The sequence below is a fragment of the Amblyomma mixtum genome, unplaced genomic scaffold (genome assembly GCF_055824585.1).
Source record: "Amblyomma mixtum isolate Tamu unplaced genomic scaffold, ASM5582458v1 scaffold_29, whole genome shotgun sequence".
NCBI classification, from domain to species: Eukaryota; Metazoa; Arthropoda; class Arachnida; order Ixodida; family Ixodidae; genus Amblyomma; species Amblyomma mixtum.
Genome location: NW_028317726.1, coordinates 364,051 through 434,535, shown reverse-complemented (window position 1 = coordinate 434,535; position 70,485 = coordinate 364,051). Strand labels below are relative to the sequence as shown.

The 70,485-nt window shown below is 48.7% G+C and overlaps 7 protein-coding genes and 1 pseudogene across 7 annotated transcripts in view; all 8 read right to left on the bottom strand.

The window, feature by feature from the left end:
* Positions 1-12,277: 12,277 nt before the first annotated feature.
* Positions 12,278-13,881, bottom strand: LOC149324489 (uncharacterized). The gene has a single exon (XM_089565483.1). It carries the CDS (start codon positions 13,844-13,846, stop codon positions 12,278-12,280), a length of 1,569 nt encoding a protein of 522 aa, XP_089421609.1. The 5' UTR covers positions 13,847-13,881.
* A 9,925-nt stretch (positions 13,882-23,806) lies between these two features.
* Positions 23,807-28,183, bottom strand: LOC149324488 (uncharacterized; annotated as a pseudogene).
* A 3,979-nt stretch (positions 28,184-32,162) lies between these two features.
* Positions 32,163-34,186, bottom strand: LOC149324487 (uncharacterized). Its single transcript, XM_089565488.1, has one exon. It carries the CDS (start codon positions 34,169-34,171, stop codon positions 32,771-32,773), a length of 1,401 nt encoding a protein of 466 aa, XP_089421614.1. The 5' UTR covers positions 34,172-34,186; the 3' UTR covers positions 32,163-32,770.
* A 6,294-nt stretch (positions 34,187-40,480) lies between these two features.
* LOC149324486 (uncharacterized) lies at positions 40,481-42,212 on the bottom strand. Its single transcript, XM_089565475.1, has one exon. It carries the CDS (start codon positions 42,147-42,149, stop codon positions 40,743-40,745), a length of 1,407 nt encoding a protein of 468 aa, XP_089421601.1. The 5' UTR covers positions 42,150-42,212; the 3' UTR covers positions 40,481-40,742.
* Positions 42,213-49,130: 6,918 nt separating this feature from the next.
* Positions 49,131-52,365, bottom strand: LOC149324485 (uncharacterized). The gene has a single exon (XM_089565515.1). The coding sequence runs from the start codon at positions 50,796-50,798 to the stop codon at positions 49,392-49,394; it is 1,407 nt and encodes a 468-aa protein (XP_089421641.1). The 5' UTR covers positions 50,799-52,365; the 3' UTR covers positions 49,131-49,391.
* Positions 52,366-56,262: 3,897 nt separating this feature from the next.
* Positions 56,263-58,861, bottom strand: LOC149324484 (uncharacterized). The gene has a single exon (XM_089565518.1). The coding sequence runs from the start codon at positions 58,427-58,429 to the stop codon at positions 57,026-57,028; it is 1,404 nt and encodes a 467-aa protein (XP_089421644.1). The 5' UTR covers positions 58,430-58,861; the 3' UTR covers positions 56,263-57,025.
* A 3,603-nt stretch (positions 58,862-62,464) lies between these two features.
* Positions 62,465-64,426, bottom strand: LOC149324483 (uncharacterized). Its single transcript, XM_089565521.1, has one exon. It carries the CDS (start codon positions 64,128-64,130, stop codon positions 62,724-62,726), a length of 1,407 nt encoding a protein of 468 aa, XP_089421647.1. The 5' UTR covers positions 64,131-64,426; the 3' UTR covers positions 62,465-62,723.
* A 5,742-nt stretch (positions 64,427-70,168) lies between these two features.
* Positions 70,169-70,485, bottom strand: part of LOC149324482 (uncharacterized) — a 1,690-nt gene continuing 1,373 nt past the window's right edge. Inside the window, exon 1 of the mRNA XM_089565490.1 lies at positions 70,169-70,485. This exon is cut by the window's right edge and continues 1,373 nt beyond it. Coding sequence (XP_089421616.1) covers positions 70,427-70,485 — 59 coding nt within the window. The 3' untranslated portion in view covers positions 70,169-70,426.

Here is a 70,485-nt window from a genome sequence, read left to right as displayed (position 1 = left end):
GATGCCACAGCTCCCCACTGGGTACAGTTCCTTGCCGGTCAGCAGCGAGATGAAGCTGCCAAATCCGCTCATGCAGAGTATACTCTGTGAACTTGCACAACTAGCAGCCCCGGTAAAACAATGGTGGTCCGTAACTGCCCGGCCCGGTGACCCCCGGGCAGACGGTTCCCAAAGCGCTCCCGACCGCCTACATGAACTGCAACTGCACAGTACCGAGCATCAAACATGGCCCTACCCACGGAAAGCCAGTCGTCACCGTCAGTACCGCTCTAACCACTCCCAGGCCCGTGGACTCTAGGACAAATAGGAGCGCACCCTTGAGGTCCTTTTGTTCTTTTCTTAAAATAAAGTTGTTCCTCCTCCCCGCCCCACCCCTCTTCTGATACTTATATTAGTATATCTCATTTATACTAATATAGCTACTGCATCACCGTACGCTGTACCTTTTTTTTTATTCCCCGCTTATAGTAGTCTATGTCTCTCGAGTCATCTCACCATTTTTCCACATTTATCGAATACTTCCAATTATTTCTTCGTATTAGTTTTATTAATATTATCTTTGCCATTTTTTATTCTGCTATGCTTCTCTGTTTCTTCAACTATATTATTTATTAGAACAGCTATCCCCCAATGTTCCGGAGGAAACGCATCCACAAGGGACCAACCCCTGTCAACCTCCTGATCATTTCTGAATGAGTGGGGGTTAGCGGGGGGGCGGCTCAATTTCTTCAGTATACCAAGGGAGACTCCAATGCAGAACGAACAAGGGACCAATCCTCTCAAACCACAAGTTCGGAAATCCGTAAGGAGAAAGCACTGGGGTTGGAGGCTACGCATAGTGCCACGGGTTGTGTTCCACATGGTCGGCGCCTGAAACTGTAACGAGCTATGGCGCTAAATGTTTTACTACTCCCCTTCCGTATTCATTAATAAAGCAACTCAACTGATGTACACTTACGTATGCCGCAGACACTGTTGTACCATTCTGATTTGTACTCGGGTCGTTTTGTTCTTGTTTTGTTTTTTGTTTCCCTATGTGCACATGCCTCATTATTTCCATACTTGTGTATGAGAACGATACCATTATTAATGCATGCTACATGCTGTGGGATACTCTGATTCTGCAGTCAAGTCATTCTAGGGTGCATCGACCTCTTTCGAGTCATTTTTCTGGCTTGTTGTCGGCGCAGCCAACATCCGTAACATGTTGAATATATGAATTGAATTAACAGCTCCTTGTGCATGAGGTTCTAAAGCGCATATCGAGGCGCTGTTATCAAGCGTTCCCGCGGTGGTCGTAATAGTCATTTTCGCGTGTGTTAGTCCAGCAGCATCCCCATATATCTACGAGGTCTGTTAGAAAAGTATCCGACTTTATTTTTTTTTTTGCGAACACCTGATGGATATGAAACAAGCGCGCTTACAGCAGCCGACCTTGAACCCTCGTGCGCATGCATGAATTTTTTCCCGCCAGCCGATAGCGTCAGTCACTGGGAAGCAGCGTTTGAGTGAGGCAGTGCGCAGTGGTCTCGTCGGTTTTTTGTTACAAGGAAAATGGCGGAGCGGGAGGAGCAGCGCTACTACCTCAAATTTTGCCAGAAACCTGGCGATAGCCAAGTGGAAACCATTCGAACTGTTCAGACGGCTTTCCGTGATGATGCTATGAGCAGCACACAGATTAAGCAGTGGTGCAACTGGTTTAAAGACGGCCGCACATCCGTGGAGAGAGAGCCACGCTCCGGTCGGCCATCAACATGCCGAAATGACCAGGTAATTGCCGAAGTGAACGCTGTGGTGATGCGGGACTGTTGTGTGACTATCCGAGAAATTGCGGGAGAGGTGGACATCAGCAATTTTTCTGCACATTCCATTATCACCGAAGATTTTGCCGTGGAGAGAGTGGCAGCGAAGTTCGTGCCGAAGCTGCTGACGGTGGAGAAAAAGCAGCTTCGTGTTGAAGTCTCACAGGAGATGCTGGATTCCACAAACAGTTACCTTGACTTTACCGACGCCGTAATCACTAGTGACGAGTCTTGGGTGTACGGGTACGACCCGGAAACCAAATCCCAGTCGTCACAGAGGACGCATTCCACGTCACCAAGACCAAAGAAGGCCCGCCAAGTGCGCAGCAATGACAAAGTGATGCTGACTGCTTTTTTGACTCCCTCTGTGTGGCACACCACGAGTACGCACCCCACAGGGTCACTGAATGACTAAAGAGTACTACAGAGATGTCTTCCATCGCCTACGTGGTGCTTTGCGGTGCAAGAGACCGGAATTGAGGTCAACAAGAAATTGGCGCATCCCTCGCGGCATTGCTCCTGCACATTCCTCGCATTTGATTCAAACTTTTCTGGCGAAAAACCAGACTCCTGTAGTTCAACAGGCTCCTTACTCTCCTGATATGTCCCCCTACGACTTCTGGCTGTTTCCTAAAATCAAGAGGCCATTGAAAGGAGCGCGATTTCAGAAAAGAAAGGACATTATGGCTGCAACGACAGCAGAGCTAAATTCCGTTCCGAAAAGGGCATTTTCGGAATACTTCCAACAATGGCAGCACCGCTGGGAGATGTATATGGAGCCCCAAGGAGACTGCTTTGAAGGTTATTAGGTTTCTAACGCTCCAGTTGTCGTGTTCGTCGACCAAGCGACGCCAGGCCGCGCCAACAGCCCTTGCCTCCTCCGCGCATACTCGCCGCCCGCTTCCAAGAAACAAGCGCGGGCCGGCCGCTCCCACAAAAGCAGGCATGCGTCTGTCTCCCCCGACGACATCTGATCCCCACAGCCCCGTCGACTGACGCATTCCACAGCAGCGGAAGTGCTTCTTGTACACTCGCTCTCTCTCTCCCTCTCCCTCTACGGTAATAAACCCCCAGTCTACACCCAGCAACTGCCTTGAGAGGTTCCTCGCATGCGGGGCTCCCGCGCCCCGAACTAACACAACCATTAACACTGGCGACGAGAAGTAGGATCTAGAACGCACGCAGTTCGAAGTGTCACCGATGGCTACTGGAGGACTACACGGTGGCATCGAGCCTTTTAACGGCAAGAATTGGTCATCGTGGATACAGCGCCTCGCCTTCTACTTCGTGGCAAATGACGTCTCCAACGAAGCAAAGAAGCGCGCGCTCCTCCTGACGCTATGCGGAGCCGACACCTTCGACACTGCCTGCGCGCTGGTCGCACCGAAGACTCCTGGAGAAGTCAGCTATGAAGATCTGGTCACACTTCTCCAGAAGCACTTCGATCCCAGACCATCTGAGCTGTACAGCCGGTACGTTTTTCAGCGACGTGACCAGCTGCCGGAGGAGTCGATCAGCAGCTACGTCGCAGCCCTCAGAGGTTTGACAGCCGATTGCAACTTTGGGGTGCTAACGACAACGTCTGCAACATCGACGCCTCCGACAGAAAGCGATACAGCCGTCGTAACGAACCCCACCATGCTGCCCCAGGACGTCATGCTTCGCGACAGGTTCGCGTGCGGGATCCGCGACGAGCACCTGCAACAGAGACTGTTCGCGGAGAAAGATTTGACGTTCCAACGTGCTTTGGACCTAGCTCTGTCATCAGAAAGTGCGTCAAGGCAGCAGCGAGGACTCAAGGGAGCGACGAGCTCCGCAGAAGTGCACAAGACTTCTCAACCCACAAAGGAATGCAAGAACGCACCGCAGCAACGGCGTTGCTACCGATGTGACGGCTGGCACGAGGCTGCTACCTGCAAGTTCAGGACAGCTCAATGCCGCTTTTGTTCCAAGAAGGGTCACATCGAGAACGCTTGCATCACTCGGAAGAAGAAAAGCAAGGGAGACAAGTCTAACACCAGGCAAGGAACGCACAGTGTGAGCGCTCAGTCCGCGAGCAACGACACTACGCACAGCGATCCATGCTACGAGCTTCACGCAGTAAGTGGGCGAAAACCCTGCCCCAAATACCTTGTTGTCGTTGAAGTCGAGGGAAGGCACCTAACGTTCGAAGTCGACACGGGTGCATCATGTTCTCTGATCAGCGAGGCTGTTTACCACCAAACATGGCCAACGAACGCCCCGAAGCTTTCGAGAGAACCCCTTGACCTACGCACTTGGTCGGGAGAGGAACTTCGCACCCTCGGATCAGCACAAGTTCGTGCGCGATTTAAATCAAAGGAATGTGTGCTACCCCTGCTGGTGATGAAAGGAACTGGCTGCAACTTGCTAGGACGTGACTGGTTTTCGGCGCTGCACATCTGCGTGCAGGGAATTAACCAGGTAGCTGAGCCAAGTGAAAAGCTCCGGGAGGTTCTCGCACGCCATCCTGATGTATTCAAACAAGACATCGACAGCTACGTGGGACCTTTGGTTCATTTGGACTTGGAAGAAGGCGCAAAGCCAAAGTTCTGTAAGGCACGTCCAGTACCTCTAGCCTACCAAGAGCCAATGGAGGAAGAGCTCGACCGTCTGCAAAAGCAAGGCATCTAAAGAAACTGTTCATTCTAGCTTTTTCTGACTTGTAATCTGGCAACCTATGTAACATATACTCGCTCGATAAGGAGCAGCCTTACGGCAATAAACACGAGTCGTTGCTTATAACTCGAAACAATGGTGTCGTCATTTGTGCGCGTCTCTAAGTTTACACAAATTTATGGTGCCGAAACGCGGGACTAAAGAATCTGCAACGATCCGTAAACAGCAAGGCCATCAACTCTCGGCGGGACAACGAATTCTGGGCCATCACCGCAACGACCCTTGGAGGTGAAACCACCTTGGGCTGAAGGTTCCAGGAACGAGGCCTAGGAAAGCCACGCCCGACGCTCTAAAACGAGGCCTGGAGACGCCACACCTGAAGCCAAGCTTGGCGCTACGACGACGACCGACACTACAACGAGGCTGAAATGGAACGGCTGAAGAAGAAACGAGGAGCTTTGAGATCCCAGGTGACAAAACTGATTTCCGAAGTGGATTCATCTTTAGAGGCGCATGCTGACGAAAAGGCTCTGAACATACTGTCAGCGAGGCTTAGCGCCCTTCAAATACAGCTCAACGAGGTGGACGCTGCTATCGAGCCACTTGTGCCTGATGAAGAAGCCGAGGAAAACTTCACGCGTACAATCGCGTACAACGACAGAATCGTCACCTACGCTGCAAAACTCAGCCAACATGCCGAAGCTAAGCGAGCGAACGCCAGTCCAGGACCGGATGCTACACAGGCGCCTCGCGACGGTAACCGGAGCGCTGCCGGCTCAAAGGTCAGGTTGCCGAAACTCGAGCTGCAACGATTCAGCGGCGCCGCCACGGAGTGGCAGCCCTTCTGGGAGCAGTACCAGCAAGCGATTCACAGCAACGATGCCCTTTCCAACGGCGAGAAGTTCTTATATTTGCAGTCAGCGCTCATTGGGAGGGCTGCATCAGCGGTGGCCGGGATTCAGACTACAGGAGCCAATTACAACACTGCCATCGAGCTCCTGAAGGAGCGCTTCGGACGCACAGATGTGCTAATCCAGGAGCACCTCACCCAACTGCTAGACCTCCCGACGGTACGAAGCGGGCAGGAGGTAAGGGACCTACGTCGACTCTATGACCACATGCAGCGCAACATAGCCGCTCTCACGGCGCTTGGCGTCAAAACAGACAGCTACGGCGCAATGCTTGCCTCCGCGTTGCTAAGAGTGCTGACAAGTGACCTTGTAATGAATTATCACAAGCGTTGTTCAGCAGAAAAGCAGAAGGATATCCTTTGCATTGCAAGTCTGCAAGAATTTCTAAAAGAGGAAGTTGAGAGCAGGGAGAAGGCGGTGCAGGTTGGTCATCGGGAAAGCAAGAACGTTAATGCAAAACCACGATTCGATAATGAAAAGTCCAGAGTTTCAAAGATTTCAGCGGCATCGCTCTTTTCCGCCAGTGATCTGAAGCGGAATGAGCCCTGTGCATTTTGTGCCGCCAAAGAACACGTGACCAAAGAGTGCCAGACCTCGCTTTCTCTCGAAGAAAAGGGCATTGCGTCAGGCAGGCCGATGCTTTCGCTGTTCTCTCAAAGGGCACACGTCGAAACAATGTCGCAACAAAGGAGTGAAGTGCAAGATATGCGGCAAAAGGCATTTAACTCAAATGTGTGATCCTGCGTGGAAACCAGTTAACAGCTCAGCAACCGAACTGCATTCAGCTACAGGCAAGAAGAGCGACAAGGCTCCCACTGTGCTGCTCCAAACTGCCCAAGTATGGGCAGAGGGACCGCAACGAAGCACTTTAACTCGTCTCCTGTTTGACGGGGGTAGCCAGAGGAGTTTTGTGACCGAAGAGCTCTCGCACCAACTCCAGTTAGAGGTTGTGGGAGAAGAAGACATCACCATTTACCCCTTTGGAGGAGCCGGAAACGCTATTAAGCACAAACGGAAGCGTGTCCGCGTTTGGCTGAGAAGTCAGTACAACCGAAAGCAACACTCTATCGAAGCTTTAGAGATACCCGAGATCTGCTCTGACCAGCTGACTCTTCCCGAAAAGGTCATCGAAGGAGTTCAAGCAGAGATAAATGAGCTTGCAGATGTAACCGTACCACCAGGTCATCTGACGAGAAAAGGCATCGGCATTCTTATTGGTTCTGATTATTATTGGACTCTCGCGTCTGGCCACGTGCGAAAACTGCAAGATTCATTAATGGCACTGAAGACGGAATTCGGCTGGACATTGCAAGGTCCTATTCCTTTCAGTAGTTCCTCCGCTAGCTGTTCATCCGTGGCTGTGCTGCGGGCCAGCATGAGTGACGAGGCGCAGTGCCTTTCAGCTGACCTTAAGTCGTTTTGGGAGCTTGAGAGCATGGGCATTGTTGAGCCTGTTGCCGAACAAAACGAAGACAACGACATCATCAAAGAATTTGCCTCATCTGTCAAGCTTGTTGACAGGCGCTACGAAGTCGTCTTACCGTGGAAGCAGGTTAAACTCAACCTAGGCGATAACAAGGCATTTGCAGAGAAGCGTTTGTACAACTTGACCAAGAAGCTAAGGAGGGACGAGGAAATTATGCACGAATATGATGCTGCGATACGTCAGTACCTCCATCAAGGTTTTGCCGAACGACTCCCAGCAGAGGAACGGCACAGCTCCCTCTCTAAGCTTGTTCGTGTTGTTGCATGGATGCAGCGATTCTTGCACAACTCAAGGAACCCTCACCAGAAACGTAGTGGATATCTGACCACGGAAGAAGTCGCCCAAGCACAGACTTGTCTCATAAGTCAGGTGCAGCGAGAGGCCTTCGGCGAGGAGCTGCAGTGCGTACGTCGCGCATCACGCTTGCCCTGCAGCTCTCCGTTGCGGGATCTGAAACCTTACTGCGATGAGGACGGAGTGCTAAGAGTTGGGGGACGTTTGAGTAATGCTGGCCTCTCCTACAACATTACGCATCCAATAATCCTGCCTGCCGGTCATCATTTCACCGAACTTTTAATAATCGCCAACCATCGCCGCCTTCTAAATGCAGGCGCACTTGAGACTCTAACAGAGCTGAGGGAGCAGTTTTGGATAGTTCGGGGAAGACAGATGGTGAAAAGGATCTTGAAGAAATGCTTGATTTGCAAACGTTTCAACAGCCGCCCTGCCACGGAGCCAGTTGCCCCTTTACCTCGTGACAGGGTAACCCAAGCTCCACCATTCGAGGTGACAGGCATTGATTTCGCCGGGCCGTTGAACACAAGGGATCAAGGCAACAAGAAGTCATACATCGCCATCTTCACATGTGCAGTTACCCGCGCAGTGCACCTAGAACTCGTGACTGCCATGTCTACGCCCAGTTTTCTGATGGCATTCAAGAGGTTCGTTTCCAGAAGAGGAGTCTGCCGAGTGATATTTTCGGACAATGCTAAGACGTTTCAGCGCGCTTCGAGAGACCTGAAACGGCTGTGGACAACGCTGCGTGGCACAGAGATCCGAAGTTATTTCTTAGACCACCAGATAAAATGGAAGTTTATCGTTGAGAGAGCCGCCTGGTGGGGCGGATTCTGGGAGCGAATGGTTCGTTCAGTGAAGACTTCTCTGAAGAAGGTTTTAGGCAACAGCTTCTGCACATTCGAGGAGCTCGCTACAGTCTTGACCGAAATCGAGGCCGTGATCAATTCAAGACCCCTGACCTACGTATCCGCAGAAGCTCACGAGCCGGAGCCTCTCACTCCATCCCATTTTCTCGTCGGAAAGCGTTTAACGTCCTTGCCCCCGGGCTGTAGCACAGAGTCAACGACTTCAACACCGGGTCAACTAACTCGTCGCTGGCGATATCATCAAAGTTTAGCTGATCACTTCTGGCGCAGGTGGCAGAAAGAGTACCTCAAAGGTCTTCGCTCCGCTCATTTTGCTGTGCCAAGCTCATCTAGTGCCTTGAAGAAAGGAACTCTTGTGCTAGTTCACCAGCCTCATCTGCCAAGGCAGCTATGGAAAACCGGAAAAGTGGTTGATGTGCTCGTCGGACGGGATGGGTACACTAGAGCCTGCATGGTGCGCCTACCTGGTGGGACCATCCTAAGAAGACCGATCCAGTTGCTGTACCCCATGGAGACTACGCACGAATGATCTGAAGCTCATTCCGGGGGGAGTATAAAGAAACTGTTCATTCTAGCTTTTTCTGACTTGTAATCTGGCAACCTATGTAACCTATACTCGCTCGACAAGGAGCAGCCTTACGGCAATAAACACCAGTCGTTGCTTATAACTCGAAACAATGGTGTCGTCATTTGTGCGCGTCTCTAAGTTTACACAGCATCCTGGAGCCGACGCAACATGCCGTGATGGCCACACCTTTAGTGTGGGTGCGCAAAAGGGACGGCACATTTCGCGTTTGCGGCGACTACAGGAGCACGGTAAACGCAGTGGTCAAGAAGACGGCGTACCCGCTACCGACAACCGCGGAGGTATTCGCAAAGTTGCGGGGTGGCACCATCTTCTCAACGCTTGACCTCTACCAGGCCTATCAACAGCTCAAGGTCGACGACGAGACAGCCGCATTGCTCACCGTCAACACCACCAAGGGATTGTTCAGGGTGAACCGGCTGCCTTTCGGAATATCTGCTGCGCCAGCCATCTTCCAGCGTATGATGGAGACAACACTAGCAGGAATTCCAGGGGTGAGTGTTTACCTTGACGATATCATTGTCAGTGGGACAGACACTACAGAGCATGCGCAACGTCTGGACCAAGTCCTGTCGAGGATAAGCGAGAAAGGGTTGCGCCTCAAGCAAGAGAAATGCCGCTTCGGCATAAGCTCAGTCGAGTTCTTGGGACACAAGATTGACGCTAAGGGTGTCCACACGACCGAGGAAAAGGTCCAGGCAATCCTTCACGCGCCGAAACCGACTGACAAGACCTCTCTGCAGGCCTTCCTAGGGCTCCTAGCATTCTATGATCGGTTTTTGAAGAACAGAGCTACGGTTGCCGCAGATCTATACAAGCTCCTTGAGAAGAACAGGCCCTGGGCGTGGGAGAAAAAGCACCAGACTGCGTTCGATGCGCTTAAGAGGTTGATACAATCTTCAACAGTGCTTGCGCATTATGACGAGACAAAGCCTCTCCTTCTGTCCGTGGATGCGTCACCATATGGCGTCGGCGCAATTCTCGCTCAGAAAGATGCGTCCGGCAGAGAGGCTCCCATTGCTTTCGCGTCGAGAACTTTGGGAAGCGCGGAGAAAAACTACTCCCAGCTGGACAAGGAGGGTCTCGCGGTGGTTTATGGCGTGAGCCACTTTCACCAGTATATCGCTGGCCGGCACGTGACCGTATTAACGGATCACCAACCGCTCCTGGGCATCATGGGAGAAAAGAAACAGTTACCTCAGGTGCTCTCACCTAGGATGACCCGATGGTGTTTAAAGCTAGCCACGTACGACTACGATTTGGTGTACAGGCCTGGACGCCTGCACCAAAATGCTGACGCACTCAGCAGGCTGCCACTGCCCGCCCAGGTAGATGAACCATGCCCACCTGGAGATGTGCTCATGCTGGCTTCCACGCCAAGCTTCGAATTGTCCCCACGTCAACTCGCGGAAATGACCCAGGAAGACCCGTTACTATCCCGCGTAGTGAGAGCTGTCGCTATTGGAGAGCTGCACAGGTTGCCAGAACAGGAATTTTCGGCGTTCACTAAGCTTGGACCTGAGCTTTCACTACAAGAAGGTTGCCTTCTCAGAGGTATCAGACTGGTCGTTCCGGCGAAAGCGAGGAAAAACGTGCTCGGCGCGGCACACACTGGTCACAGGGGCATAGTTGCTATGAAGGCATGCGCTCGAAGCTATTTCTGGTGGCCCGGTGTCGACAAAGACATCGAGAACCTGGTCAAAAGGTGTTCGGCTTGCTGCCAGCATCAAAGAGCGCCACCCAAGGCACCACCTCCCGATTGGAAGCGCGCGACAGCACCATGGCACACAATCCACGCTGACTTCGCGGGCCCCGTGGAAGGAAGGATGCTGCTAATTGTTGTCGACGCGTACAGCAAATGGCTCGAAGTGCGCTGCATGCCAAACATACAGTCTTCGACTTTGATCGAGGAACTACGAAACCTGTTCGCGACGTTCGGCCTTCCCGAAAGGCTGGTAACAGACAACGGCCCGTCCTTTGTTTCTACGGAAATGGAAAATTTCCTAAAGAAGAACGGGGTGACGCACATTACGAGTGCGCCCTATCATCCAGCCACTAATGGGCAAGCCGAAAGAATGGTTTTCGAGACGAAGCAGGCTTTGGCCAAGGACCAGTCTGGAACATTCGCGTGCAGACTGGCTCGATTTCTGCTCAAGCAGCACACAACGATTTCAGCGACGACGGGCAGAACGCCAGCCGCACTCATGTTCGGTCGCGAGCTCACAACGGCACTCACACGCATTCAGCCACGACCTGCTGAGGAAGCGACCTCTGAGCACAGCGTGGCTAATTCGCCGAGAGGAGTGCACGTAGGACAACCGGTCTTTGTCCGCAACTTCACAGGAAGCCCTGCTTGGATTGAAGGAACCGTATTAAAGAGGCTCGGACATCGATCTTGGCTAATCAAGTCTAAAAACGGAACGGTTCGTCGGCACCTGGATCACATTAAGCCAGGTGCAGCAGCCTACCCGACGGATGATCCGCCGCCAGACCATCGGACGAACGGACCAGCAGCAACCGAACAATACACTGTGCCAGCTCCGTACGTGATCCCGCTGCCAGCGGAAACTTCGGCGGCCAGTCTGGACGACCGTGCGACGCAACCTTGCGGAGACCAACCCAACGGGTCCACGCAACAGCAAGCGCTACGACCCCAGCGTGAACGGCGCCCGCCCGACCGATACGGTGACCACAACTAAGGAGGAAGGGATGTCGTGTTCGTCGACCAAGCGACGCCAGGCCGCGCCAACAGCCCTTGCCTCCTCCGCGCATACTCGCCGCCCGCTTCCAAGAAACAAGCGCGGGCCGGCCGCTCCCACAAAAGCAGGCATGCGTCTGTCTCCCCCGACGACATCTGATCCCCACAGCCCCGTCGACTGACGCATTCCACAGTAGCGGAAGTGCTTCTTGTACACTCGCTCTCTCTCTCCCTCTCCCTCTACGGTAATAAACCCCCAGTCTACACCCAGCAACTGCCTTGAGAGGTTCCTCGCATGCGGGGCTCCCGCGCCCCGAACTAACACAACCATTAACACCAGTTATGCCAGTTTTTTTTCTTCGGCCAAAGGTCGGATACTTTTCTAACAGACCTCGTATATAGGGTGCTGGGACGGTGGTGCCACCTAAGCCTCTTTCTTTGTGCTGTGTATTTTCATCTTTGGATGCTATAGAAAGGATGCATATACCTCGGTGTTAGGTGCACCTTGATGGGCTGTCAATTTCTGAGCGGCATATTTGTTCTTGTGTCTACTGTTATGGCAGACTAACATGGAACCTCAGTAAGGCCTAACACACGGAACAGGCTTACTCCTGCTTGCTAATCAGCATCCCCCAGGAGAAGGAGAGGTATGCAACGCTGCCAACAGCCTCTTACGCTTCATAACTTCATTCCCACAGGACGGCTAGACAGGTACAGGGTCAATCACACTTAGAGGGAACACGGCTCCGCGTGGCTGCGCACATGCGAAGCACAGTTCTACCAAGCCTGTAGTAAACTCGTGCAAAGGAGCAGATGACACGAAGCCCCACGTGAAGGTCGCCCTTCTCGTTCTCCACTATACATTGATTCATGAACGGGCTCGCGAATTAACCAAATGGCATGGGTCAAGAATAAGCGCTCTTGGGTAAATACGAGGCAGCGGTGCACCAGAGAACGCTGTTTTAGTTCACGTCACAAAAAAAGGAAAACCGACTTATGATTCAAATTCGAGCCGGAGGTGGAGTTTGTTGTTTTCGATCAAGCCACTTTTGTTCAACTCGTCAACCTTTATCGAACGGACAGTGGAACCTACAAACACAACTTCTTTACTAAACTCTGGAAGGGGACGTTTATCGAGTGGAAAAAGTGATTCTCTTAATGTTAGTTGTTTTGTGGAGTCGCAAGGGTTGATGAAAACTAGCTTAACCTTCTTGTCCATGGGCCACTTAATGAACTTATCGAACAAGCCTTCGATTATGTATACACGTAGCCAAACATGCCCCCTCTCAAAGCATAGCCTCGGAACTACCAGGTAGCCATAGTGGTAGCTAGGCTGGCCATCGTTGCCAGAAAATAATTCCGAATGCGCAGGCGATTTCATGAGGAATCCATTCCAGTCATCTATGGTCCATTCGTACGGGACGGATCTGCTTAGGACGTCGCTACTGATCTTGAGAGACGCTACGGCCAGCAGTTCCAGGGCTTTCTCCTCATCCTCTACCAACGGCGCCTGCTTTTTAGCTGCTGACACCACCGAAAGTGAAGATCCGGTATCTGGCAGTGTGCGGTCTTCACAAAACGCTTTTACGACCCTGTTCTCCAAACTCTGCACGTTCCGCTCACACCTCTCGCTGTTCTCTTTCATGGTCCGCTGAATGTCAGCCAGCGCGTTTCTGACCTCTGCAGTGACTTCGCGTCGGTGTTCAGCTAATCCTGCCTCCGCTTGTGTCTCGAGATCCGAAATCCTGTTTTCCAGGGCGGCTGTCACTCCGTCGGCTATACTGGTGCACTGGGCCGCCACGTTCCCAGTCCCCAGCTCCGAAATCCTGTTTTCCAGGGCGGCTGTCACTGCGTCGGCTATACTGGTGCACTGGGCCGCTACGTTCCCAGTCCCCAGCTCCGAAATCCTGTTTTCCAGGGCGGCTGTCACTGCGTCGGCTATACTGGTGCACTGGGCCGCCACGTTCCCATTGGTCTCGGGGAGTAGACGGTCCTCAAATGAATCCATCTTCATGCGCAGGGCAGCATTTTGTTCCAATATTTTTTCTAGCGTTCCTCTAACTTCCATAACGGCGTTGGAAAAGTTATCCTCTGGTGCTTGCTCGCGTACGCGCGGCGGTTCACAGCCACACTCCCGATGCTTCGTAATGTCTCGGTGTAGGAGTCTCTCGCTGCATCTGGGGCAGCTCACGACGTGGAACTGGCAGTCATTGGCGAAGTGCCCCAACATGGCGGAGGCGACGTCCTCGGCGTCGCAACCATGCTCGGCATTCCAGCAGCGTACCTTGCGGCCGAGGATATTGTCCCTGCCGAAGGTCGACCACGCCACGTCTTCCTCCTGGAAGGGCTCTTTGTCCAGTGGGCACTGGTCGCGTTTTTCACCGACGCTGTCGTAACAGGACTGGCAGAGGAGGTGAAGACAGGGTAACATGGCTGCCGATGAAGGAACTAGACCGCAGACACTGCACACTCTATTTGACGGGAACGGGTTCACGAAACACGTCGGCCGCCTGTCGAGGCCGGTGCCGAAACCGAACACTGTCTGCGCGCTTGCGGGCGCCATGGCTCGAGGCAGGCAGTCAAGTGCTCTCACATGCAGCGATCTCGCCCACAGTCGACTGATGCTGCAGTCTGCGCAAGGTAGATATACCATGGTAGCGAAGGCTCCATAGACGCCCATTGGTCCAAAGAATGGCGGCTCATGGGGCACCCCAGCGCCCCCATTTCGGGGGGCAACCTACGTATGAGTGACGTTGAATGACGTCACACATACGTATGCTTTTGGCGCGAATTAGAAAGTGGTCTTTTTATAGAACCCGCATTTTCGAACCGGTATCTCTAGAAGGTTGCCTTTCGGCGCGCACCAACCTTTGCCAGTCAAATGTGCTCGCGTTCCTGCTAGTTATGGCCTTGTTAATGTGCAATTGGGAACCCAATGAAAGTGACTGGCAAAGAAGGCAGCATAGAAAGGCAGCAACTCTTTCAGACGCTGGCTAAGGATGCATGATTCGTAGTGGAAACCTTGGTGAAAAGACTGGGGCCAGTACTATTGAGTACATCAAGGTATGATGCACAAAGCACAGGCTCAAGTGCACAGTTTGCAATACAGTGTGCGGCAAGTATGGTTTTCATATTTATGGTTTATTACAGCAACCAAACAAATACAGTGATAAAGCACGCCAACAAAAAATGCGCGTCACAGGCAGCTCAAGCAGTAGTTTTTTTAAGCTGGCTATTCATCTCAATGGTCACAGTGCGGATAGGAAAAAGCCCTGAAGTTCCACGAATGTTGCCAAGTAGGAAATTGAAAAGTATAGAAAACAATGCTACGACAGCTTCCATTGAGGCAAACATGACAGACATAAAAGTAGGCGCATCAACACATAGACCATGCAGCACACAGGGATTACTCTTCACATTTCGTTTCTTCAACTGAAAGAATATAGCAGCTATGTTTACACCTGCATGAGAATATTAAAAACAAGTTATAGCATCAACAAATCTACTCATCGCTAGAGCATTACACCATACAGAGGGCCTGCGCACAACCTCGAGACCTCATTCTTGTCGCTAACCGAAGTAATTTGAAGCAATTCTAATCAAACTAAAATGTACATGAAGTGCAGTTTGAAGTGCAAGGACATCCAGTACAGCCACTCCTTCCTCGAGTAGGCACAGCATCGAGACGCAGCCATCCTGGCCGCAGATACACAAACAGTTCGAAGTGCTTGGAAGAAGCCCTCAGGTCTCGCAGCTGGCACGGCGTCATCTCCAAGCTGAGGTTGCGGCAGAACTGCACCCACGTTTTGCACCTGTACATGATGCAGCATCCACGTTATACAACGGCACCCAAATGAATACCATATACTTCAAACGATAATACGCCAAGACTCCTTTCACCTAAATGCAGTATGTTATAACTATGGTAGAAAATGCTCGCGCCAAGCCTCAGAGTGCGGTTACGCTCGCCTGATACCACGCGGCTAGCTGCTTTTCTATGCTCAAAGAGTGACGAGAGCGATGCAGCGAAATGAGTTTAAAACTACATTGGCGGTCATGTATACGTAGAACGGCAATAACTACTACTGGCCGAATTCAGGTAAGGCACAGTCAATGCGGCGCACATACACATATGGTTGAGATTCGATGCTATCATTTGCGAGGGGATCCTCAAATTGGCTTCACGGTGCTGCAAAACCCATTAATGTCATGCTCAGAGCTGTTAGGCAGCGCAGTTGGTTTTAAATTGACCATGCGGCAAGTAGAGGGCACGTGGTTGCTCATGAGAGCCCGGTATCAATTTCATTTTGGTGACAGTCAGCTGCACGAAACTAGCTACAAATAAGACAAATGATTTGTGTCTTTTACACATTTTATGACTGCAAGTGCGTGCCCTGCAATTTACTAAAATATCCCGATAACATGCAGCCAAGTGCGTATGAAACGGTTACAGCTACGATATGCGCGGAAAGCCCGACAAAAGCATATCTAGAGCAGACGACAACGGCCAGAGCTCACCTGCGAAAGTCCAGAGGGATGCGGTGTAGTGTTGGTAAGACACCCACGGTACAAGCCACGCTGTCACAATGTGCCACGGAGCAAGGTTTCTTCACATGCCGCAAGCTCATCTTGAAATGCAGAGCTAAGCGCTTGAAGAGATGAGCGCGAAGCCTCGGGAAAAGGTTTCGGACTGGCCGTACACCGAAGGAAACGCTGCAGCGGTGCAGCGGGGTGCAGATCTTGGCAAACGGTGACAGAGAGGCGACGTGCAAGGACGACAAAAAGTTTTTAAAGTGCCATTTCGAGACCGGCGAGCTTAATTTCCACGTTTTCCAAGGCGCGCCATAGCAGGCAGCTGTAGATAAAAAAATCGCTTCGTAAGCTCCCGCAGCCCGCAGCCACAGTGACCGGCATGGTGGCCGGGTACCGAAAGAAGGCCTGCAAAGTCGCGCTGCAAATGCACCGCACACTCATCAACAGAGGGCGCAACAAGAGCGTTGAAAATAATCACAAAATTCGGTGTAATGATTAGCTGAAATAGTTTACCTAACTTATAAAACGTGGCATTAAAATATTCATTTCTTTTTGTTGTTTTATAGCATTTTTATCTGTACTTTTGAATTTCATTATATAAGTGTTTCGGCCGCCCAAAGTGGCTGTGCTGCAGTCGCGCTAAACCGTTTTTGGGCCCAGCCTTCGCCACCATTCTACATCCACCTTGGTCTGCGTGCGCGGCTGTTATCACATTTTCCGCCGTCCTTATCGAAGCAGAGCAGGGGCGCAGAAACAGGAAACACCCGAGCGCGAATCTTCGTTCCCGGCACCCAACGGATAGGCGGAATTCCAACGCGTCTGCAGTTTGTTTTCCATAAATCGAGGAAATTATACCTACCCTGTTCACCTGATAAGAAAGGCGACGTTCTTCGATAGGCCGTTTTTATCTCACTCGGGCGACTCGGGGGTCGCAACAGCTACGAAAGTAAAATTCGTTTCGTCAGCCTGTCTTAAAAACGACCACGGAATGGCTATAGGGACATCTGGTACGCACTGCGAAAATCAGAAAATGGCGCGCAAATAGGAATGGGAAATGCTTCCAGGAGAAAAATACTCTTACCTAAGGCACCGCAGTGGAAGGAGGCGCTTGTGGGTGTAAACTGCGCGGACAACAGAGTAAGCCTGGCAGGCTGTTAGATCTCTGCATATCCTTTCTTTTTTTTTAGTGGAAAAGCATTGTCGTCCTCCTAACATCGAAAATGCCGGTGTGTGGTGAAGCCTCTAAGGTTATTTACCTGATGCTGAAAGTTAGGAGAAATAAACGCTTCAGTGTTTGGTAGTGGCTATTTTTGTTTGAGGGGGTGGGGGTCATTGATGACAATGGTAATGCTAAGGCAATTACGGCTCATGGTGTTCGTGGCAAAGGCCTTTAGGTAAACTGCACTCAGGGTGAAGGCCTTCCCTCTAAAGGCATATGGTCAAGGCCTTTTGGTAAAATGCCGTTAGGTCAAATGCTTTTGACCCTGCAGGGTGGCTGAGAGGTTAAAACCCTCGTCTACCAAGCCGGAGTACTCGGGGTCGAACCCGACCGCGGCGGCCGCGTTTCGATGGAGGCGAAACGCAATAGGTGCCCGTGTGTTGTGCGATGTCAGTACACGTTACAGATCCCCAAGTGGTCGAAATTATTCCGGAGCCCTCCACTACGGCACCTCTTTCTTTCTTTCTTTCTTTCTTTCTTTCTTTCTTTCTTTCTTTCTTTCTTTCTTTCTTTCTTTCTTTCTTTCTTTCTTTCTTTCTTTCTTTCCTTCTTTCTTTCCTTCTTTCTTTCCTTCTTTCTTTCCTTCTTTCTTTCCTTCTTTCTTTCCTTCTTTCTTTCCTTCTTTCTTCCTTTCTTTCTTCCTTTCTTTCTTTCTTCTTTCTTTCTTTCTTTCTTCTTTCAGTCCCTCCTTAATCGTTCCACTTACGGCTCGGTTCGATTGCCCACCGAGGTAAGTGAGACAATTACTGCGTCATTTCCTTTCCACAGAAACCAAAAAATGCTTTTAGTTCGAAGGCCTTATGGTTAAAGCCATTTGTGTAAAGGTCTTTAAGTCAACAGATGCTTTCGCATTCACAGCACATAAGAACCTCAAGTGCCCGTCTTAACCTTTTTGTCTTGAAAGCGAGAGCTGGGAAATACAGGGAACGTTTACGAAATGCGACTTCATTAAATTGTAGTTATGCCTGTGCGCGACACTCGAATCGAATTTAAAAATGCCGGTCTGAATAGATGGCTGTGTAGCATTAGTTTACTGACTTTTCCAGGTGGAGGCCTGCACGGTCCAAGGCTTCGATTCAGCAGGGGATCATTAGAGTGCCACCATACTGAATTTTTCTGATCAACGCTGTAGAGTAAATTGTGTCTTCTGCAGATTACCTCTTGCTCGACGGTACACACCCTTTTTAAGTGTGAAGACACTATTCCGATGGATAAACCCCGAAGAAGATCTTGCGGTGTGATTGTGGCAAGTGAAACGAATAAACCAAAATGAGTGAAATAAATATCGGCGACTGGGATTCGAACCCGTGGTGGCGCAAACCGATCAACTTCGCTGGCCACTGCGCAAGAGCACCAGGCTATCGGTGTAGCCGAGCACACCTCGTGTTGAACTGCAACGCATCCTCGTGCTGTGCATTGCACATCGTTTTCTTCATCAAGTGATACTACTATAAAACTAATGTTCGCGCTTTTCTTCTGACCCAATCGATAGTTTGTGCATTGATTCGCAGCAACAGGACGCTCATACCTTCAGCCACAACGGCGCACCCTAGAAAGCCGCATACACACTTTTTCAATTTTTTTTCTCCTCTTTCTGTCTATCCAGTTGGCGCCACTAACTTTTATCCCGGCGTCACCTTACAGCGTGCATGGAGAATATTAAACTCAGCCACGGTGTCGTTTATTGATGCATCGCTTATGTATAGATGCCTTTTCTATCTTGATGCAAATGGCTCCTAACAAGAGCCTCGCATTTGCCTTCTTTCTTTTGCCAAGCATCTTCGCCGTCTTAACTCGTGGCTCCCTTCGACGCGTGATAACATGCGCGGTCGAATGCTTCCATTGATTTTGTTTACTCCCAAAGGTACAGCGTCAAGGGTCCCGTTAAGCGGAAAAGGTGGCGTCAACTTCTGTGCGTCCGGCGTTGTTGTGTCGCGAAACTCCGGATTGGTCGACAAGGCCCGACGTCACACGTGGAGCGGTGGAATTGGAAACTGATTAAAACAGTACATCAATTGTCATTTAGTTGTCGCGACAGGAGTCAAGCCTTATTACGACGTGCAAATATATATTTAAATATATAGTTAAATATATATTTCAATATATATTTAAGCAGCCACGACACTGCTGCTACGGATCCGTACTTACAAATGACGCTTGTACAGGTGCTGCTGCTGCTTACCCTGGGCCAGCTACCGAGCCGACCCTGTTGCCTGGATGGGCCGAAAATGGACGTCTGGGAGAGCGGCGCTGCAGCCTACTTTACAGAGCCGTCTGGCACTTGCCTCCCCACGGATTGGCCGCATTATCCTTCACCGCTAAGTCTGGAAACCAGTTCACAATAGACGATATGCGAAATGCGCAGCGCCATCTCTCGGCGCTCCGAGAACTAAGTCCTCCATGTTGGCACGGTACAGAAAACGAAACTGCTGCCCAGTGTTGGGTTCAAACGGCTGCGCTTCGTTTGAAAAGTAAAATGCCGATGCAGTGTTGCGTTACCCTCTCCACTGTGAAAAGACACTACGATGCGTGCCAGAACTAGGTGCGTTCAAGCTTTTCACTTTTCTACTTTTTTAATCCGTCCGAACGTTTTAGTAACACAAAACGCCATGCGAGGTATCGTGTCAGCACGCGGATCAGTGCGCAGCTTTCGCTTTCTGCGCTGATTTTTGACAAATCTCTCGAGGTGATTTGCGTTTAAATTAAGATAAGGACCACAGCCTTTGTTGTCTCTGATCAAAATTAGAAGCCGATTTCGTGCATTTATCAACTCTCCGGTCGGGCGTGAATATATATAGACGCATACTTGAACAACGTAATAGAGAAGGTAATTTTTTTGAGCGGGACAATTGTGCCGTGGCGAAATAAGTTCACTCGAAGAACCATATGCCGATTACTGCTTAGTTTGCTACGTGTTCAGTTAAGTTTTTCCCGTGTTCAATTAGTTTTAGAAGGACGAGCGAACTCTCTGGACCATATACGCATATGTTATGCGCGTTAAGGAGTCTTTGTGAAGCAATACACCCTACGTATAAAAACTGAGGTGCGAATGGTTTATTTCTTGAGGATTCCTATACCTTCGATATCTGCGGCGACGAAAATCTAAAAAAAAGGAAGCGAATAATATAGCTACTTTATTATGAAGGAGGGACGCATGTCTAAGCTAGAAAGTACGTGCAACAGTGTTCTGAAAACGCTTCAGGCCATCAGATTTTATTATCGTTGTGGCACCAACAGCTTGCTTCGCAACAAAGCCATTTGTCCAAGTTTGGGAGTAAGCTAATTAAGTTTCGGAAGCAACCGAACATGCTAATTTCGCCCCTGTACACACAGCTTTACCAGCGTATCGAGTCCGTGCATGCACCTACAGCTGTAGCATTTTTCTCTAATCAAGCCGCCGCGGTGGCTCAGTGCTTATCTGAAAAAAAAAAGCTGCGTCTTTGCTTACAATATTTTGAATTATATGTGCATGCCTACTTTCCTCTTGTTAATGTCGAATGACTGACTGCGCCTTAAGCAGGACGCGGTTTCAACGAATTGTGGTGAAAATCAACCGACGCCGGGCTCTGAAACGGTGACGCTGAGAACCGCGGATGCGCATTGCACATTACAGTAAAGGAATCGAATTACGCAGCTGGTCGAGGGTCTTGTGTGATTATACTGCAATGCACGAAGCTCCTGGCGTCAGCGCGAACTAAAGTTCGCACTGTCACAGAAGTTTGTCAACACACATGCGCACTCACCGCAAAATAACCGCTCGCTACCCTACCAGCGAATTCGCGTCCACCTGGGAATAAAATAGCCATGATAATGCGTGATGCTTGAACTGGTGCTTTAATGCGAGCATTAAAACGACAACAGCACACGGTCACGGTTCGACTTTCCAATCCACTTTCGAGTGCCGATTATAGCGATCATCAGCGCCAGACTTCAAGCGAAGCTGAGGACGCGGTAGGAGTAAGCTGGCGCTTATTGAAAGCACCTACATTTGGTCAAAGATCAGCTGTGAAAACAACGCAGCAGCTGAAGCTTGCCTGTTGAAATTCCACTCGCAAGAAGAAAGTACGCATAGCAAACGATGCACCACCTCGACGAGCTCGACCGCGCCAAGATGGAAACCGGAAGTTGTGGGCGCGGTGTTGCCAGACCGCCAAGCAATTTCGCATATCGTCTATTCGTCGAGCAACATGGGGCCACGTCACCTGTCCGGCTACTTGAAAAGGGCGTCATTCCTGTTGACGCTGTTGGCCACGACACTGCTGGTACGGATCCGTACTTACATATGACGCTTGTACAGGTTAGTTATCTTGAAACTAAGTGTTATCGTGACAATAATGTTTGCCTTTTTGCGGTGTCGTGGCCACCTGATGTAGTGGATTATGTGAAGCATGTTCGTGCTGCTGCGTCGTACATTTGGCGCCTTTTGGTTCTTGGCGGTGACGTGGAGGTAAACGCAGGCCCTATGACTAAAGCTCAAGGAGACAAGCTTGACGCTTTGGCTTTAGCCGTTCAGCGTCTTGAGGCGAGCAACTCAAGCATTCTTGAATCGATAAATCAAGTCTTGAACCTCCACGTCACCCTTAGGAACGACCTGGAACAGTTAACTAAAAGAGTTAATGACCTGGAATGCAAAATTAAATCTCTACCCTCCAGCCAGCCTGTTGAAAATGCGGATATCTCTAAAAAAAATCAGGACAAAGTTGATGATCTGGAAAATCGCTCAAGGCGGTCAAACGTGTTTTTTTTTTTTTGGCATCGAAGATTCTTATCCCTCTGAGCCTTGGCAAGACTCGGAGCGGCATGTAAAAGAATTTTGCACAGATAAACTTGGCGTTACTGTCACTTCCGTTGCCAGAGCTCACCGCTTAGAGCGTCTTTCGACTGACAAGAAACGACCCATTATTGCAAACTTTTATAATGAGAAAAAAGTAGAATCCGTCATTAGTCTTGGCTACAAACTAAAGAACACCAATTTGAGCATATCACGCGACTACTCTGAGGCTGTTCGTGATAAGCGCCGTAAACTGTGGCAGTTTTCTAAGACGATAAAGAAAGAGGGGGACCGGATTCGTCTGTATTTTAATAAACTTCACGTAAACGACGACATTTATCTCTGGGACACTACTGGCAACCGGGCTGTGCGACTAAGTGAGCCTTCTACCAATTGACAACATTCAAATAATCATGGTGCTTCCGATCGTGCGCTACCAATCTTGCCGGGACCGAAGTGTTTAGATAACATTTGCTTCCTATATACTAACATCAGAAGCGTTACAGCGAAAAGTGATGCCCTTTCCTCCCTTATCGACTCGTCTGGAACCTCATTAATAGCACTAACTGAAACGTGGCTTACCGATTATATCTCAGATGATGACATCCTTTCATGCGAATCAAGTTTTAATTTTTTCCGTTGCGACAGAAAGAACAGAAGAGGAGGTGGTGTGCTTATCGCGATTAAGCAAGAATACCAATTCTTGCTTCTACTTTTCTCGAATGTGTATTCGTCTCCTTGAAATGTACTGCTACGAACATTATTGCTGGTGTGTTGTATCGCCCACCCGACAACACGGCAACACGTGGCAACACGAGTCAGACATTATTACGACGTGCAAATATATATACCTAATTAAACTCCGCTGAAAAACAAAAACAAAAAATTACCGACGATTACGTTACTTCCTAATGCGAAATTTGAGCGCAGCAAATAAGCTGTTTCACCTTTTCGATAGATTGAGGCAAAGAAATCGAGCAACACATGTATGCGCTATCACAGAATTTTTTTTTTAGCAGACGGAGGTCTTCCATCGGTCGTCTCGCTCATGGCTCAGAAAGAACTGGCAGATAATTTCGCAGTGGCGAACGGCAGCGGCAATTTCGGCTCGGGCGGTGCACATATACAGATCCGCCGCCACCGATCTGGCTCTCTGATTGCCACCGCACAAAGCGAACGGCAGCGGCAATTTCGGCTCGGGCGGTGCACATATACAGATCCGCCGCCACCGATCTGGCTCTCTGATTGCCACCGCACAGGGGTTGCATTGGAGGAGGAGCGAAGAAAGGAATTAAGTTCGAGCCGGCGCTTTGACAACCGGAGACTCGCAGGAAGAGGGGGTAGGGGGGCGGCGTGTACACCCAGCGGCAAACGATGGGGGCAGAAGCGCGCGCAGCAAGCGGACAACACGATAAAGGGAGGAGGGAAGAGATACCAGCGACTGACTGATGCCGCTGACGCCGATAGTGAGTCAACCCCAGCTGCGGATGAAAGGGGGGCGGAGCTGGTTACGAGGCCGATGCCGACGCCGACGACGACGACGCGAAACCCAGGAACGAACGCCAAAGAGCTGCGCTCTAAAAAGGCACGTTCGTACGGCTTGATGAGAGCGGGCTGTTACCGATGTATTGGCAACGGTCGTTAATACAAAGGACCACAGTAAAGCCATTCATTTGCAATATTGGGCCGATTGCATCTGCTGCTTGGGATACATGGCACCTTGTCTGTCACACAACGTGGCTGCTTGCGACTAATACTAATGAGTATGTGTGATTAGAGTGGTCGTTAATTGAGTGCTAACTAGCTGATAGCAAATTGCACGTCGGTGACGGGTGATTGTAAGCAAACAGCAAGCCTGTCTCACCGGACAGTGGCCTGTGACGTGATCTTGAAACATCAGTAGACCACGTGATCTGGTAATAAGCTAAAGAGGTCAAGTGGAGTCCCTTACTAGACTCACTAGAAGTACTTACTACTAGAGCATTTGCTAGAAGACTTACTATCAATCAATCAATCAGCCTTTTATTTTCTCTATATTAGAGAAGGAGACAGGACTAAAAGCTCGAAAGCTTGACAGAGGTCCTGCCCCCTTTTTTCACGCTGGCATTGCAACAGACAAGCGGCAATAAATTCTGCGCTATACATTATAGCACAAAAGAAAATAACACACCTTGAAAAAAAAGCAAAAAGTACCAACATAAAAATACATGCAGCGTCATGACACAAACTTGTTCAGAAAAAATTTCTTAATAACGATGTTTGAATGCTGGAAAGGGTCAAACATTTCTTTGTTTAAGTTATTTAATAGCACTGGCAGCGTACACGAGATAGATTGTTGTGAGTAATATGCTCTAGGTGTAGGAACTAGCCACATTTCTTTATTTCTGGTTTGTGGAATATGGGTGTTTTTTGCAAGTTCTGCCAAATTACCAACATAATTTTCATTGCTCCGCGAAGCACTTTTGAAACTCATTAAAAGTCTGTGTTCGTGTAAAGCTAAGACTGGCAGGATTTCATATTTTAAAAAGAGGTCACTCGTAGGGAAACAATACGGAACACCAGCAATGCATCTCACAGCTCTTTTTTGGAGAAGATGTAACTTGGTCATGTTCGTGATACCAGTGGTACCCCAAACGATAATGCAGTATTGTAAGAGAGATAGAATTAAGGAGTTATACAGCAACAGCCTAATTTTGACAGGAAGAATGGTGCGCAGGCGCGACAAAACTCCGACAGTTGAAGATATTTTGGATCTGATATAATCCACATGATCATTCCAAGTCAAGTGTTTTGAAAACACGACACCAAGGATTTTGACAGAATCCACTATCTCCACAGGATCATGGTTTAAACATACATTGAGTGGCCTAAACAATACCTTCCCTTTCGGCAAGTACAACACTATTTTAGTCTTTTTAGGATTAATCTTCAAAAAATTTGCTTGTGCCCATGTATTTAATGCATTAATTGTTCTACCTGCTTTTTCTTCAATATCATCTTCTGATTTCCCAGAAATGAACACTGAAGTATCATCGGCGTAAGATACAAATGTACTATCAGGTTCACAATGCACAATATCATTTATATAAATTAAAAATAAAAGCGGACCCAATATGCTTCCCTGGGGAACTCCTGTGCAGATATTCTGTACTGAGGACAAGGAGCTTTTAAAGTCTACATACTGTGTTCTATGGGAGAGGTATGATTCCATAGAAGTTCCATAGAAGTCTATGATTCCATAGACTAGAAGTCGCTTACTAGAAGTAGAGCCGCTAACTACAGCGTCTGACCCTTAAAGGCGTGGCTTAAGTCTATTCCAATTTCATTAAAGCACCCCCGGTATGCCCTGTATAGGATATGGCATAAGCAAGGCCGATAACAAGAACCACTCTTTTCTAGAGCGATTTCGCGCTCTGTCTTGCCACCGCTCGCATTTTCGCCGCTCCTACGAGGGAAAGGTTTACGTATGTCTTGTATGGTGCTGTGTAAACCAAAGGCACATTGCGTCTGTTCGCCACTTCCTAGAGTTGAGGTTGCGAGACACGGATATGGCACAACTTGAGGCTTGGTGGTGGTTTCGCACATCCTGGGCCCTTTACAGCCGAGCACCACTTTTGCTCTTTTCGCTCCCACAGAGGGCGAAAGAAAAAGAAGTGAAGTTCTACAGCGGGCTGCCGGTGCGTGATGATCAAGAGAAAATTTTAATCGCACCTAAAATGCGTGGTCTGCTTCCCTATCCCACTAGTCCGTTGAGCCTTACAGCCGCTCTAGACGTTGTGGCTACGAGTATGCGTGTTTCGATACTCCCAGTACGCAGTCGCAAGTGGCCAATGCGTCCGTCGTCTCGATTCTCGCTCTCCTCTGAGCTGCGCCTTTTTCTGATTAACCACCACACTACAACACTGAAGAGTTTCCGCAGAGAGTTATTTCAGATAAGCTTGGCCAATACGGTCCACTAAAGATAACCAAGCTCATTCACTGCAATAGAGCATTGCTGGCAGCAAAGGCAGTTTGTCTGCCGAAAGCAACCGGGTTGGGTATGCATCCACTTCGGTAACCGAGCCAAGCAATAACCCCTGCAAACAATAATACATGCTTTCCCTCCTAGCTTGTATGCTAGCGTGCTAGGCGGCGCAATCATATGAAACGCTACGAACTCTGGTAGCGCATGCAGTAATTCTACGTCCTCGTAAATACCTACATTGTTGATTTAGGCGACATTTGCCGGCTACAAATAATAGTTACATAAAAGGGGAGAAGATGAATCAGGGAATGCATCAGTCTATTCCCACCCAGTATACGCACCCTGAACCTCAACAACGCATGCCATGTGAAATGCTTTAAATAATTCGCACTAGGGGCACCTTTAACCAGCACCGTTTAAGGAGGTTCCCTGGGAGCGCCGTAATCTTGTCCGTTACAAATATTGCGATTCAGCCCACGGCGGGGAATGGCCAAGAAACTTTCAATGTCCTTCGCACAAAAAGTGTCACGATTCCAGCCGCTCAGTATAGGTCCGACTTCATCAAAATACATAGACAGCGATGGCTGCTTCGCATATATGTGCAAGACACACCGAACAAACACTCTGCAACCAAAATGAACCATAATGTTTCATTTTTTAAGAATACATGGCAAAACAAACAAACCAGGAAAAACACCAAAGCAAGTGGTCAGTATGTTACACAAATTGCAAAACCTGGACTCCCATGCTTCCGTCGATCGTACAGCAAATGAATCAAACTGCTGGACTCCATCAAGAAAAAACGCGTTACGGTAAATGCGAGGCAGCCGTGCACTAAAAAGAACACGTTACACTCTCAGTTAACGTCAAAATAAAAGGAAAAGCGACTTATGATTCAAATTCGAGCCGGAGGTGGAGTTTGTTGTTTTCGATCAAGCCACGTTCGGTCAATTCGTCGACCTTTACTTGACTACGAGTGGTCCTTACAAACAAAACTTCTTTACTGAACTCAGGAAGGGGACGTTTATCGATTCGATAAATTGAGCTTCTTAATGTTAGTTGTTTTCTGCAGTCGCAAGGGTTGATGAAAACCAGCTTAAACTTCTTGTCCATGGGCCACTTAATGAACTTGTCGAACAAGCCTTCGATTATGTATACACGAAGCCAAACAAGCCCACTACTAAAGCATAGCCTCGGAACCACCAGGTATCCATAGTGGTAGCTAGGCTGGCCATCGTTGCCTGTCAAGTATTCCAAATGCGTAGACGATTTCGTGCAGAACACATTCCAGTCATCAATGGTCCATTCGTACGGGACGGATTTGCTAAGGACGTCGCTGCTGATCTTGAGAGACGCTACGGCCAGCAGTTCCAGGGCTTTTCCCTCGTCCTCTACCAACGGCGCCTGCTTTTTAGCTGCTGACACCTCCGAAAGTGAAGATCTGGTATCTGGCAGTGTGCGGTCTTCACAAAACGCTTTTACGACCCTGTCCTCCAAACTCTGCACGTTCCGCTCCCAACTCTCGCTGTTCTCTTTCATGGTCCGCTGGATCTCAGCCAGCGCGTTCCTGACCTCTGCAGTGACTTCGCGTCGGTGTTCAGCTAATCCTTCCTCCGCTTGTGTCTCCAGATCCGAAATCCTGTTTTCCAGGGCGGCTGTCACTGCGTCGGCTATACTGGTGCACTGGGCTGCCGCGTTCCCATTGGTCTCGGGGCGTAGACGGTCCTCAAGTGAATCCATCTTCATGCGCAGGGCAGCATTTTCTTCCAATATTTTTCCAGCGTTCCTTTGACTTCCATAACGGCGTTGGAAAAGTTATCCTCTGGTGCTTGCTCGCGTACGCGCGGCGGTTCACAGTCACACTCCAGATGCTTCGTAATGTCTCGGTGCAGAACTCTCTCGCTGCACCTAGGACACCTCACGACGTGGAACTGGCAGGCGTTGGCGAAGTGCCCCAACATGGCGGAGGCGACGTCCTCGGCGTCGCAACCGTGCTCGGCATTCCAGCAGCGTACCTTGCGGCCGAGGATAGTGTCCCTGCCGAAGGTTGACCACGCCACGTCTTCCTCCTGGAAGGGCTCTTTGTCCAGTGGGCAGTGGTCGTGTTTTTCACCGACGCCGTCGTAACAAGACTGGCAGATGAGGTGAAGACAGGGTAACAAGGCCGCCGATGAAGGAACGAGATCGCAGACACTGCACACTCTATTTGACGGGAACGGGTTCACGAAACACGTCGGCCGCCAGTCGAGGCCGGTGCCGAAACCGAACACTGTCTGCGCGCTTGCGGGCGCCATGGCTGGAGGCAGACAGTCAAGTGTCCTCACATGCAGCGGTCTCCCCACAATCGACTGACGCTGCCGTCTGTATGCGCGACTGTTATCACATCTTCCGCCGTCCTTATCAAAGCAGAGCAGGGGCGCTGAAACAGGAAACACTCGACTGCGAATCTTTGCTCGCGGCAGCCAACGGATAGGCGGAATCCCAACGCGTCTGCAGTTTGTCAATAAATCGAAGAAATTATACCTACCCCGTTTACCTGATAAGAAAGGCGACGTTCTTCGATAGTCGTTTTTACGTCACTGGGGCGACTCGGGGCCCACGTGAGCTACGAGAGTAAAGTTAGCATCGTCGGCCTGTCTTAAGAACGGCCACGGAATGGCTAGCGACATCTGGTAAGCACTCCGATAATCACAAAATGGCGCCAAAATAGGAATGCAACATGCATTCAGGAGAAAAATACTGTTACCTAAGGCACCGCAGTGGAAGGAGGCGCTTCTGGGTGTAAACTGCGCGGATAACAGAGTGAGCCTGGCAGGCTGTTAGATTTCTGCATATCTTTTCTTTTTTTAGTGGGAAAGCATTGTCGTCCTCCTAACCTGGAAAATGCCGGTGTGTGGTGAAGCCTCTGAGGTTAGTTACGTGGTGCTGAAAGTGGGGAGAAATAAGCGATTCAGTGTTTGGTAATGGATATTCTTGTTTGAGGGGGTGGGGGTCATTAATGACAATGGCAATGCTAAGGCAATTTAGGCTCATGGTGTTCGTGACAAAGGCCGTTAGGTCAACTGCCTTTAGGGTGAAGACCTTCCCTCTAAAGGCCTATGTTCAAGGCCCTTTGGTAAAAGGCCGTTGCGGTAAAGGCCGTAAGGTCAAATGCTTTTCACCCACCGCGGTGGCTGAGAGGTTAAAGCGCTCATCTACCCAGCCGGAGTACCCGGTTTCGAACCCGACCGCGGCGGCCGCGTTTCGATGAAGGCGAAACGCAATACGCGCCCGTGAGCTGTGCGATGTCAGTCGAAATTATACCGCAGACCTCCACTACCGCACCTCTTTCTTCCTTTTTTTCCTTCTTTCTTTCTTTCTTTCTTTCTTTCTTTCTTTCTTTCTTTCTTTCTTTCTTTCTTTCTTTCTTTCTTTCTTTCCTTCTCTCTTTCTTTCTTTCCATCTTTCTTTCTTTCTTTCTTTCCTTCCTTCCTGCCTTCCTATTTTCTTTCTCTCTCTCTTTCTTTCTTTATTTCACTCCCTCCTTTATCCCTCCTCTTACGGCGCGGTTCGGTTGTCCACCGAGATAAGTGAGACAATTACTGCGTCATTCCCTTTCCTCAGAAACCGAAAAATGCTTTTAGTTCAAATTCCTTTATGCTTAAAGCCATTAGTGTAAAGGTCTTTAGGTCTACAGATGCATTCGCATTGACAGCACATAAGAACCTCAAGTGCCCGTCTTAACCTTTCTGTCTTGAAAGCGAGAGCTGGGAAATACAGGGAACGTTTGCTAAATGCGACTAGATTAAAATTGTAGTCAGGCCTGTGGACGACACTCCAATCGAGTTTAAAAATTGCGATTTGAATGCACGTGTGTGCAGCATCCGTTTAGTGACTTTTCCAGGTGGAGGCCTGCACGGTCCAGGCTTCGATTCAGCAGGGGGTCATTACAGTGCCACCACACTGAATTCTTCTGACCAACGCTGTAGAGTAACTTGTGCCTTGTGCAGATTACCTCGTGCTCGACGGTACACACCCTTTTTTAAGTGTGAAAACACTACTCCGATGGATAAACCCCGAAGAAGATCTTGCGGTGTGATTGTGGCAAGTGAAACGAATAAAGCAAAACAAGTGAAATAAATACCGGCGACTGGGATTCGAACCCGTGGTGGCGCAAACCGATCAACTTCGCTGGCCACTGCGCAAGAGCACCAGGCTATCGGTGTAGCCGAGGACACCTCGTGTTGAACTGCAACGTATTCTCGTGCTGTGCATTGCGCATCGTTTTCTTCCCCAATTTATACTACTATAAAACTAATGTTCGCGCTTTTCTTCTGACCCAATCGATAGTTTGTGCATTAATTCGCAGCAACAGGACGCTCATACCTTCAGCCACAACGGCGCACCCTAGAAAGCCGCATACACACTTTTTCAATTTATTTTCTCCTCTTTCTGTCTATCCAGTTGGCGCCACTAACTTTTATCCCGGCGTCACCTTACAGCGTGCATGGAGAATATTAAACTCAGCCACGGTGTCGTTTATTGATGCATCGCTTATGTATAGGTGCCTTTTCTATCTTGATGCAAATGGCTCCTAACAACAGCCTCGCATTTGCCTTCTTTCTTTTGCCTAGCATATTCGCCGTGTAAACTCGTGGCTCGCTTCGACGCGTGATAATATGCGCGGTCAAATGCATTCATTCATTTTGTTCACTTCCAAAGGTACCACGTTAAGGGTCCCCGTTAAGCGGGAAAGGTGGCGCCATCTTCTGTGCGTCCGGCGTTGTTGAGTCGCGAAACTCCAGATTGGTCGAATAGGCCCGACGTCACACGAGGAGCGGCGGAATTGAAAAGTGATTAGAACATTACACAAATTGTCTTTAGTTGTCGCTACAGGAGTGAAACATTACAACGACATGCAAATATGTACTTTAAGTACACTCCGCTAAATTAAAAAAACCATGCAGGCACGTTCGTACAGCTTGGTGAAAACGGGCTGTTACATACCCGAGCTCCACGGGCAATCGCCTAAACATTGGAGACGTATTGGCATAGGGCGGCCCTACAAAGGACCACACTAAAGCCATTCATTTGCAATATTGGCCCGATTGCCTCAGCTGCTTGGGATATATGCCATCTTGTCTTTCACACAACGAGGCTGCTTACGACTAATACTAATGAGCATATTCAATTCGAGAGGTCGTAATTAAGGGAGTAGTGATTAACTAATAGCAAAGTGCACGTCGGTGACGGGCGATTGTAAACCAACAACTGCATGCCTGCCTCACCGGACATTGGTCTGTGACGTGATCTTGAAACATCAGTAGGCCACGTGATCGGGTAATGAGCTAATGAGCTCAAGTGGAGTCCCTTACTGGACTTACTGGAAGTACTTACTATTAGAACATTTGCCAGCAGACTTACTAGAAGTCACTTACTAGAAGTAGAGCCGCTTACTACAGCGTCTGACCTTTAAAGGCGTGGCTTAAGTCTACCCCAATTTCATTAAAGCACCCCCGGTATGTCCTGTATAGGATATGGCATAAGCAAGGCCGATAGCGAGAACCACTCTTTTCTAGAGCGATATCGCGCTTTGTCTTGCCACCACTCGCCGTTTCGCCACTTCTACGAAATATCCACGCATAGTTTGCTTGGTGCAGAAAAAATGTGCAACGTTTTTACTGTTAGCCACTTTCTTGAGGGTCAGACGTGAGACACCTCCTACAGACACGCCGTAACTTCAGGATTCACCTTGTTTGCGCGCCATCTCCACATTTCGACATTTCGCATCCACATTGGGCGAGATACAAGGAAGAAAAGTTTTGCAAGCCGCAGGTGGGGCGTAATGATAATAGAGACATTGTTTTTGTGTCTGAAATTGGCGGTCCGTCCCGCTATTCAGGTAGTTCGTGGATCTTGCAGCCGCTTTTGACCTCGTGGCTATCTGTAGGCGTGTCTCAATGCTTCGAGTAAACAGTTGACAGTAGCCAATGCGTCCGTCGTCTCTATTCTCTCTCTCGTCAGTGTTGCGGCCTTTTCTCATTAACAATCACAATGCACACTGAGAAGTTTTCGTAGAGATTTAGTTCAGATAAGCTTTGGTCAATACGGTCCACTATTAATAACCCAGCTCATTTACTGCGATAGAACGTTGTTCGCAGCAAAGCCAGTTTGACTGCCGAAAGCAAAAGGATTGAGTATGCATCCACTTGGGTAATTGCGCCAAGCAACAACCCCTGCATGCAACAATAGACTTTCCCTCATAGCTTCTATGCTAGAAAGCCAGGTGCCGGAATAATGTTAAACGCTACCAGCGTTGGAAGCGCATGCAGTAATTCTATGTCCCCGTAAAGTGTGTACAATGATCATTCAAATGACACTTTTTCGTTCTGCAAACAATACTAACGCGGAATCGCACGAGATGAATGAGGGAACGTGTCAGTCAATTCCCACGTAGTATACGCATCCTGAACCTCAACGACAGATGCCGTGTCAGTGTCAGATGCTCTCAATAAATCGCATTTGGGACACCTTTAAGCGCACCCTTTATGCAGATTCCCGTTAGCGCTGGAACCTTGTCAGCTAGAAATGTGGGATTCAGTCCACCGCGAGGAACGGGAAACAAACTTCACGCATATCCTTTGCACAAAAAATATCCCGATTCCAGCCGAGCAGTAAAGGTCCGACTTCATCAAAATGCATGGACAGCGTCGGCTCGGCTCTTTCGCAGAAATGTGCAGGACACACCAAACCAAATAAACTGCAGCCAAAATGAACCATTTAATATTTCGTTGTTAAGAATTCATGGAAAAACAAACAACCAGGAAGAACGTCGAAGCAAGTGGTCAGTATGTTACACAAATTACAAAACCTGGACGCCCATGCTTCATTCGTACAGAAAATGAGCCAAACTGGACTCCATCCAGAAAAAATGCGTTAAGGTAAATGCGAGGCAGCGGTGCACCAAAAAAAAAAATCTAGTTACACTCTCAGTTCACGTCAAAATAAAAGGAAAAGCCACTTATGATTCAAATTCGAGCCGAAGGTGGAGTTTGTTATTTTCGATCAAGCCACGTTCATTCAATTTGTTGATCGTTATACAATCGCGAGTGTCCCCTACCAACACATCCTTTTTGCTTAACTCAGGAAGGGGACGTTTTGGGAGTGGATAAAGTGATCTTCTTAATGTGAGTTGTCTTGTGCAGTCGCAAGGGTTGATGAAATCTAGCTTAACCTTCTTATCCAAGGGGCACTTAATGAACTTGTCGAACAATCCTTCGGTTATGTATACACGAAGCCAAACATGCCCCCTCTGAAAGCATAGCCTCGGAACTACCAGGTATCCATAGTGGTAGCTAGGCTGGCCATCGTTGCCTGTGAAGTATTCCGAATGCTCAGACGATTTCATGAGGAATCCATTCCAGTCATCTATGGTCCATTCGTACGGGACGGACTTGCTGAGGACGTCGCTGCTGATCTTGACAGACGCTAGGGCCAGCAGTTCCAGGGCTTTTCCCTCGTCCTCTACCAACGGCGCCTGCTTTTTAGCTGCTGACTCCCCCGAAAGTGAAGATCTAGCATCTGCCAGCGTGCGGTCTTCACAAAACACTTTTACGACCCTGTCCTCCAAACTCTGCACGTTCCGCTCACACCTCTCGCTGTTCTCTTTCATGGTCCGCTGGATGTCAGCCAGCGCGTTTCTGACCTCTGCAGTGACTTCGCGGCGGTGTTCAGCTACTGCCTCCGCTCGTGTCCCCAGCTCCGAAATCCTGTTTTCCAGGGCTGTCACTGCGTCGGCTATGCTGGTGCACTGGGCCGCCACATTTTCATTGTTCTCGGGGCGTAGACGGTCCTCAAATGAATCCATCTTCGTGCTCAGGGCGGCATTTTGTTCCAATATTTTTTCCAGCGTTCCTTTGACATCCATAACGGCGTTGGAAAAGTTATCCTCTGGTGCTTGCTCGCGTACGCGCGGCGTTTCACAGTCGCACTCCCGATGCTTCGTAATGTCTCGGTGTAGGACTCTCGAGCTGCATCTGGGGCAGCTCACGACGTGGAACTGGCAGTCATTGGCGAAGTGCTCCAACATGGTGGAGGCGACGTCCTCGGCGTTGCAACCATGCTCGGCATTCCAGCAGCGTACCTTGCGGCCGAGGATAGTGTCCCTGCCGAAGGTCGACCACACCACGTCTTCCTCCTGGAAGGGCTCTTTGCCCAGTGGGCAGTGGCTGCGCTTGACACCGACGCCGTCGTAGCAGGTCTGGCAGAGGAGGTGAAGACAGGGTAACATGGCCGCCGATGAAGGAACGAGACCGCAGACACTACACACTCTATTTGACGGGAACGAGTTCACGAAACACGTCGGCCGCCAGTCGAGGCCGGTGCCGAAACCGAACACTGTCTGCGCGCTTGCGGGCGCCATGGCTGGAGGAAGGCAGTCAAATGCCCTCACATGCAGCGATCTCGCCCACAGTCGACTGATGCTGCAGTCTGCGTGCGCGGCTGTTATCACATTTTCCGCCGTCCTTATCAAAGCAGAGCAGGGGCGCAGAAACAGGAAACACCCGAGCGCGAATCTTCGTTCGCGGTAGCCAACGGATGGGCGGAATTCCAACGCGTCTGCATTTATTGTCCATAAATCGAAGAAATTATACCTACCCCGTTCACCTGATAAGAAAGGCGACGTTCTTCGATAGGCCGTTTTTATCTCACTCGGGCGACTCGGGGGTCGCAACAGCTACGAAAGTAAAATCCGTTTCGTCAGCCTGTCTTAAAAACGACCACGGAATGGCTAGGGACATCTGGTACGCACTGCGAAAATCAGAAAATGGCGCGCAAATAGGAATGGGAAATGCTTCCAGGAGAAAAATACTCTTACCTAAGGCACCGCAGTGGAAGGAGGCGCTTGTGGGTGTAAACTGCGCGGACAACAGAGTAAGCCTGGCAGGCTGTTAGATCTCTGCATATCCTTTCTTTTTTTTAGTGGAAAAGCATTGTTGTCCTCCTAACATCGAAAATGCCGGTGTGTGGTGAAGCCTCTAAGGTTATTTACGTGATGCTGAAAGTTGGGAGAAATAAACGCTTCAGCGTTTGGTAGTGGCTATTCTTGTTTGAGGGGGTGCGGGTCATTGATGACAATGGTAACGCTAAGGCAATTACGGCTCATGGTGTTCGTGGCAAAGGCCTTTAGGTAAACTGCACTCAGGGTGAAGACCTTCCCTCTAAGGGCCTATGGTCAAGGCCTTTTGCTAAAAGGCAGTTGCGGTAAAGGCCGTTAGGTCAAATGCTTTTGACCCTCCACGGTGGCTGAGAGGTTAAAGCGCTCGTCTACCAAGCCGGAGTACTCGGGGTCGAACCCGACCGCGGCGGCCGCGTTTCGATGAAGGCGAAGCGCAATAGGCGCCCGTGAGCTGTGTGATGTCAGCACAGGTGGTTGAAATTATGCCGCAGACCTCCACTACTGCACCTCTTTCTTTCATTCCTCCTTCATTCTTTCCTTTTCTCTTTCCTTCTTTCTTTCCTTTTCTCTTTCCTTTCCTTCTTTCTTTAATTCTTTCTTCTTTCTTTTTTTCACTCCCTCCTTCATTCCTCCTCTTACGGCGCGCTTGGGTTGTCCACCGAGATAAGTGAGGAAATTACTGCGTCATTCCCTTTCCTCAGAAACCAAAACATGGTTTTAGTTCAAATTCCTTTATGCTTAAAGCCATTAGTGTAAAGGTCTTTAGGTCTACAGATGCTTTCGCATTCACAGCCCACAAGAACCGCAAGTGCCCGTCTTAACCTTTTTGTCTTGAAAGCGAGAGCTGGGGAATACAGGGAACGTTTACTAAATTCGACTACATTAAAATGTAGTAAAATGACGACAATCGAATTGAATTTAAAAATCGCGGACAGAATAGATTTCTGGGTAGCACCCGTTTACTGACTTTTCCAGCTGGAGGCCTGCACGGTCCAGGCTTCGATTCAGCAGGGGATCATTAGAGTGCCACCATACTGCATTCTTCTGATCAACGCTGTAGAGTAACTTGTAGCTGGTGCAGATTACCTCGTGCTCGACGGTACACACCCTTTTTAGATGTGAAAACACTATTCCGATGGGTAAACCCCGAGAAAGGTCTTGCGGTGTGATTGTGCCACGCGAAACGAATAAACCAAAACAAGTGAAATAAATATCGGCGACTGGTATTCGAACCCGTGGTGGCTCAAACCGATCAGCTTCGCTGGCCACTGCGCAAGAGCACCAGGCTATCGGCGCAGTCGAGCACGTCTCGTGTTGAACTGCAACGCATTCTCGTACTGTGCATTGCGCACCGTTTTCTTCCCCTATTCATAATACTATAAAACTAATGTTTGCGCTTTTCTTCTGACCTAATCGATACTTTCCGCATTGATTCGCAGCAACACGACGCTCATATCTTCAGCCACAACGGCGCATCCTAGAAAGCCGCATACGCAGTTTTTCCATTTTTTTTTTCTCCTCTTTCTCTCCATCCAGTTAGTGCCAGTAACTTTTATCCCGGCGTCACCATACAGCGTGCATGGAGACTATTAAACTCAGCCACGTTGTCGTTTATTGATGCATCGCTTGTGCATAGGTGTTTTTTGTATCTCGATGCAAATCTCCTAAAAGGAACCTCGCCTTTTCCTTCTTTTTTTTTTTTTTTGCCTAGCGTCTTCGCCGTGTTAACTCGTGGCTCCCTTCGACGCGTGATAACATGCGCGGTCGGATGCTTGCATTGATTTTGTTTACTTCCAAAGGTACAGCGTCAAGGGTCCCCGTTAAGCGGAAAAGGTGGCGTCAACTTCTGTGCGTCCGGCGTTGTTGTGTCGCGAAACTCCGGATTGGTCGACAAGGCCCGACGTCACACGTGGAGCGGTGGAATTGGAAACTGATTAAAACAGTACATCAATTGTCATTTAGTTGTCGCTACCGGAGTCAAGCCTTATTACGACATGCAGATATATATTTAAATATATATTTAAATATATATTTAAGCAGCCACGACACTGCTGCTACGGATCCGTACTTACAAATGACGCTTGTACAGGTGCTGCTGCTGCTTACCCTGGGCCAGCTACCGAGCCGACCCTGTTGCCTGGATGGGCCGAAAATGGACGTCTGGGAGAGCGGCGCTGCAGCCTACTTTACAGAGCCGTCTGACAGTTGCCTCCCCACGGATTGGCCGCATTACCCTGCACCGCTAAGTCTGGAAACCAGTTCACAATTCATCGAGCAACATGGGGCCACGTCACCTGTCCGGCTACTTGAAAAGGGCGTCATTCCTGTTGACGCTGTTGGCCACGACACTGCTGCTACGAATCCGTACTTACATATGACGCTTCTACAGGTTAGTTATCTTGAAACTAAGTGTATCGTGACAATAATGATTGCCTTTTTGCGGTGTCGTGGCCACCTGATGTAGTGGATTATGTGAAGCATGTTCGTGCTGCTGCGTCGTACATTTGGCGCCTTTTGGTTCTTGGCGGTGACGTGGAGGTAAACCCAGGCCCTATGACTAAAGCTCAAGAAGACAAGCTTGACGCTTTGGCTTTAGCCGTTCAGCGTCTTGAGGCGAGCAACTCAAGCATTCTTGAATCGATAAATCAAGTCTTGAACCTCCACGTCACCCTTAGGAACGACCTGGAACAGTTAACTAAAAGAGTTAACGACCTGGAATGCAAAATTAAATCTCTACCCTCCAGCCAGCCTGTTGAAAATGCGGATATCTCTAAAAAAATTCAGGACAAAGTTGATGATCTGGAAAATCGCTCAAGGCGGTCGAACGTGTTTTTTTTTTTGGCATCGAAGATTCTGATCCCTCTGAGCATTGGGAAGACTCGGAGCGGTATGTAAAAGAATTTTGCACAGATAAACTTGGCGTTACTGTCACTTCCGTTGCCAGAGCTCACCGCTTGGGGCGTCTTTCGACTGACAAGAAACGACCCATTATCGCAAAATTTTATAATGAGAAAGAAGTAGAATCCGTCATTAGTCTTGGCTACCAACTAAAGAACACCAATTTGAGCATATCACGCGACTACTCTGAGGCTGTTCGTGATATGCGCCGTAAACTGTGGCAGTTTTCTAAGACGATAAAGAAAGAGGGGGACCGGATTCGTCTGTATTTTAATAAACTTCACGTAAACGACGACGTTTATCTCTGGGACACTACTGGCAACCGGGCTGTGCGTCTAAGTGAGCCTTCTACCAATTGACAAGATTCAAATAATCATGGTGCTTCCGATCATGCGCTACCAATCTTGCCGGGACCGAAGTATTTAGATAACATTTGCTTCCTATATACTAACATCAGAAGCGTTACAGCGAAAAGTGATGCCCTTTCCTCCCTTATCGACTCGTCTGGAACCTCATTAATAGCACTAACTGAAACGTGGCTTAACGATTATATCTCAGATGATGACATCCTTTCATGCGAATCAAGTTTTAATTTTTTTTAGTTGCGACAGAAAGAACAGAAGAGGAGGTGGTGTGCTTATCGCGATTAAGCAAGAGCTCATATCTATACCAATTGTTGCTTCTACTTTTCTCGAGTGTGTATTCGTCTCCTTGAAATGTACTGCTACGAACATTATTGCTGGTGTGTTGTATCGCCCACCCGACAACACGGCAACACGTGGCAACACGAGTCAGACATTATTACGACGTGCAAATATATATGTAATTAAACTCCGCTGAAAAAAAAAAACCAAAAAGGCACGTTCGTACGGCTTGGTGAGAGCGGGCTGTTACCGATGTATTGGCAAAGGTCATTCCTACAAAGGACCAGAGTGACGTCATTCATTTGCAATATTGGGCCGATTGCCTCTGCTGCTTGGGATACATGGCACCTTGTCTGTCACACAACGTGGCTGCTTGCGACTAATACTAATGAGTATGTGCGATTAGAGTGGTCGTAATTGAGTAGTAACTAGCCGATAGCAAATTGCCCGTCGGTGACGGGTGATTGTAAGCAAACAGCAAGCCGGTCTCACCGGACAGCGGTCTGTGACGAGATCTTGAAACATCAGTAGACCACGTGATCTGGTAATAAGCTAAAGAGGTCAAGTGGAGTCCCTTACTAGACTCACTAGAAGTGCTTACTACTGGAAGGCCTCCTAGGAGACTTACTAGAAGTCTCTAACTAAAACTGGGGTCGCTTAATATTGCGTCTTACCCTTAAAGACGGGCCTTAAGTCTACCCCAATTTCGTTTAAGCACCGTCCGGTATGTCCTGCATAGGATATGGCATAAGCAAGGCCGATAACATGAACCACTCTTTTCTAGAGCGATTTCGCGCTCTGTCTTGCCACCGCTCGCATTTTCGCCACTGCTGCGAGGGAAAGGTTTACGTATGTCTTGTATGGTGCTGTGTAAACCAAAGGCACATTGCGTCTCTTCGCCACTTCCTAGAGTTGATTGGTTTGGTTTTTATGGGGTTTAACGTCCAAAAGCGACTAAGGCTATGAGAGACGCCGTAGTGAAGGGCTCCGGAAATTTCGACCACCTGGGGTTCTTTAACGTGCACTGTCATCGCACTGTACACGGGCCTCTAGTATTTCTCCTCCAAAGAAATTCAACCGCCGCGGCCGGGATCGAACCCGCGTCTTTCGGGTCAGCAGCCGAGCACCATAACCGCTGAGCCACCGCGGCGGCCACCTTTCCTAGAGTTGAGGTTGCGAGACACGGATATGGCACAACTTGAGGTTTGGTGGTGGTTTCGCACATCCTGGGCCCTTTACAGCCGAGCACCACTTTTGCTCTTTTCGTTCCCACAGAGGGCGAGAGAAAAAGAAGTGAAGTTCTACAGCGGGCTGCCGGTGCGTGATGATCAAGAGAAAATTTTAATCGCACCTAAAATGCGTGGTCTGCTTCCCTATCCCACTAGTCCGTTGAGCCTTACAGCCGCTCTAGACGTTGTGGCTACGAGTATGCGTGTTTCGATACTCCCAGTACGCAGTCGCAAGTGGCCAATGCGTCCGTCGTCTCGATTCTCGCTCTCCTCTGAGCTGCGCCTTTTTCTGATTAACCACCACACTACAACACTGAAGAGTTTCTGCAGAGAGTTATTTCAGATAAGCTTGGTCAATACGGTCCACTAAAGATAACCAAGCTCATTCACTGCAATAGAGCATTGCTGGCAGCAAAGGCAGTTTGTCTGCCGAAAGCAACCGGGTTGGGTATGCATCCACTTCGGTAACCGAGCCGAGCAATAACCCCTGCAAACAATAATACATGCTTTCCCTCCTAGCTTGTATGCTAGCGTGCTAGGCGGCGCAATCATATGAAACGCTACGAACTCTGGTAGCGCATGCAGTAATTCTACGTCCTCGTAAATACCTACATTGTTGATTTAGGCGACATTTGCCGGCTACAAATAATAGTTACATGGAAGGGGAGAAGATGAATCAGGGAAAGCATCAGTCTATTCTCACCCAGTATACGCACCCTGAACCTCAACAACGCATGTCGTGTGAAATGCTTTAAATAATTCGCACTAGGGGCACCTTTAACCAGCACCGTTTAAGGAGGTTCCCTGGGAGCGCCGTAATCTTGTCCGTTACAAATATTGCGATTCAGCCCACGGCGGAGAATGGCCGAGAAACTTTCAATGTCCTTCGCACAAAAAATATCCCGATTCCAGCCGAGCAGTATAGGTCCGACTTCATCAAAATACATAGACAGCGATGGTTGCTTCGCATATATGTGCAAGACACACCGAACCAAACAAACTGCAACCAAAATGAACCATTTAATATTTCATTTTTAAGAATACATGGAAGGACAAACAACCAGGAAGAACATCAAAGCAAGTGGTCAGTATGTTACACAAATTACAAAACCTGGACTCCCATGCTTCCGTCGTACAGCAAATGAATCAAACTGCTGGACTCCATCAAAAAAAAAAAACGCGTTACGGTAAATGAGAGACAGCGGTGCACTAAAGAGAACACGTTACACTCTCAGTTCACGTCAAAATAAAAGGAAAAGCGACTTATGATTCAAATTCGAGCCGGAGGTGGAGTTTGTTGTTTTCGATCAAGCCACCTTTGTTCAACTCGTCAACCGCTATCGGACTACGAGTGGCCCCTAAAAACAAAACTTCTTTACTAAACTCAGGAAGGGGGCGTTTTGGGAGTGGATAAAGTGATCTTCTTAATGAGAGTTGTTTTGTGCAGTCGCAAGGGTTGATGAAAACTAGCTTGACCTTCTTATCCATGGGCCACTTAATGAACTTGTCGAACAAGCCTTCGATTATGTATACACGAAGCCAAACTTTCAGACCGTCAAAACATAGCCTCGGAACTATCAGGTATCCATAGTGGTAGCTAGGCTGGCCATCGTTGCCTGTGAAGTATCCCAAACGGCCAGACGATTTCGAGCAGAACCCATTCCAGTCATCAATGGTCCATTCGTACGGGACGGACTTGCCGAGTACGTCGCTGCTGATCTTGAGAGACGCTACGGCCAGCAGTTCCAGGGCTTTCTCCTCGTCCTCTACCAACGGCACCTGCTTTTTAGCTGCTGACACCTCCGAAAGCGAAGATCCGGTATCTGCCAGCGTGCGGTCTTCACAAAAGGCTTTTACGAGCCTGTCCTCCAAACTCTGCACGTTCCCCTCACACCTCTCGCTGTTCACTTTCATGGTCCGCTGGATGTCAGCCAGCGCGTTCGTGACCTCTGAAGTGACTTCGCGTCGGTGTTCAGCTAATCCTGCCTCCGCTTCTGTCCTCAGCTCCGAAAACCTGTTTTCCAGGGCGGCTGTCACTGCCTCGGCTATGCTGGTGCACTGGGCCGCCACGTTCCCATTGGTCTCGGGGAGTAGACGGTCCTCGAATGAATCCATCTTCATGCGCAGGGTAGCATTTTCTTCCAATATTTTTTCCAGCGTTCCTTGGACCTCCATAACGGCGTTGGAAAAGTTATCCTCTGATGCTTGTCCGAGTGCGCGCGGCTGTTCACAGCCACACCCCAGATGCTTCGTAATGTCTCGGTGTAAGACCCTCTCGCTGCATCTGGGGCAGCTCACGACGTGGAACTGGCAGTCATTGGCGAAATGCCCTAACATGGCGGAGGCGACGTCCTCGGCGTCGCAACCATGCTCGGCATTCCAGCAGCGTACCTTTCTGCCGAGGACGCTGTCGCTGCCGAAGGTCGACCACACCACGTCTTCCTCCTGGAAGGGCTGTTTGTCCAGTGGGCACCGGTCGCGTTTTTCACCGACGCCGTCGTAACAGGACTGGCAGAGGAGGTGAAGACAGGGTAACATGGCCGCCGATGGAGGAACGAGACCGCAGACACTGCACACTCTATTTGACGGGAACGGGTTGACGAAACACGTCAGCCGCCAGTCGAGGCCGGTGCCGAAACCGAATACTGTCTTCGCGCTTCCGGGCGCCATGGCTGGAGGCAGACAGTCAAGTGTCCTCACATGCAGCGGTCTCCCCACAATCGACTGACGCTGCCGTCTGTATGCGCGACTGTTATCACGCTTTCCGCCGTCCTTATCAAAGCAGAGGAGGGGCGCAGAAACAGGAAACACCCGAGCGCGAATCTTCGTTCCCGGCAGCCAACGGATAGGCGGAATTCCAACGCGTCTGCAGTTTGTTTTCCATAAATCGAAGAAATTATACGTACCCCGTTCACCTGATAAGAAAGGCGACGTTCTTCGATAGGCCGTTTTTATCTCACTCGGGCGACTCGGGGGCCGCAACAGCTACGAAAGTAAAATTCGTTTCGTCAGCCTGTCTTAAAAACGACCACGGAATGGCTAGGGACATCTAGAACGCACTGCGAAAATCAGAAAATGGCGGGCAAATAGGAATGGGAAATGCTTCCAGGAGAAAAATATTCTTACCTAAGGCACCGCAGTGGAAGGAGGCGCTTGTGGGTGTAAACTGCGCGCACAACAGAGTAAGCCTGGCAGGCTGTTAGATCTCTGCATATCCTTTCTTTTTTTTAGTGCAAAAGCATTGTCGTCCTGCTAACATCGAAAATGCCGGTGTGTGGTGAAGCCTCTAAGGTTATTTACGTGATGCTGAAAGTTGGGAGAAATAAACGCGTCAGTGTTTGGTAGTGGCTATTCTTGTTTGAGGGGGTGGGGATCATTGATGACAATGGTAATGCTAAGGCAATTACGGCTCATGGTGTTCGTGGCAAAGGCCTTTAGGTAAACTGCACTCAGGGTGAAGGACTTCCCTCTAAAGGCCTATGGTCAAGGCCTTTTGGTAAAATGCCGTTAGGTCAAATGATTTTGACCCTGCACGGTGGCTGAGAGGTTAAAGCGCTCGTCTACCAAGCCGGAGTACTCGGGGTCGAACCCGACCGCGGCGGCCGCGTTTCGATGGAGGCGAAACGCAATAGGTGCCCGTGTGCTGTGCGATGTCAGTACACGTTAAAGATCCCCAGGTGGTCGAAATTATTCCGGAGCCCTCCACTACGGCACCTCTTTCTTTCTTTCTTCTTTCACTCCCTCCTTTATCGTTCCACTTACGGCTCGGTTCGATTGCCCACCGAGATAAGTGAGACAATTACTGCGTCATTCCCTTTCCTCAGAAACCAAAACATGCTTTTAGTTCAAATGCCTTTATGGTTAAAGCCATTTGTGTAAAGGTCTTTAGGTCTACAGATGCTTTCGCATTGACAGCACATAAGAACCTCAAGTGCCCGTCTTAACCTTTCTGTCTTGAAAGCGAGAGCTGGGAAATACAGGGAACGTTTACGAAATGCGACTACATTAAAATGGTAGTTTTGCCTGTGGACGACACTCGAATCGAATTTAAAAACGGCGTTCTGAATGGATGGATGTGTAGCATCCGCTTACTGACTTTCCCAGCTGGAGGCCTGCACGGTCCAGGCTTCGATTCAGCAGGGGGTCATCATAGTGCCATCATACTGAATTCTTCTGATCAACGCTGAAGAGTAACTTGTGCCTTGTACACACCCTTTTTTAAGCGTGAAAATACTATTTCGATGGGTAAACCCCGAGAAAGATCTTGTGATGTGATTGTGCCAAGTGAAACGAATAAACCAAAACAAGTGAAATAAATACCGGCGACTGGGATTCCAACCCGTGGTGGAGTAAACCGATCAGCTTCGCTGGCCACTGCGCGAGAGCACCAGGCTATCGGCGTGGCCGAGCACACCTCGTGTTGAACTGCAACATATCCTCGTGCTGTGCATTGTGCATCGTCGTCTTCATCAAGTAATACTACTATCAAACTAATGTTCGCGCTTTTCTTCTAACCTAATCGATAGTTTGTGCATTGATTCGCAGCAACAGGACGCTCATACCTTCAGCCACAACGGTGCACCCTAGAAAGCCACGTACACAGCTTTTCAATTTGTTTCTCCTCTTTCTTTCTATCCACTCAGCGCCACTAACTTATATCCCGGCGTCACCTTTAAGCATGCATGGAGAATATTAAACTCAGCCACGCGTTGTCGTTTATTGATGCATCGCTCGTGTATAGGTGTTTTTTGTATCTTGATACAAATGGCTCCTAAAAAGAGCCTCGCATTTGCCTTCTTTCTTTTATTTATTTATTTATTTGAAATACCTTACAGGCCCATTGGGCATTGTGTAAGGGGGGCGAAAAAAAATATAATACAGTGCATTAAAACCAGAGGACACAAAAGGGAACATATGACCATGATAAAAAAGAAATAAATCTATACAGTGCATTAATAACCTAAGGAAACAAAAGAGAAACATACAGTCATGATAAACAATATATCAACAAATTAGTGGAGAAGAAGAAACAACGCGGAAATAACAACAGTAAAAGATAAAAAGAATACGCGACACAAAATAAATCACTACAATAAAGTATAATGTGCTCACCGAACGCGGGAACAAAATAGCGCGATTAAGGCAAACACGGAGACAAGGCAGGCAAACATAAGTAAGTAAACATCCGAATGGCACGAGTGTAGCAGCAAAGCATCTTCCTAGCATCTTCGCCGTGTTAACTCGTGGCTCGCTTCGACGCGTGATAATATGCGCGGTCAAATGCGTGCATTCATTTTGTTTACTTCCAAAGGTACAGCGTCAAGGGTCCCCGTTAAGCGGAAAAGGTGGCGCCAACTTCTGTGCGTCCGGCGTTGTTGAGTCGCGAAACTCCGGATTGGTCGAAAAGGCCCGACGTCACACGTGGAGCGGTGCAATTGGAAACTGATTAAAACAGTACATCCATTGTCATTTAGTTGTCGCTACAGGAGTCAAGCTTTATTACGACGTGCAAATATATATCTAAATTAAAGACCGCTGGAAAAAAAAAATCAAAGACAGGTTCGTACGGCTTGGTGAGAGCGGGCTGTTACCGATGTATTGGCGAAGGTCGTTCCTACAAAGGACCACAGTAAAGCCATTCATTTGCAATATTGGCCCGATTGCCTCAGCTGCTTGGGATATAAGCCATCATGTCTTTCACACAACGCGGCTGCTTGCGACTAATACTAATGAGCATGTCTGATTAGAGAGGTCGTAATTAAGGGAGTAGTGACTAGCTAATAGCAAATTGCACGTCGGTGACGGGCGTTTGTAAGCCAACAACAGCCAGCCTGTCTTACCGGACAGTGGTCTGTGACGTGATCTTGAAACATCAGTAGGCCACGTGATCGGGTAATGAGCTAATGAGCTCAAGTGGTGTCCCTTACTGGACTTACTGGAAGTACTTACTATTAGAACATTTGCTAGCAGACTTACTAGAAGTCACTTACTAGAAGTAGAGTCACTTACTACAGCGTCTGACCCTTAAAGGCGTGGCTTAAGTCTATTCCAATTTCATTAAAGCACCCCCGGTATGTCCTGTACAGGATATGGCATAAGGAAGGCCGATAACATGAACCACTCTTTTCTAGAGCAATATCGCGCTTTGTCTTGCCACCACTCGCAATTTCGCCACTTCTACGAAGGAAAGATCCACGCATAGTTTTTTTTTGGTGCAGAAAAAAAAATCAATACTACCTTGTGACTGTTAGCCACTTCCTTGAGGCTCAGATGTGAGACACCATCCACAGACATGCCGTAACTTCAGGATTCACCTTGGTTGCGGGCCATCTCCACATTTCGTCTTTTCGCTCCCACATTGGGCGAGATATAAGGAAGAAAAGTTGTGCAAGGCGCTCGTGGGGCGTCACGATAATGCAGATATTTTCTTATCTAAAGTTATTAGTTGGTCCGGCTACTCCGATAGTACGTTGGATCTTGCAGCGACTCCTGACCTTGTGGCTGCCTGTAGGCGTGTCTCAATGCTTGGAGTAAAGAGTTGGAAGTGGCCAATGCATCCGTAGCCTCCATTCTCTCTCCCATCTGTGTTACGCCTTTTTCTGAGTAACCAACACACTGCACACGGCGAGACTTCCGTAGAAAGGTATTTCAGATCTGCTTAGCTCAATGTGGTCCACTATAGATAACCGAGCTCATTCACTGCGATATAACGTTGTTCGCAGCAAAGCCAGTTTGACACTGTGGATAGATGAAGTTGGATGTAGCGCTCGTCCGTCGTCTTTTTGACGTTTCTGTGTTTTCCGCGCTTTACATTCATTATGGATTGCCAACTAACCCGCGCCTACACCTTACAAACCCAGATTGACTGCCAAAAACCACCAGATGGTCTTTGCACCCACTTCTGTTATTGTGGCAAGCAATAACCCCTGCATACAAGAATGAATGTTTCCCTCATAGCTTTTATGCAAGAGAGCAAGGCGGCGAGGCAGTACGAAACGCTACTAAAGTTGGGAGCGCATACATTTATTCTATGTCCCCGCAAAGTGATGATTCAGAGGACATTTTCCATCTACATGTAATAGTTACATGGAAGAGGACGGGATGAACCATGGAATTTACCAGTCTAATCGCACTCTGTATACGCCCCCTGAACTTGGACAACAAATGGCGTGTAAGATGCTCTCAAAAAATCGCGTTAGAGACACCTTTAACCTGCACTGTTTACATAGACTCCCATGAGCGCTGGAATCCCGTCTGCTACAAATATCCGGAGACCGCGGGGAACGCGACAAGAAATTTTAACGCATATCCTTCGCAAAAAATTGGCTGTGGATTAACTCAGTTATGCCTGGATGTGCGTAGCGAGAGGTGCGGTTAATCTTATGGTTTAGCTTGGTTATCTCTGCGGTTACATCTTTATAGCGTAGCTTGGTACGCCATAATGTTTAGGTTTTGTTGTTACGTATCGTTAAGTTATCGTTACATTAAAGACTAGACATTTTTAAAGTTTTAAACTCATAGTTTTTCAGCGCAACGGCACACGGCCAAAGAAAAGAAACAGGAAAAGAAGAAAGACGAACGCAGCGCTGAGCAAACTTCCGTCAGTCTTGCAGCTTCACTTCTGAGGTGATGAAACCTTCTTTCAGCAATATTCTTAACACTAGAACAGGCATTGATATAGATAAATATCTAAAAAAAACCAACATATGTATCTGCACGAACGGACCATTCCCGAAAAGTGCGTGAATATGCTTGTCGAATAAACTTATTTAAGAACAGCTTCTTCCCTAAAACAGTACACGAGTGGAATGGTTTGCCTGCCGAAATTGTTTCCGGGACCCCCTCGTCTTTTATCCAGGATCTCAAAAATATTCTTTTTAATGGGTTTTAGCATTTCTTTTAACTCCTCATACCTGTGTTTCCATTACCATAATCCAGTGTGATTAAGGGATGCAAATAGTGATGTTTCATGCTTTTCAATTTGCTACTGAATTATATCATCTGTGCACTTATATTGTTTTTTTCTTTCCCCCCTACACTAATGCCCGCAAGGGCGCTGTAGGTATGTAAATAAATAAATACAATAAATAATCCAATCCGGGAAGCGCGCAAAACATACCGCGCGTAGCCAGTCGGTGTATAACCTTACTTGTCTGCACAGTTCGGACCTTAAGAGTTTTCAGACGCGTTTCACATGCCCCCACGACGGCGGAACAGCATCAAACAAGGCACTCACTTCTGGAGGGGGTCACACTCTTCTTAATGCAGAATCCCAGGAACCTAGCACGATACGTCGCTCTTGCAATGTTGGTCTGGAGCACATGCACATCCTGAAGAACAGACACAGAGAGGAAAGGCGAGCCCGATGTATAGGAAATGCACTTCAGTAGAGTTAGTTCTTGGGCTAGTTGGTATACTTGATTTAAACTCATAGGTTTTGAGCGCGACGGCACACGGCCAAAGAAATGAAACAGGAAGAGAAGAAACATGAACACAGCGCTTTAAAATCAAGTTTAAATCAAGTATACCAACTAGCCCAAGAACTAACTCTACTGAAGTACATTTCTTATACATCGGGCTCACCTTTCCTCTCCGTGTCTGTTCTTCAGGATGTGCATGTGCTCCAGAACAACATTGCAAGAGCGACGTATCGTGCTAGGTTCCTGGGATTCTGCATTAAGAAGAGTGTGACCCCCGCAGAAGTGAGTGCCTTGTTTGGTGCTGTTCCGCCGTCGTGGGGGCATGTGAAACGCGTCTGCAAACTCTTAAGGTCTGAACTGTGGAGACATGTAAGGTTATACACCGACTGGCTACGCGCGGTATGTTTTACGCGCTTCCCGGATTGGATTGCTGAAAGAAGGTTTCATCACCTCAGAAGTGAAGCTGCAAGACTGACGGAAGTTTGGTGAGCGCTGTGTTCATCTTTCTTCTCTTCCTGTTTCTTTTCTTTGGCCGTGTGCCGTTGCGCTGAAAAACTATGAGTTTAAATCGGGTATACCAACTAGCCCAAGAACTAACTCTACTGAAGTACATTTTTGAAGTTTAACGCATTTATTTTCAGTCTTCATCTTGTTTCTCAATTGCCACAAAGACGGCCCGATGGTCGGTGAAGTTGCAAGCAGCCGTCGCAATGGCCCCGACACAGTACTGGCGTCCGACCTGGCACGACATGGCAAACTAGACGACGAACGAACATCATATGAATCCACTCGCCAGGCTGCTTCGTACTTGCGACGCTTCTCGAGGCGTGCGGCTCGTTCCTCCTCCGTCTCCTCGGCTCGCTGCCTCCTCTTCGTTTCGTTCCGACGAAGAAGACTGGCTTCTTTCAGTTTCTCCGACTAACCTTCCTTACCTGCCGACGAATCCCACCGAGCCGCCCCTTCTATATATTCGATGCAACGCCGGCTCTTCCCCTGACGTCATGCCAGATGGCGCGGCGAGCGGAGCTGCCGGCTGCAGCGGTTGCTAGGCAACAGCTCAGCTCGCGATGTGGCCGCCGGCCACAGTAAAACAGCGAGAACAAAGCCAATGTAGCTCTCGCTACAAAAATATATCACGATTCCAGCCGCATAGTATCGGCCCGACCGCATCAAAAGGCATCGGTAGCGTTGCCTGCTTGGCACAAATGTGCAAGACACGCCAAGCCAAATAAACTGCAGACAAACAAACAGTTTAATTCTTCATAATTAAGAATGCACGCATTGAAAAGAAACAACCAGGAAGAACATCAAAGCAAGTGCTCAGTATGTTACACAAATTTCAAAATCTGGACGCTCATGCTAGCGTCGCACAGCAAATTAACAAGACTGGAATGTACCAAGAATAAACGCTCTTAGGTGAATACGAGGCAGCGGTGCACCAGAGAACACGTTACACTATATATTTTCACGTCAAAATAAATCGCAAACCGATTTATGGTTCAAACTGAAGCCGGAGGTGACATTTGTTGTTTACGATCAAGCCACGTTCCTTCAATGCGCGGATCGTTATTTTCTCGCGAGAGAACCCTAGAAATAAAACATTCTTACCAAACTTAGGAAGGGGATCTTCGGAGAGTGGAGTAAGTGGGCTTATTAATCTGTGTTCTCTTGTCGAGTCGCAAGGGTTGATGAAAACTAGCTTGACCTTCTTATCCATGGGCCACTTAATGAACTTGTCGAACAAGCCTTCGATTATGTATACACGAAGCCAAACCTTCACACCGTCAAAGCATAGCCTCGGAACTACCAGGTATCCATAGTGGTAGCTAGGCTGGCCATCGTTGCCTCTGAAGTATTCCAAACGGCCAGACGATTTCGTGCAGAATCCCTTCCAATCATCTATGGTCCATTCGTACGGGACGGACTTGCTGAGGACGTCGCTGCTGATCTTGAGAGACGCTACGGCCAGCAGTTCCAGGGCTTTCTCCTCATCCTCTACCAACGGCGCCTGCTTTTTAGCTGCTGACACCTCCGAAAGTGAAGATCCGGCATCTGACAGCGTGCGGTCTTCACAAAACGCTTTTACGACCCTGTTCTCCAAACTCTGCACGTTCCGCTCACACCTCTCGCTGTTCTCTTTGATGGTCCGCTGGATGTCAGCCAGCGCGTTCCTGACCTCTGCAGTGACTTCGCGGCGGTGTTCAGCTAAACCTGCCTCCGCTTCAGTCCTTAGCTCCGAAATCCTGTTTTCCAGTGCGGCTGTCACTGCGTCGGCTATACTGGTGCACTGGGCACCCACGTTCCCATCGGTATCGGCGCGTAGACGGTCCTCGAATGAATCCATCTTCGTGCTCAAGGCAGCATTTTGTTCCAATATTTTTTCTAGCGTTCCTTTGACTTCCATAACGGCGTTGGAAAAGTTATCCTCTGATGTTTGCTCGCGCACGCGCGGCGGTTCACAGTCACACTCCAGATGCTTCGTAATGTCTCGGTGTAAGACCCTCTCGCTGCATCTGGGGCAGCTCACGACGTGGAACTGGCAGTCATTGGCGAAGTGCCCCAACATGGCGGAGGCGACGTCCTCGGCGTCGCAACCGTGCTCGGCATTCCAGCAGCGTACCTTTCTGCCGAGGACGCTGTCCCTGCCGAAGGTTGACCACACCACGTCTTCCTCCTGGAAGGGCTCTTTGTCCAGCGGGCAGTGGTCGCGTTTTTCACCGACGCCGTCGTAACAGGACTGGCAGAGCAGGTGAAGACAGGGTAACATGGCCGCCGATGAAGGAACGAGACCGCAGACACTGCACACTCTATTTGACGGGAACGGGTTCACGAAACACGTCGGCCTCCTGTCGAGGCCGGTGCCGAAACCGAACACTGTCTGCGCGTTTGCGGGCGCCATGGCTGGAGGAAGGCAGTCAAGTGCCCTCACATGCAGCGATCTCCCCACAATCGACTGACGCTGCCGTCTGTATGCGCGACTGTTATCACATTTTCCGCTGTCCTTATCAAAGCAGAGCAGGGGCGCTGAAACAGGAAACACTGTACTGCGATCTGCGCGCGGCAGCCAACGGATAGCGGAATTCCAACGCGTCTGCAATTTGTTGTCAATAATTTGAAGCAATTATACCTACCCCGTTCACCTGATAAGAAAAGCGACGTTCTTCGATAGGTCGTTTTTACCTAACTCGGGCGACTCGGGGGCCACAAGAGCTACGAAAGTAAAATTCTGTTCGTCAGCCTTTGTTAACAACGACCACGGAATGGCTGGCGACATCTGGCTCGCACTGCGAAAAGCACAAAACGGCGCGAAAATAGGAATGGAAAATGCATTCAGGACAAAAAAACTCTTACCAAAGGCACCGCAGTGGAAGGAGGCGCTTGTGCGTGTAAACTGCGCGGCCAACGGAGTAAGCCTGGCAGGCTGTTAGATTGCTGCATAGCTTTTCTTTTTTAGTGGGAAAGCATTGTTGTCCTCCTAACATGGAAAATGCCGGTGTGTGGTGAAGCCTCTAAGGTTAGTTACGTGATGCTGAAAGTTGGGAGAAATAAACGCTTCAATGTTTGGTAATGGCTATTCTTGTTTGAGGTGGTCGGGGTCATTAATGACAATGGCAATGCTAAAGCACTTTAGGCTCATGGTGTTTGTGGCAAAGGCCTTTAGGTAAACTGCACTCAGGGTGAAGGTCTTCCCTCTAAAGGCCTATGGTCAAGGCCTTTTGGTAAAAGGCCGTTGCGGTAAAGGCCGTTAGGTCAAATGCTTTTAACCCGCCACGGTGGCTCAGAGGTTAGAGCGCTCATCTACAGGGCCGGAATACCCGGGTCCGAACCGACCGCGGCGGCCGCGCTTCGATGGAGGCGAAACGCAATAGGTGCCCGTGTGCTGTGCGATCTCAGTACACGTTAAAGATCCCCAGGCGGTCGAAATTATTCCGGAGCCCTCCACTACGGCACCTCTTTCTTTCTTTCTTCTTTCACTCCCTCCTTTATCGTTCCACTTACGGCTCGGTTCGATTGCCCACCGAGGTAAGTGAGACAATTACTGCGTCATTTCCTTTCCTCAGAAACCAAAAAATGCTTTTAGTTCAAAGGCCTTACGGTTAAAGCCATTTGTGTAAAGGTCTTTAAGTCAACACATGCTTTCGCATTCACAGCACATAAGAACCTCAAGTGCCCGTCTTAACCTTTTTGTCTTGAAAGCGAGAGCTGGGAAATACAGGGAACGTTTACGAAATGCGACTTCTTTAAATTGTAGTTATGCCTGTGCGCGACACTCGAATCGAATTTAAAAATGCCGGTCTGAATAGACGGCTGTGTAGCATTAGTTTACTGACTTTTCCAGGTGGAGGCCTGCACGGTCCAGGTTCGATTCAGCAGGGGGTCATCATAGTGCCACCATAGTGAATTCTTCTGATCAACGCTGTAGAGTAACTTGTGTCTTCTGCAGATTACCTCTTGCTCGACGGTACACACCCTTTTCAAGTGTGAAGTCACTATTCCGATGGGTAAACCCCGAGCAAGATCTTGCGGTGCGATTGTGCCCCGCGAAACGAATAAACCAAAACAAGTTAAATAAATATCGGCGACTGGGATTCGAACCCGTGGTGGCGCAAACCGATCAACTTCGCTGGCCACTGCGCAAGAGCACCAGGCTATCGGCGTAGTCGAGGACACCTCGTGTTGAACTGCAACGCATTCTCGTACTGTGCATCGCGCATCGTTTTCTTCCCCTATTGATAATACTATAAAAGTAATGTTCGCGCTTTTCTTCTGACCTAATCGATAGTTTTCGCATTGATTCGCAGCAACCCGACGCTCATACCTTCAGCCAGAACGGCGCCCCCTAGAAAGCCGCATACCCAGTTTTTCATTTTTTTTTTCTCCTCTTTCTCTCCATCCAGTTAGCGCCAGTAACTTCTATCCCGGCGTCACCATACAGCGTGCATGGAGACTACTAAACTCAGCCACGTTGTTGTTTATTGATGCATCGCTCGTGCATAGGTGTTTTTTGTATCTCGATGCAAATGGCTCCTAAAAGGAGCCTCGCCTTTTCCTTCTTTATTTTTTTGCCTAGCGTCTTCGCCTTGTTAACTCGTGGTTCCCTTCGACGCGTGATAACATGCGCGGTCGAATGCTTGCATTGATTTTGTTTACTTCCAAAGGTACAGCGTCAAGGGTCCCCGTTAAGCGGAAAAGGTGGCGTCAACTTCTGTGCGTCCGGCGTTGTGTCGCGAAACTCCGGATTGGTCGACAAGGCCCGACTTCACACGTGGAGCGGTGGAATTGGAAACTGATTAAAACAGTACATCAATTGTCATTTAGTTGTCGCTACAGGAGTCAAGCCTTATTACGACGTGCAAATATATATTTAAATATATATTTAAACATATATTTAAGCAGCCACGACACTGCTGCTACGGATCCGTACTTACAAATGACGCTTGTACAGGTGCTGCAGCTGCTTACCCTGGGTCAGCTACCGAGCCGACCCTGTTCCTGGATGGGCCGAAAATGGACGTCTGGGAGAGCGGCGCTGCAGCCTACTTTACAGAGCCGTCTGGCACTTGCCTCCCCACGGATTGGCCGCATTTTCCTTCACCGCTAAGTCTGGAAACCAGTTCACAATTCGTCGAGCAACATGGGGCCACGTCACCTGTCCGGCTACTTGAAAAGGGCGTCATTGCTGTTGACGCTGTTGGCCACGACACTGCTGCTACGGATCCGTACTTACATATGACGCTTGTACAGGTTAGTTATCTTGAAACTAAGTGTTATCGTGACAATAATGTTTGCCTTTTTGCGGTGTCGTGGCCACCTGATGTAGTGGATTATGTGAAGCATGTTCGTGCTGCTGCGTCGTACATTTGGCGCCTTTTGGTTCTTGGCGGTGACGTGGAGGTAAACCCAGGCCCTATGACTAAAGCTCAAGAAGACAAGCTTGACGCTTTGGCTTTAGCCGTTCAGCGTCTTGAGGCGAGCAACTCAAGCATTCTTGAATCGATAAATCAAGTCTTGAACCTCCACGTCACCCTTAGGAACGACCTGGAACAGTTAACTAAAAGAGTTAATGACCTGGAATGCAAAATTAAATCTCTACCCTCCAGCCAGCCTGTTGAAAATGCGGATATCTCTAAAAAAATTCAGGACAAAGTTGATGATCTGGAAAATCGCTCAAGGCGGTCGAACGCGTTGTTTTTTGGCACCGAAGATTCTGATCCCTCTGAGCCTTGGGAAGACTCGGAGCGGTATGTAAAAGAATTTTGCACAGATAAACTTGGCGTTACTGTCACTTCCGTTGCCAGAGCTCACCGCTTAGGGCGTCTTTCGGCTGACAAGAAACGACCCATTATTGCAAAATTTTATCATGAGAAAGAAGTAGAATCCGTCATTAGCCTTGGCTACAAAGTAAAGAACACCAATTTGAGCATATCACGCGACTACTCTGAGGCTGTTCGTGATAAGCGCCGTAAACTGTGGCAGTTTTCTAAGACGATAAAGAAAGAGGGGGACCGGATTCGTCTGTATTTTAATAAACTTAACGTAAACGACGACGTTTATCTCTGGGACACTACTGGCAACCGGGCTGTGCGTCTAAGTGAGCCTTCTACAAATTGACAAGATTCAAATAATTATGGTGCTTCCGATCGTGCGCTACCAATCTTGCCGGGACCGAAGTGTTTAGATAACATTTGCTTCCTATATACTAACATCAGAAGCGTTACAGCGAAAAGTGATGCCCTTTCCTCCCTTATCGACTCGTCTGGAACCTCATTAATAGCACCAACTGAAACGTGGCTTACCGATTATAACTCAGATTATGACATCCTTTCATGCGAATCAAGTTTTAATTTTTTTCGTTGCGACAGAAAGAACAGAAGAGGAGGTGGTGTGCTTATCGCGATTAAGCAAGAGCTCATATCTATACCAATTGTTGCTTCTACTTTTCTCGAGTGTGTATTCGTCTCCTTGAAATGTACTGCTACGAATATTATTGCTGGTGTGTTGTATCGCCCACCCGACAACACGGCAACACGTGGCAACACGAGTCAGATATTATTACGACGTGCAAATATATATATATAAATAAACTCCGCTGAAAAAAAAAAAACCAAAAAGGCATTCGTACGGCTTGATGAGAGCGGGCTGTTACCGATGTATTGGCAAATGTCGTTCCTACAAAGGACCACAGTAAAGCCATTCATTTGCAAAATTGGGCCGATTGCCTCTGCTGCTTGGGATACATGGCACCTTGTCTGTCACAAAACGTGGCTGCTTGCGACTAATACTAATGAGTATGTGCGATTAGAGTGGTCGTAATTGAGTAGTAACTAGCTGATAGCAAATTGCACGTCGGTGACGGGTGATTGTAAGCAAACAGTAAGCCTGTCTCACCGGACAGCGGTCTGTGACGTGATCTTGAAACATCAGTACACCACGTGATCTGGTAATAAGCTAAAGAGGTCAAGTGGAGTCCCTTACTAGACTCACTAGAAGTGCTTACTACTGGAAGGCCTGCTAGAAGACTTACTAGAAGTCTCTAACTAAAACTGGGGTCGCTTAATATTGCGTCTTACCCTTACAGACGGGCCTTAAGTCTACCCCAATTTCGTTTAAGCACCGTCCGGTATGTCCTGCATAGGATATGGCATAAGCAAGGTCGATAACATGAACCACTCTTTTCTAGAGCGATTTCGCGCTCTGTCTTGCCACCGCTCGCATTTTCGCCGCTCCTACGAGGGAAAGGTATACGTATGTCTTGTATGGTGCTGTGTAAACCAAAGGCACATTGCGTCTCTTCGCCACTTCCTAGAGTTGAGGTTGCGAGACACGGATATGGCACAACTTGAGGCTTGGTGGTGGTTTCGCACATCCTGGGCCCTTTACAGCCGAGCACCACTTTTGCTCTTTTCGCTCCCACAGAGGGCGAGAGAAAAAGAAGTGAAGTTCTACAGCGGGCTGCCGGTGCGTGATGATCAAGAGAAAATTTTAATCGCACCTAAAATGCGTGGTCTGCTTCCCTATCCCATTAGTCTGTTGAGCCTTACAGCCGCTCTTGACGTTGTGGACGCGTGTTTCGATGCTCCCAGTACGCAGTCGCAAGTGGCCAATCCATCCGTCGTCTCGATTCTCGGTCTCCTCTGTGCCGCGCCTTTTTCTGATTAACCACCACACTACAACACTGAAGAGTTTCCGCAGAGAGTTATTTCAGATAAGCTTGGTCAAGAGGGTCCACTAAAGATAACCAAGCTCATTCACTGCAATAGAGCATTGCTGGCAGCAAAGGCAGTTTGTCTGCCGAAATTAACCGGGTTGGGTATGCATCCACTTCGGTAACCGAGCCAAGCAATAACCCCTGCAAACAATAATACATGCTTTCCCTCCTAGCTTGTACGCTAGCGTGCTAGGCGGCGCAATCATATGAAACGTTACGAACTCTGGTAGCGCATGCAGTAATTCTACGTCCTCGTGAATACCTACATTGTTGATTTAGGCGACATTTGCCGGCTACAAATAATAGTTACATGGAAGGGGAGAAGATGAATCAGGGAATGCATCAGTCTATTCTCACCCAGTATACGCACCCTGAACCTCAACAACGCATGCCATGTGAAATGCTTTAAATAATTCGCACTAGGGGCACCTTTAACCAGCACCGTTTAAGGAGGTTCCCTGGGAGCGCCGTAATCTTGTCCGTTACAAATATTGCGATTCAGCCCACGGCGGGGAATGGCCAAGAAATTTTCAATGCCCTTCGCACAAAAAGTATCACGATTCCAGCCGAGCAGTATAGGTCCGACTTCATCAAAATACATAGACAGCGATGGCTGCTTCGCATATATGTGCAAGGCGCACCGAACCAAACAAACTGCAACCAAAATGAACCATAATGTTTCATTTTTGAGAATGCATGGAAAAAAAAAACAAACCAGCAAAAACACCAAAGCAAGTGGTCAGTATGTTACACAAATTGCAAAACCTGGACTCCCATGCTTCCGTCGTATAGCAAATGAATCAAACTGCTGGACTCCTTCAAGAAAAAACGCGTTACGGTAAATGCGAGGCAGCGGTGCACTAAAAAGAACACGTTACACTCTCAGCTAACGTCAAAACAAAAGGAAAAGCGACTTATCATTCAAATTCGAGCCGGAGGTGGAGTTTGTTGTTTTCGATCAAGCCACCTTTGTTCAACTCGTCAACATTTATCGTATGGCGAGTGGCCCCTACAAACAAAACTTCTTTACTAAACTCAGGAAGGGGACGTTTAGCGAGTGGATAAATTGAGCTTCTTAATGCTAGTTGTTTTCTGCAGTCGCAAGGGTTGATGAAAACTAGCTTAACCTTCTTGTCCATGGGCCACTTAATGAACTTGTCGAACAATCCTTCGATTATGTATACACGAAGCCAAACAGACACACCGTTATAGCATAGCCTCGGAACTACCAGGTATCCATAGGGGTAGCTAGGCTGGCCATCGTTGCCTGTGAAGAATTCCGAATGCGGAGACGATTTCGCGCAGAATCCCTTCCAATCATCTATGGTCAATTCGTACGGGACGGACTTGCTGAGGACGTCGCTGCTGATATTGAGAGACGCTACGGCCAGCAGTTCCAGAGCTTTCCCCTCGTCCTCTATCAACAGCGCCTGCTTTTTAGCTGCTGACACCGCCGAAAGTGAAGATCCGGTATCTGGCAGTGCGCGGTCTTCACAAAACGCTTTTACGACACTGTTCTCCAAACTCTGCACGTTCCGCTCACACCTCTCGCTGTTCTCTTTCATGGTCCACTGGATGTCAGCCAGCGCGTTTCTGACCTCAGCACTGACTTCTCGGCGGTGTTCAGCTAATCCTTCCTCCGCTCGTGTCCCCAGCTCCGAAATCCTGTTTTCCAGGGCGGCCGTCACTGCGTCGGCTATACTGGTGCACTGGGCCGCCACGTTCCCATTGGTCTCGGGGAGTAGACGGTCCTCAAATGAATCCATCTTCATGCGCAGGGCAGCATTTTGTTCCAATATTTTTTCTAGCGTTCCTCTAACTTCCATAACGGCGTTGGAAAAGTTATCCTCTGGTGCTTGCTCGCGTACGCGCGGCGGTTCACAGTCACACTCCAGATGCTTCGTAATGTCTCGGTGCAGGACTCTCTCGCTGCATCTGGGGCAGCTCACGACGTGGAACTGGCAGTCATTAGCGAAGTGCCCCAACATGGCGGAGGCGACGTCCTCGGCGTCGCAACCGTGCTCGGCATTCCAGCAGCGTACCTTTCTGCCTAGGACACTGTCCCTGCCGAAGGTCGACCACACCACGTCTTCCTCCTGGAAGGGCTCTTTGTCCAGCGGGCAGTGGTCGCGCTTGACACCGACGCCGTCGTAGCAGGTCTGGCAGAGGAGGTGAAGACAGGGTAACATGGCCGCCGATGAAGGAACGAGACCGCAGACACTACACACTCTATTTGACGGGAACGGGTTCACGAAACACGTCGGCCGCCTGTCGAGGTCGGTGCCGAAACCGAACACTGTCTGCGCGCTTGCGGGTGCCATGGCTGGAGGAAGGCAGTCAAGTGCCCTCACATGCAGCGATCTCGCCCACAGTCGACTGATGCTGCAGTCTGCGTGCGCGGCTGTTATCACATTTTCCGCCGTCGTTATCAAAACAGAGCAGGGGCGCAGAAACAGGAAACACCCGACCGCGAATCTTTGCGCGCGGCAGCCAGCGGATAGGCGGAATTCCAACGCGTCTGCTGTTACAAGACGCTCTTGTAGATGGCGCCAGCTGTACCGGCAACGCACCCTCCGCTTCCTCCGCTGTCGGAGAAGCAGCCAGCCACTCCCGCAGGCGATGCGCCCAGCCGCCGAGCGCACGGGCCCGACGGCCGCCGTCCTCCTCACCCTCTTATATACAAGTGGCAGACGACTCGGATTCCACGGCGTCCCCACTTGAACAGCTACGCAGCAGACCCAGCCATGTATTCCTCCTAATCAGACCTATGTAGCCCAGACTGTAATAAACTTTCAATATACCCCATCTAAAAGAAGTCCTCAGTTAATTGAGTCATCGTAGATTAGACAGGCTGATTCAGACCTATGTAGCCCAGACTGTAATAAACTTTCAATATACCCCATCTAAAAGAAGTCCTCAGTTAATTGAGTCATCGTAGATTAGACAGGCACGAAACATCTGCAATCTGTTGTCAATAATTCGAAGAAATTATACCTACCCCGTTTACCTGATAAGAACGGCGACGTTCTTCGGTAGGTCGTTTTTACTTCACTCGGGCGACTCGGGGGCCACAAGAGCTACGAAAGTAAAATTCTTTTCGTCAGCCTGTCTTAAAAACGACCACGGAATGGCTAGCGACATCTGGTACGCACGGTGAAAATCGCAAAATGGCGCGAAAATAGGAATGGAAAATGCATTCAGGAGAAAAATACTCTTACCTAAGGCACCGCGGTGGAAGGAGGCGCTTGAGGGTGTATACTGCGTGGACAACGGAGTAAGGCTGGCAGGCTGTTAGATTTCTGCATATCTTTTCTTTTTTTAGTGGGAAAGCATTATCATCCTCCTAACCTGGGAAATGCCGGTGGTGGTGAAGCCTCTAAGGTTACCTACGTGATGCGGAAAGTGGGGAGAAATAAGCAATTCAATGTTTGGTAATGGCTATTCTTGTTTGAGGGGGTAGGGGTCATTAAAGGCAATAGTAAAGGCCTTTAGGTAAACTGCCTTTAGGGTGAAGTCCTTCCCTCTAAAGGTCTATGTTCAAGGCAATTAGGTAAACTGCTTTTAACCCGCCGCGGTGGCTCAGATGTTGAAGCGCTCGTCTACCGAGCCGGAGTACCCGGGTTCGAACCGACCGCGGCGGCCGCGCTTCAATGGAGGCGAAGCGCAATAAGCGCCCGTGTGCTGTGCGATGACAGTGCACGTTAAATATCCCCAGGTGGTCGAAATTATTCCGCAGACATGCACTACGGCACCTCCTTTCTTTCTTTCTTCCTTTCTTTCTTTCTTTCTTTCTTTCTTTCTTTCTTTCTTTCTTTCTTTCTTTCTTTCTTTCTTTCTTTCTCTCTTTCTTTCCTTCTTTCTTTCTTTCCTTCTCTCTTTCTTTCCTTCTTTCTTCCTTTCTTTCTTTCTTTCACTACCTCCTTTATCCCTCCTCTTATGGCGCGGCTCGGTTGTCCACGGAGATAAGTGAGGCAATTACAGCTTCATTCCCTTTCCTCAGAAACCAAAAAATGCTTTTAGTTCAAATGACTTTATGGTTAAAGCCATTAGTGTAAAGGTCCTTAGGTCAACAGATGCTTTTGCATTCACAGCACACAAGAACCTCCAGCGCCCATCTTAACCTTTTTGTCATTAAAGCTAGAGCTGGGAAATACGGGGAACGTTTACTAAATGCGACTTCATTAAAATGGTAGTTACGCCTGTGGACGACACTCGAATTGAATTTAAAAACGGCGGTCTGAATGGATGGCTGTGCAGCATCCGTTTACTGACTTTCCCAGCTCTAGGCCTGCACGGTCCACGCTTCGATTCAGCAGGGGATCATTAGAGTGCCACCATACTGCATTCTTCTGATCAACGCTGTAGAGCAACTTGTGTCTTCTGCAGATTATCTCGTTTTCGACGGTACACACCCTTTTTTAAGTGTGAAGACCCTATTCCGATGGGTAAACCCCGAGCAAGATCTTGCGGTGTGGTTGTGCCAATTGAAACGAATAAACCAAAATGAGTGAAATAAATATCGGCGACTGGGATTCGAACCCGTGGTGGCGCAAACCGATCAGCTTCGCTGGCAACTGGGCGAGAGCACCAGGCTATCGTCGTAGCCGCGCACATCTCGTGTTGAACTGCAACGCATTGCACATCGTTTTCTTCCCAATTGTACTACTATAAATCTAATGTTCGCGCTTTTCTTCTGACCCAATCGATAGTTCGCAGCAACAGGACGCTCATATCTTCAGCCACAACGGCACACCCTAGAAAGCCACATACACAGTTTTTCCTTTTTTTTTCTCCTCTTTCTCTCTATCCAGTTAGCGCCACTAACTTTTATTCCGGCGTCACCATACAGCGTGCATGGAGACTATTAAACTCAGCCACGTTGTCATTTAGTGATGCATCGCTTATGTATAGAGATGCCTTTTCTATCTTGATGCAAATGGCTCCTGACAAGAGCCTCGCATTTGCCTTCTTTCTTTTGCCTAGCATCTTCGCCGTGTTTACTTGCGGCTCGCTTCGAAGCGTGATAATATGCGCGGTCAAATGCGCGCATTCATTTTCTTTACTTCCAAAGGTACAGCGTCAAGGGTCCCCGTTAAGCGGACAAGCTGGCGCCGTCAAAAACTCATAGTTTTTCAGCGCGACGGCGCCCAGCCAAAGAAAAGAAACAGGAAGAGAAGAAAGACGAACACAGCGCTTTAAAATCAAGTTTAAGTCAAGTATACCAACTAAGCCAAGAACTAACTCTACTGAAATACATTTATTATACATCGGGCTCGCCTTTCCTCTCTGTGTCTGTTCTTCAGGATGTGCATGTGCTCCAGACCAACATTGCAAGAGCGACGTATCGTGCTAGGTTCCTGGGATTCTGCATTAAGAAGAGTGTGACCCCCCCAGAAGTGAGTGCCTTGTTTGGTGCTGTTCTGCCGTCGTGGGGGCATGTGAAACGCGTCTGCAAACTCTTAAGGTCTGAACTGTGCAGACAAGTAAGGTTATACACCGACTGGCTACGCGCGGTATGTTTTGCGCGCTTCCCGAGATTGTATTGCTGAAAGAAGGTTTCATCACCTCAGAAGTGAAGCTGCAAGACTGACGGAAGTTTGGTCAGCGCTGTGTTCGTCTTTCTTCTCTTCCTGTTTCTTTTCTTTGGCCGTATGCCGTTGCGCTGAAAAACTATGAGTTTAAATCAAGTATACCAACTAGCCCAAGAACTAACTCTACTGAAGTACGTTTTTAAAGTGTAACGCATTTATTTTCAAAGCCTTCATCTTGTTTCTCAATTGCCACAAAGACGGCCCGGCCCGATGGTCGGTGAAGTAGCAAGCAGCCGTCTCAATGGCTCCGACACAGTACTGGCGTCCGACCTGGCACGACATGGCAAACTAGACGACGAACGAACATCATATGAATCCACTCGCCAGGCTGCTTCGTACTTGCGACGCTTCTCGAGGCGTGCGGCTCGCTCTTCCTCCGTCTCCTCGGATCGCTGCCTCCTCTTGGTTTCGTTCTGACGAAAAAGCCTGGCTTCTTTCAGTCTCTCCGACCTACCTTCCATACCTGCCGACGAATCCCACCGAGCCGCCCCTTCTATATATTCGATGCAACGCCAGCTCTTCCTCTGACGTCATGCCAGATGGCGCGGCGATCGGAGCTCCCGGCTGCAGCGGTTGCTAGGCAACAGCTCAGCTCGCGATGTGGCCGTCGGCCAACTCGAAACAGCGAGAACACAGCCAATGTAGCTCTCGCTACAAAAATATATCACGATTCCAGCCGCATAGTATCGGCCCTACCGCATCAAAAGGCATCGGTAGCGTTGCCTGCTTGGCACAAATGTGCAAGACACGCCAAACCAAATAAACTGCAGACAAACAAACAGTTTAATTCTGCATAATTAAGAACGCACGCATTCAAAAAGAAACAACCAGGAAGAACATCAAAGCAAGTGCTCAGTATGTTACACAAATTTCAAAATCTGGACGCTCATGCTAGCGTCGCACAGCAAATTAACAAGACTGGAATGTACCAAGAATAAACGCTCTTAGGTAAATACGAGGCAGCGGTGCACCAGAGAACACGTTACACTATATATTTTCACGTCAAAATAAATCGCAAACCGATTTATGGTTCAAACTGAAGCCGGAGGTGACATTTGTTGTTTACGATCAAGCCACGTTCCTTCAATGCGCGGATCGTTATTTTCTCGCGAGAGAACCCTAGAAATAAAACATTCTTACCAAACTTAGGAAGGGGCTCTTCGGAGAGTGGAGTAAGTGGGCTTATTAATCTGTGTTGTCTTGTCGAGTCGCAAGGGTTGATGAAAACTAGCTTGACCTTCTTATCCATGGGCCACTTAATGAACTTGTCGAACAAGCCTTCGATTATGTATACACGAAGCCAAACCTTCACACCGTCAAAGCATAGCCTCGGAACTACCAGGTATCCATAGTGGTAGCTAGGCTGGCCATCGTTGCCTCTGAAGTATTCCAAACGGCCAGACGATGTCGTGCAGAACCCATTCCAGTCATCAATGGTCCATTCGTACGGGACGGACTTCCCGAGTACGTCGCTGCTGATCTTGAGAGACGCTGCGGCCAGCAGTTCCAGGGCTTTCTCCTCGTCCTCTACCAGCGGCGTCTGCTTTTTAGCTGCTGACACCTCCGAAAGTGAAGATCCGGTATCTGACAGCGTGCGGTCTTCACAAAACGCTTTTACGACCCTGTTCTCCAAACTCTGCACGTTCCGCTCACACCTCTCGCTGTTCTCTTTGATGGTCCGCTGGATGTCAGCCAGCGCGTTCCTGACCTCTGCAGTGACTTCGCGGCGGTGTTCAGCTAAACCTGCCTCCGCTTCAGTCCTTAGCTCCGAAATCCTGTTTTCCAGTGCGGCTGTCACTGCGTCGGCTATACTGGTGCACTGGGCACCCACGTTCCCATCGGTATCGGCGCGTAGACGGTCCTCGAATGAATCCATCTTCGTGCTCAAGGCAGCATTTTGTTCCAATATTTTTTCTAGCGTTCCTTTGACTTCCATAACGGCGTTGGAAAAGTTATCCTCTGATGTTTGCTCGCGCACGCGCGGCGGTTCACAGTCACACTCCAGATGCTTCGTAATGTCTCGGTGTAAGACCCTCTCGCTGCATCTGGGGCAGCTCACGACGTGGAACTGGCAGTCATTGGCGAAGTGCCCCAACATGGCGGAGGCGACGTCCTCGGCGTCGCAACCGTGCTCGGCATTCCAGCAGCGTACCTTTCTGCCGAGGACGCTGTCCCTGCCGAAGGTTGACCACACCACGTCTTCCTCCTGGAAGGGCTCTTTGTCCAGCGGGCAGTGGTCGCGTTTTTCACCGACGCCGTCGTAACAGGACTGGCAGAGCAGGTGAAGACAGGGTAACATGGCCGCCGATGAAGGAACGAGACCGCAGACACTGCACACTCTATTTGACGGGAACGGGTTCACGAAACACGTCGGCCTCCTGTCGAGGCCGGTGCCGAAACCGAACACTGTCTGCGCGTTTGCGGGCGCCATGGCTGGAGGAAGGCAGTCAAGTGCCCTCACATGCAGCGATCTCCCCACAATCGACTGACGCTGCCGTCTGTATGCGCGACTGTTATCACATTTTCCGCTGTCCTTATCAAAGCAGAGCAGGGGCGCTGAAACAGGAAACACTGTACTGCGATCTGCGCGCGGCAGCCAACGGATAGCGGAATTCCAACGCGTCTGCAATTTGTTGTCAATAATTTGAAGCAATTATACCTACCCCGTTCACCTGATAAGAAAAGCGACGTTCTTCGATAGGTCGTTTTTACCTAACTCGGGCGACTCGGGGGCCACAAGAGCTACGAAAGTAAAATTCGGTTCGTCAGCCTTTGTTAACAACGACCACGGAATGGCTGGCGACATCTGGCTCGCACTGCGAAAACCACAAAACGGCGCGAAAATAGGAATGGAAAATGCATTCAGGACAAAAAAACTCTTACCTAAGGCACCGCAGTGGAAGGAGGCGCTTGTGCGTGTAAACTGCGCGGCCAACGGAGTAAGCCTGGCAGGCTGTTAGATTGCTGCATAGCTTTTCTTTTTTAGTGGGAAAGCATTGTTGTCCTCCTAACATGGAAAATGCCGGTGTGTGGTGAAGCCTCTAAGGTTAGTTACGTGATGCTGAAAGTTGGGAGAAATAAACGCTTCAATGTTTGGTAATGGCTATTCTTGTTTGAGGTGGTGGGGGTCATTAATGACAATGGCAATGCTAAAGCACTTTAGGCTCATGGTGTTTGTGGCAAAGGCCTTTAGGTAAACTGCACTCAGGGTGAAGGTCTTCCCTCTAAAGGCCTATGGTCAAGGCCTTTTGGTAAAAGGCCGTTGCGGTAAAGGCCGTTAGGTCAAATGCTTTTAACCCGACACGGTGGCTCAGAGGTTAGAGCGCTCGTCTACAGGGCCGGAATACCCGGGTCCGAACGGACCGCGGCGGCCGCGCTTCGATGGAGGCGAAACGCAATAGGTGCCCGTGTGCTGTGCGATGTCAGTACACGTTAAAGATCCCCAGGTGGTCGAAATTATAGACCTTATGCAAAAACTGGCGCCCCCTTGCGTTGACGGCGCGCGTTTCCGCCATGTTGGGGGCTTGCAGATACCGCAGTATATGGCAGTACGGGAATAGCGACGCGCACGTTGCCATTTATCGTCGTCCAAGATACCCAAATATTGCTCTGTACCTTGCTGTACTTAAAGAGGACTCAAGGATAGCCAAGGAAACAAGTGAAGAGTGCTAGCTTCGTGCACTTTTTTTATTTCTCGCCTGGAGCACGATGCGAGGCAGCGGTAAACCTCTTGCGTGTGTCGAGTGCTTTTCGAGAGTTAATAATTAGATCATAGACGAAGTCACAGCACAAATAACATTTGAAGAACTAAAAAGGCTAATAAGTGGGCTGTTTGCTTCTCTTGTATTTGCCGAGGAGCGCTCCTGCCTGCTAGCAGTTACGGCGCACTGCGTCGGTCAGCTAGTAGTTGCTCACACGGGATTAGTTTTGCGTCTGCCGCTCGGCTTCATATGCCCGTTTTTTTTTTTATCCTGAACCTTCGGTTTGCTTTCATGCAAGTGTTATGCAATCTGAAATTTGCGAAGTGTCACAGGCGAACGGATCCGCAACGGACCTTCGCGTAGCCCGTGTTAGTGACTTGCGTACGCAGTAGGCATCGTAAATCGATCATTTACCGTTCGTGGTCAGCTGTTCGATCGTCGCGTATTATGTGAAGATTGTATTTTCCAAGCGATGGTGTGACCCACAGTGCAGCGTCGGCAGTCATGGTCCGGCCATCACTTTGCCGAATACGAATCGTGGGGCGCAGAAAGGAGAGCAACACAGATGTTCATGTCGTTTTTTTTTATTTTAACGCGCCTAAGCTACACCTGGGCTATGAGGCGAGCAGTAGTGGATTGCATTGGATTAATTTTGACAACCTGGGGATCTGTAACGTGCGCTGAAGCCTCGATACAGTGGCGTTTTCGTTTTTCGCCTCCATCAGAAAAACGTCCTTCGGCTCAACAGCACAGCGCCTTAGCCACTGAGCCACCGCAACGTGTTGATTAGCTGGCTATGCTATCACCAGGCATTTTAGGATTTATGTAAATTTGAAAACACTTCATAACGTCCCTAATGCTCGACTGATTGTTGTTCTGACTTAATTTCAGATAACTATAACCTCACTGCAGCATGGTGCACGAAGTTATCTTGCAATTGTGCATTAAGCAGCAGTTTTCAAAAGCACATAACTACAAAATCTCTTCTTAGTTTCAATGTAATCAAGATGTGAAGAAAGCATGCACTGAGCCAAATGCATAAAAAATTATTTACAGGTATGAAGCATATTTCAGTGTGCGTTTTTCTTTTGCAGCTGTCTTCCACTGCATCCCAGATGAGCTGAAGATGCGCAAAGCATGACTAATCACGTTAAAGCGAGATCCCCCGTTCAACATTGCGACTGCCCGCATCTGCTCACAGCATTTCACAGAAAATGACTTCCTGAAGAGCATAGCAAGTGGGCGCAGGATGCTAACTGACACGGCTGTACCATCAGTGTTTGCATTCTCCAAAACAAAGAAGACACGAAAGCCACCAAAAGCTCCTAAAGTAAAAAAAAAACTTAAAATAAAAATAAAAACTTATCATAAAGCGACCGCACACTGTCCGCACCAAGCAACTATGTTGACTCCGTGACCACAAGCCCCCAACATGGCGCCGCTTGCTCGTTTCGGTTTTCTTCCGGTAGATGGCAGCAGTTTTGCATAAGGTCTATTCCGGAGCCCTCCACTACGGCACCTCTTTCTTTCTTTCTTCTTTCACTCCCACCTTTATCGTTCCACTTACGGCTCGGTTCGATTGCCCACCGAGGTAAGTGAGACAATTACTGCGTCATTTCCTTTCCCCAGAAACCAAAAAATGCTTTTAGTTCAAAGGCCTTATGGTTAAAGCCATTTGTGTAAAGGTCTTTAAGTCAACACATGCTTTCGCATTCACAGCACATAAAAACCTCAAGTGCCCGTCTTAACCTTTTTGTCTTGAAAGCGAGAGCTGGGAAATACAGGGAACGTTTACGAAATGCGACTTCATTAAATTGTAGTTATGCCTGTGCGCGACACTCGAACCGAATTTAAAAATGCCGGTCTGATTAGATGGCTGTGTAGCATTAGTTTACTGACTTTTCCAGGTGGAGGCCTGCATGGTCCAGGCTTCGATTCAGCAGGGTATCATTAGAGTTTCACCATACAAAATTCTTCTGATCAACGCTGTAGAGTAACTTGTGCCTTGTGCAGATTACCTCTTGCTCGACGGTACACACCCTTTTTAAGTGTGAAGACCCTATTCCGATGGGTAAACCCCGAGAAAGATCTTGCGGTGTGATTGTGCCACGCGAAACGAATAAACCAAAACAAGTGAAATAAATATCGCCGACTGGGATTCGAACCCGTGGTGGCGCAAACCGATCAACTTCGCTGGCCACTGCGAAAGAGCACCAGGCTATCGGTGTAGCCGAGCACACCTCGTGTTGAACTGCAACGCATTCTCGTACTGTGCATTGCGCATCGTTTTCTTCCCCTATTCATAATACTATAAAACTAACGTTCGCGCTTTCCTTCTGACCCAATCGATAGTTTGTGCATTGATTCGCAGCAACAGGACGCTCATATCTTCAGCCACAACGGCGCACCCTAGAAAGCCGCATACACACTTTTTCAATTTATTTTCTCCTCTTTCTGTCAATCCAGTTGGCGCCACTAACTTTTATCCCGGCGTCACCTTACAGCGTGCATGGAGAATATTAAACTCAGCCACGGTGTCGTTTATTGATGCATCGCTTATGTATAGGTGCCTTTTCTATCTTGATGCAAATGGCTCCTAACAAGAGCCTCGCATTTGCCTTCTTTCTTTTGCCAAGCATCTTCGCCGTGTTAACTCGTGGCTCGCTTCGACGCGTGATAACATGCGCGGTCAAATGCGTGCATTCATTTTGTTTACTTCCAAAGGTACAGCGTCAAGGGTCCCCGTTAAGCGGAAAAGGTGGCGCCAACTTCTGTGCGTCCGGCGTTGTTGAGTCGCGAAACTCCAGATTGGTCGAAAAGGCCCGACGGCACACGAGGAGCGGCGGAATTGAAAAGTGATTAGAACATTACAGAAATTGTCATTTAGTTGTCGCTACAGGAGTGAAACATTACAACGACATGCAAATATGTACTTTAAATACACTCCGCTAAATAAAAAAAACCATGCAGGCACGTTCGTACAGCTTGGTGAAAACGGGCTGTTACATACCCGAGCTCCACGGATAATCGCCTAAATATTGGAGACGTATTGGCATAGGGCGGCCCTACAAAGGACCACAGTAAAGCCATTCATTTGCAATATTGGCCCGATTGCCTCAACTGCTTGGGATATATGCCATCTTGTCTTTCACACAACGTGGCTGCTTACGACTAATACTAATGAGCATATGCGATTAGGGAGGTCGTAATTAAGGGAGTAGTGATTAGCTGATAGCAAAGTGCACGTCGGTGACGGGCGATTGTAAACCAACAACTGCATGCCTGCCTCACCGGACATTGGTCTGTGACGTGATCTTGAAACATCAGTAGGCCTCGTGATCGGGTAATGAGCTAATGAGCTCAAGTGGAGTCCCTTACTGCACTTACTGGAAGTACTTACTATTAGAACATTTGCTAGCAGACTTACTAGAAGTCACTTACTAGAAGTAGAGCCGCTTACTACAGCGTCTGACCCTTAAAGGCGTAGCTTAAGTCTACCCCAATTTCAATTAAGCACCCCTGGTATGTCCTGTATAGAATATGGCATAAGCAAGGCCGATAGCGCGAACCACTCTTTTCTAGAGCGATATCGCGCTTTGTCTTGCCACCACTCGCAATTTCGCCACTTCTACGAAGCAAAGATCCACGCATAGTTTGTTTGGGGCAGAAAAAACAATGCTACTTTGTGACTGTTAGCCACTTCCTTGAGGCTCAGATGTGAGACACCTTCCACAGACATGCCGTAACTTCAGGATTCACCTTGATTGCGCGTCATCTCCACATTTCGTCTTTTCGCTTCCGCATTGGGCGAGATACAAGGAAGAAAAGTTTTGCAAGCCGCTGGTTGGCGTCATGATAATGCAGACATTTTTTTCTTATCTAGAACTGGTGGTTGGTCCCGCTATTCGGGTAGTACTTTGGATCTTGCTGCCGCTCTTGACCTTGGTGCTATCTGTACGCGTGTCTCAATGCTTCGAGTAAACAGTTGGCAGTAGCCAAGGCGTCCGTCGTCTCTATTCTCTCTCCCCTCAGTGTTGCGGCCTTTTCTCATTAACCATCACAATGCACACTGAGAAGTTTCCGAAGAGATTTATTTCAGATAAGCTTTGGTCAATACGGTCCACTATTAATAACCCAGCTCATTTACTGCGATAGAACGTTGTTCGCAGCAAAGCCAGTTTGACTGCCGAAAGCAAAAGGATTGAGTATGCATCCACTTGGGTAATTGCGCCAAGCAACAACCCCTGCATGCAACAATAGACTTTCCCTCATAGCTTCTATGCTAGAAAGCCAGGTGCCGGAATAATGTTGAACGCTACCAGCGTTGGAAGCGCATGCAGTAATTCTAAGTCCCCGCAAAGTGCGTACAATGATGATTCAAATGACACTTTTTCGTTCTGCAAATAATACTAACACGGAATCGCACGAGATGAATGAGGGAACGTGTCAGTCAATTCCAACGTAGTATACGCATCCTGAACCTCAAGGCAGATGCCGTGTCAGTGTCAGATGCTCTCAATAAATCGCATTTGGGACACCTTTAAGCGCGCCCTTTATGGAGAATCCGTTAGCGCTGGAACCTTGTAAGCTAGAAATGTGGGATTCAGTCCACCGCGAGGAACGGGCAAGAAACTTCACGCATATCCTTTCCACAAAAAAATATCACGATTCCAGTCGAGCAGTAAAGGTCCGACTTCATCAAAATGCATGGAGAGCGTCGGATCAGCTGTTTCGCATAAATGTGCAGGACACACCAAACCAAATAAACTGCAGCCAAAATGAACAATTTAATGTTTCGTTTTTAAGAATTCATGGCAAAACAAACAACCAGGAAGAACGTCGAAGCAAGTGGTCAGTATGTTACACAAATTACAAAACCTGGACGCCCATGCTTCCTTCGAACAGCAAATGAGCCGAACTGGACTCCATCAAGAAAAAATGCGTTAAGGTAAATGAGAGGCAGCGGTGCACAAAAAAAAAAACACATTACACTCTCAGTTCACGTCAAAATAAAAGGAAAAGCGACTTATGATTCAAATTCGAGCCGAAGGTGGAGTTTGTTGTTTTCGATCAAGCCACGTTCGT

Excerpts from the sequence above, each read along its gene's own strand:
- LOC149324489 (XM_089565483.1), bottom strand. The coding sequence starts at position 13,846 with ATGGCGCCCGCAAGCGCGCAGACAGTGTTCGGTTTCGGCACCGGCCTC.
- LOC149324487 (XM_089565488.1), bottom strand. The coding sequence starts at position 34,171 with ATGGCGCCCGCAAGCGCGCAGACAGTGTTCGGTTTCGGCACCGGCCTC.
- LOC149324486 (XM_089565475.1), bottom strand. The coding sequence starts at position 42,149 with ATGGCGCCCGGAAGCGCGAAGACAGTATTCGGTTTCGGCACCGGCCTC.
- LOC149324485 (XM_089565515.1), bottom strand. The coding sequence starts at position 50,798 with ATGGCGCCCGCAAACGCGCAGACAGTGTTCGGTTTCGGCACCGGCCTC.
- LOC149324484 (XM_089565518.1), bottom strand. The coding sequence starts at position 58,429 with ATGGCACCCGCAAGCGCGCAGACAGTGTTCGGTTTCGGCACCGACCTC.
- LOC149324483 (XM_089565521.1), bottom strand. The coding sequence starts at position 64,130 with ATGGCGCCCGCAAACGCGCAGACAGTGTTCGGTTTCGGCACCGGCCTC.